This window comes from Rhea americana, unplaced genomic scaffold (genome assembly GCF_003343005.1).
Source record: "Rhea americana isolate MKP2758 unplaced genomic scaffold, rheAme1 scaffold_123, whole genome shotgun sequence".
In the NCBI taxonomy this organism is placed as follows: domain Eukaryota; kingdom Metazoa; phylum Chordata; class Aves; order Rheiformes; family Rheidae; genus Rhea; species Rhea americana.
Genome location: NW_028185295.1, coordinates 2,577,988 through 2,650,076, shown reverse-complemented (window position 1 = coordinate 2,650,076; position 72,089 = coordinate 2,577,988). Strand labels below are relative to the sequence as shown.

Here is a 72,089-nt window from a genome sequence, read left to right as displayed (position 1 = left end):
GTGAGCCAGCCTCACTACCTGTTCCTCCAAAAAAACTCATTGCTCCTGTAACTTGTATCCCCTAAGTACTCACGGGTCCTGCCAGCAGCCGCTCCACAACAAAGGAAGAAGCACCACATTACTGTTTTTCTCCCCAGCTTTTCAAAGCTCTTTATAATTGCCTTAACAAGGGGGAGACTAGCTCAGGTRAAAGAAATTCTACTCTCCAACTATGATTCACCTTGCAACGATGAATGGTTGCAGAGTGTTAATGACAAATGCTGAGCATCTGCAGAGGTTTGGCTAACTCACACCACCCCATTCCATTTTTCCCTTAGTTTGGGCTTCCCCGTCCTGGTTTGGGCTGTAAATGCTCACAGCTGATCCTTCCAAGGGAGCAGGCTTTCAGGGCATATTTCACAGCCAAAGTCTTAAAMGCAAAGCTTTGCTGAGGTAAAACAAAAAGCCTCTTGGTCATCACACTCAGACTAGCTTTTTTTATCCTCCCTCTTAAAATTAGCAAATAAAAGGATTTGTAAAGCATTTGTAAGGTCAGCTGAGGCAGAGCTGGCAACAGCACCCCAGGGCCCTCCTAGGCAAGGGAAGGCTGAGCCCTCTCTGAGCTCAGCACGTTCACTCCATTTGCTCTGTTCCTCCTGCCAAGCTTCAAAACACTTGAGCACTTGCAGTTTATCATCTCTGAATTCCTTGCAAATTCCTTTCTCTGCCTGTTAGAGACTCAGGGCTTTTCTGGACTGTGTCTACGTAACACGCTGCGTTCCTGTGCTGCTTGTGCTCTGAGCCCCAAAACCCGGGTCCCTGGTTGCAYCTGGGAGAAGTGAGCCATGCGTGCTAGTGCCTTCCTGAAACAGCCCTTTCCCCACCGCACTGCGCCCCAGCAGCTGGCTACACCTGACTGCAGCATTAACACATCCCTCACTCACCTGAAAGCCTCTTTTATTTCAGCAAGCCCCCACCTGACTCTAAAAAGCCATCCTGCTGTCCATATTTGTTGGAAAGGGATTTTTTCCTGGGGTGCAGGAAGCAGCCTGAAGCAAGCTGTCCTCCGCCTGGTTGGCAGGCTTGCTGGCAGTGTGCCGGTGGTGCCCCCTTTGCAGGCAGCGGCAGCTGTGCATCTGGCCCAAGCACTGCAGCGCTGGAGAGCCCGGTGGAGCCGAGCCTCGGGGGCGATGCCAGGGCCTGGCCCCAGCCAGCAGAGCCACCAGCCGCTGAAGAGCGCGAGCGCGGCCGTAAAGRGGTCGCGTCCCGCGCGTGTGTCACAGCGGTGCCGAATGCTGCAGCCGCGATGCTGTCTTGGCAGCTGCTTTTCAGGGTGGGACTGCAGAAAAGGAGCAGACTGGGGGGTTGTGGCCAAGGGCTTAAATCCTCATCAAGGAGCCTGCAGCACTTCGTCCGGCAATGCTCAAAATGCAGCCCCTTGCCAAGCCGGGATGAGCCTGTCTCTGCCACCCCGGGATGCCAGACTGGGAGCTGGCGATGGTGGAGCATCTGACTAGGACGACCCGAAAGCGCCCCTTGGCTGGAAGAGGCTGAGGGGGGCTGTGTGGATGGAGGAAAGAGGAGGYCTCCTGGGTAGATACGTTTCATCCCTCGAACTAGGGCCAGCCAGGAGGCTGCCTTGCGACTCCCTCCCATTCTGACCCTKAGCAGAAATCTGGGTTATTACTAGTGTTTGATGCTTAGGTTGATAGACACTTGGGCAAGATGCCCCTAAAGAGGTATCATTTCTGACTGAACGTCTTTGACAAGGAAATGTTTGCCTGAATGCTTACCCACGTGGGCAATTGGCTGCCACGGACCAGGCTTGGGCTCGGGTCTGGACAGGGCTGCTCATGGCACACTCAGAAACTCAGAATCTCTGAGAAGATACTGAGGAGAAAAGCACTGGAGCAGGGCAAAACCCACCAAGAGCAGCAGGATSTCTCTTGGAGTGCACCCCGGCTTTCTCAACCAAGAGAGCACCAAGATCCARCCTTTGGGGGAGAAGCTAAAGGTTTAATTTTAGCCCGGAACTCCTGTGCGTATCTTTCCCTTTTAATCTGAACTTCGTGTAAAAATAGAATTTCCTGTCACCCGATAAGGGATTCCTGTTTTTGCGACAGGTCYGCCTTCTTGGGAAGCTGATGGCTACAGGGTTATTGATGGGCTCTTCAAAGAACGGCAGCAYAGAGGAGGGGACGGGATGAGTAGTGTTCTGTATTTACATTGTTCCCACTTGCCTTAAGGGAAAAAAATAAAGCAGTTGTGCTCCCCCAATAAACCACCACCAAATTTAGAATTTCCGGAATTCTGTTTTGGAAAAAATCTCTCTGTTTGGCTGAATAWTTTTAGTAGTGGAGTTTGGGTTTGCATCCTTCCCAGGTAGGTGTTTGTGTAAAACAGAGACCTTCTCGGGCTCCAAGGAGTTGTATCCTGCCTTTTGAGTTCAGCCATTGATAAACAAAAGTGCGCAAGAACAGTCGTTCTTTCCACCCTTTCCGCTCCCCCGCGACACTGCTCCCACCCTCCTGAATGAGCTCATTCGTCATTAACAGCCCGAGGGCTGCTCCCGYGCTGCCCGCCAGCACTTCCCGTGCCTTGCTTGACCCAAGCTGCCTTCAGCACCCCGATTTCGGTGCAGGAATGGTCCCCACTGGACAGAGCTCCCAGGGAGCCAAGTTTTGCAGCCTGTAACCTGCATGTGAAGCCTGAGTTCGAATTATTAACATTATTAATGTTGAGTACCCTTGTGAACCATGTCCCTCCGACTAAAGCATTTGAAAGATCAACATTCTCCACATTGGGGGCCTGAGCTTGCATTTGAGGGCAACGCTGTAATTTGGATCCAAGGGTTAATCCCACAAACAGGCATTTGACTCCTAAGCCGTATCTGCAATGTGATCTAATATTCAGCCCCTGAAAAGCGCTGCTGAAATCAAAACCCTGCCACACTTGCAATCTGCCCAGGCTTTTGGCCAGAGGAAACTTCCCATCCATTGTATTTTTAAGTCCCTTCAGTTATTCTGTTCTGTTTAGCATCTCATGACTACTGCCTGCTTTTAGTATTGAGCATGGTGTTTTATCTCCCATTTTCCACATTCTCTCCTTGAGCAAGTTATCGGCATGCAGCCCCCTCCCCACAGCTGCATCCGTCTCCTGTACAGCCCTGCTGGTTGTGAGCCCCTGGCAGCAGTTTGTRCACCTATTTATTTTAGCTTGTTGTTAGTGCTGGTGAGTTTTAGAGCCCCTCCCCCCTAAATCCAAGGGACCTGTAAACCAGTGTGAGTTATAAACTGGAGACGCTAGTGCCTTCCCGTGCCAGGGATATGGCAGCCTTCACAGCTCAGCTGGCCTGAGAACATTTGCATTTTAAGCTCTGCCAGAGTTACACTTTCTCAGACAGGGCCGGGGTATTTGCSTTTGTTTCCCACATTGCCAACAAAGAACAATTGCTGGTAGATGGCTAATTACGCAAATAAAGCCCAGAGAAGGCTGCTACAGGACAGATCACTTACTACTGCTCCGAAAGACACCCTGGAAAAAAAATCCAAGCCTTGGCTAAGTATGCAGAAACCCTCAGCTTGCAATCTGACACAGTGTCATATTTTAAGATGTTCCTAGAGGTACCTAGGAGCACAGTAAAAATGGGACTGTCGTGGAGTTTTGGTACCTCACCACAAATTAAGACAAAACAGATCACACTCTGCTAACTCATACCCTGCTACCACTATTTCCAGAAGAAACCATGAAAAAAATTAGTTTTCTTTTCATATTTACCATTACCTGAAAGAGCACCTTCTGGAGGGAAAATATTTGGCTTCCCTTCGTAAGAAGATGCATACAAGAAGTCTTGGGGACAAAGACAAGAATGAAATTAGAGCATGGCTACGATCCCTGCAAATAATGTTTTAACACAATATGCAGGAAACAGAAGAATTGCAATTGCAAGATGAGCTGCATGGTGCCTGTTGAAGTCTGAAAGCTGACGCTTTTTTCAGAGCCTCCTGGAGAATGAAAGTGCTGCTCTTTTCTTAGCTGTATGTGCACTGGACTAGTACTCACACACCTGAACCCAGCTCAAGGACATTTATAAAAGAAAAATGTTGGTAAAAGCTGTCACTCAGCAGCTTTTACTCTCTCCTGATCAATTCTTCTTGCCTGTATTTTTCTGCAGTCGAGCAATAAATCTCAAGGAAAATCAAAGTGCTAAAAGGAAGTATGCCAACAGGACCATAAAGAGAAATTTGCACATTTCCCAGTCTTGAATAGAAACCTCTCTCAAGCCATTCCTTGTGGTAAGYATCTAAAAGGGGCTGATAATTTTTTTCCAAGAAAAGTGCTTTTTTTTTGTTTTAAAAATAGAACTTGATTCTCTCATGCAAAGCTGCTAGAACTGTGAATATAAGAGATCAGCTCCTGCTGCAGTCAATGCCTGCAATACTGCACAGAGCTGCCACAGATGCACGCCAAGGTAGGGTTTCCTCCGCTCCTCCTTGCCCTGGGTTAAATCAGAACGGGGCATTTGCAGTGACTCAGCCTCTCCCAGTGAAAAGGCTCAGAAAGGAAATATGAGTTGGAAGGAACACAGTGTCCCTTCTGGATAAGCACATTGTAAAAAAAAAAAGTGTCATTTTATGTCAACTTAAGACTGTTGCTATTCCAAAAGTTAAGGAGAACATAGAGGTGATRCAGCCATGAGAGTTGTCTTCAGTCTGCTATTTCTGGGAAAATACGAGGCTTCAAAACAGTCCATGGCAGAACAGGAAGTATTCTGCAATCTTGTAAAGTTTCATGATGATAGAAACTAGCCACTTCTCTATGAAATGGCCAGACAAGAATGAACTCCCGAGACCTAAAGGTCTGAGTACACTCTACTGAGGTCTCGCTCCAGCTCCCAAGCTCATTGCCACTGAATCTGCAGCACGTCTAAGTGTGCGCACGAGCACTCCTGCCTTATAAGAAACATCTGTTCTGATACAAAACCTGAAACRTTTGCCTTAAGCCCAAGTGAACAGAGATGCTGAAGTACCAAACAGCTGCCATTGCATTATTTTTATTAATCAATTGGAAATTGAAATGTAAGTCTTACAAAAACATGTTAACAACTTTCTCTTCTGGTAGAAATTGCATCCAGCCCAGTGTCTATGAGGTTATAGCCAGGCAGCCTGCGGTTCCTCCAGCTCAGTGGTRCAAGGCAGAGCTACGCCTGCCAGTGAGTAAGTTCTTCGAATTTATAGCGTGAGTATTTATAGAGGCAGTTGGCATTGACAAATCCCCCGGGATGCCAGAATGGTCTTCCGCAAAGAGAAGGAGTAAGGGAGTGGAAATGTGCTGGAGTAACACAAGACAAACAGCCGAGGGGCTAAAAAAGCCTAAGCGGGACCTGGAAGCCTGCAGAGAGGTCTGCAGGGGCGTTTCAGGGCTTGACTCYCGGTTAAATGCAAAGGCCAAACAGGCTCACGGCAACAAGGACTTTTCCTCCCGACCTTTCTTTCAGGCCTGTTAATCCAGAATCTCTCTGCCCTCCATTTTTATKCCTTTTTTGCCCTGTTAGGTAACAATTTAATTGCCTGCTTTCAAATTCACTACACAGTGCAAGTGGATCATCAGACCATGACTTTTAACAGCCACAGTATTTTACGCCCTGCACTGGAGAGCATGCCTGTAATCCTTTGGAGTTTTTTTCAGACTAAAATTGCTTTGACAATCTGCAATCTGTTTAATCGTGAGCATCTGTGAAAGAACTTACTTGTTCCCGTAAATTTTCTTCTCAAGTGATTTTGGGGTTTCCAGGCTCTTCCTCTCATAACATTTTTTTTTTTGACGGACATGTAATGCTACAGGTGGTAAGAAGCAATTCCCTTGTCTGCAGCTTGTTTGCAGAGATTTAATGCAACCTGCAGGAAAGCAAACGTGCTCTTAGTGAAATCACTCTCACAGTTATTTGAGAACTAAGTGCTGTATTGTTTATACCAGAAAAAGATATCATTTTAAAATCAATATAATATAACACAAACCAGCCATTCCAGACAAGGTGTAAGGCCCCAGTCCCATCTCTGACAGTAACTAAAGCAGATAACCAAGAAAGAGCCCTAGACTAGGATGAACGTGTCCTGACACCTTCCAAGGACAGGGAGCCTCCAGGAAGCTGTGGTCTCAGGACTACCTCGGGCAGAGGTGGCATCTTGACATTTAAAAACCCTGGCTGGTTTTTCTTCTGCAAATTTATCTGGTCACTTTCTGAATCAATGCAAACTTTTTCCTTTGAACAGGCCCAGGTCTGGGAGCAACCTCTTGGTGCTTCACTCCAGTGCTACATGCCAGCTTCTGCCACTTGCCCCGTGTCCAAGGGCTGCCATGCTTGAAGGGCTACTGACAGCACCATGTCCCTGGAGGGAAGGTGGTCTGGGCACCAGGCAGCCCTTGTGTCCCAAATAGTGGGGCACCTGGAAGTCAGCAGCMGCAAAATACTGCGCTAGCATGCAGTGGGAAGGAAAAAGTGAGGCATCCATGAACACCTCCTGGGTGGGCTGATCTTCAGAGTACCCAAAAGAGAGAACAAAAGATTGTTCTTGCTTTGTTTCGAGCAGTCTGTACATATCCACATACATCCTAAAGGGCCTATGGAGACAAGGACTCTGCATTTAAGAGTGACCTTGTCTCGGGTGAGTGGAGTGCAGGGCCCTGCRGTGCTGCCCTGGGAAATACGAGGGCCTGCTGAGCAGAAAGCCTTGCATGAGGGAACAAGGAGGGGCATCCAAAAGAGGGGGATGAAAGTAAAAGTAGATGGATACATGGAAATGGTCAAGCAATAGAAGAACAACGGAGAAGGGCCTGTCAAGAAAGAGGGGACGAAGGGAGGAGGTTATGCGCCATTTTCAGCAGCAAGGCTGATTACCAAAAGCGATGTCCTTCACAGAACAAGAAGTGACTAGGAGCCCAGCAGATAGCATAGCGGTGAAAGATTTTGCAATGAGGCGACTCTATGTGAACAAAGACATACGGAGGAGATGTAGATAAACGGCAGTGACTGACGTCAGCATGGCGCTCTTGGGTTCCCACCTCCCCAGATACTCCCAGGTGGATTAATCGAAGTACAGAGCAAGGGGAGAGAGATCTCCTTGACCCATAACTGATGTGGAGATCCTCAGTTTCACTTCTTGCTGAGTGAAAATATCCACAGAGGTGCCCAATTTACAGGCAATTGAGCAAGATTTACTATAAAACTTAAAAAAATGAGAGGAGGAGGCTGCAGTTTTCTGCTACATTTGCCAACTTTAAATGAGGGTGGAAAATCACTCCCCCTCTTCCTTCTTCCCCAGTCCAAAAATGTTTTAAAAAGAATGATAAGAAGAGAAGTTTCTCTTTTCTTCACTTTTTGATCAAAAAAATTTCCCTGAGGAAATTAAAAAAAAGAAGAAAAAAAATATTTCTGACCAATGCTAGGGATCAAGAGAAAGGATGTTGAATCCAGCTGAAACTGTAGGCTGCTGAGGACCTACCATTTCCTGGAGCGCTCTCAAAGCATTTGCCCCACGGTGACCCCCGGCAGATCCACCCTGGGAGCTGGTGAGGTTCCCCAGGCTCCTGGTGACCCCCGGCAGATCCACCCTGGGAGCTGGTGAGGTTCCCCAGGCTCCTGGCATTGCACTGTAAATAGGCGTTGGGCTCCTGCTTGCCAAGCAAATTCCTTTCCCCTGATGCACCTCAGCTCTGGTGGTGCTCAGTGGCCTTTGGGTTGCGCATTTTTCCCCTGCCTAACCTCTCCCTGACAGGCAACCATCTAATATTCTCCACAAACAAATAATTTGGGGGGGGGGAGAGAAGGGAAAAAAAAAGAAAAAAAAAACATGGTTTGGGGTTGTTTTAACCTTGCTGCTTGTCCCTAGCAACGATGGGGAAAACATTTCAGGTATGTGCGCTGCTTGCAGGAGCGTGCCACCGGAGCCCGGGGGTTTCGGCTTGCAGCCGGCTGCGGTGCCCAGGCAGAGGGGAGTGCGGGGGCGGTGCCGGCACCTCAGGGATGGGACCCGCGGGGGGCACCTCTGCGGTGCCCCTGTCCCTGGGGGCTCCTGGCTTCCTCCACCGCGGTGACCGGGTCCCCAGTATGCGCTCGCCCGCGGTCCTGGGGGTCCCCAATCTGCAGAGAGGGAGCTGAAGCCCAGAAAGGAAAGCGAGTTCCCGGGAAATGTGATCCCACGCATCTCCTGCCCGGCAGCAGTCTCCACCTCACTTTACCCATCTTCCCGCAGCACCTCCTTTCCAGTATTGCAGGAGGAAGGCCAAAGTCCAGCTCCAGGGCTGGATGTTTCACAGTTGAGTGATTTTTTTTCCCTATCATCCCACTACCACTATCCCTTTTCCAGGAAGTCTGGAAACATTTTGGACTCAAACTCTGAGCAGTCCAAGCAGTGTTGCTGCGCAGTCTGGATGGGCCATCAGAGCCTCCTCACCAGCCTCCAGCAGCGCTGCGCCAGCAGCTGATGGGTCTCCTTGTCGCTCAAGTCCCCAAACGAGCAGCACTCCGGTAAGTGTCTGAATGAAATAAATRAGCAGATACCACAGGAATTACTTAGGGTCAGGACCCTAACACAGAAAAGGCAGCTGACAGTTATACCCTAAAGCATATGTATTATTAAGGAACATAGTAGCCAGGACAGGAAGAGAACTTGCTTCACATTGGAAATAAATGAGGAAGAAAACCTGAAGATCTGGGTTTCCCCGACTACCACGCACACGTAAGCACTGCCTGCTTTGCTTGTCTGCAGCTGCTTTTGCTTTCTTCCAGGCCCACACAATGCTGCTGCATTTTAAAAGTCACCTAGGGTGAAGCAATGCAAGGAGCAAAATTAATAGCTGTGAGTACTCCATGAGCTTGATTACTGCGTTTCCTGAGAAAAGCAGGTGAGATCTCCCCTGGGTGAGAGATGGCAGCTCTATAACGCAGCACAGCTGCRCTTGGCCCGAGGGCAGCCAAGGAATGCCGGGAGAAGCTGGAAAGCACTCTGGACATAAAGCAAGGCTGGAATTTGTTTAGATAAATGCTTGGCAGTAAAAAAATCCTACACTATCTGGGCTGTAGAAAAAAGCTCGGTGAGGAGCTGCTAGGGCGGAGGTCTTCTCTGTGAGTCCYGACGTGCACCCTTGCCCAGCATGCACGGACTGGGATGCAACCTTCAGTTACACACTCACACATGACTTTTTTTCTGTGAGTCCCACCTGCTACTGCAGAGAGAGGACAGCTGTAATGGCCTTAGCTTTTAAAAAGGCAAAGTGGGAAGGAGCTGTGAGGAACAGTGGTGGTTGGTGTGGAGCTTTGTGCCCAGGGCTCAGCTGCTTGAGCTGGGGGAGGAATGGGCGGCAAGGAGACACTTTCATCCTATAAACAGACCAGCAAAATACCTGCCAGAGGGGATTAGTGCAGAGCAGGAAGGAAGGGCGAAAGGTGGGTCTGCAGGGCCTGCTCGCCGGGTGCCACGGGAGCTGCCCCCCGCCGCCGGCACTGCCCGACCTGCCAGCTCTCCCRCTGATTTCCCTCGTCTTGCAACATGCTCTGCCCCAGCGAGAACCGGTCTTTGCTGCCGCTGAGCCGCCGGAGCCCGCGCTGGTCCCTAACGCGGGGCCCAAAGCTTCTCAATTTAACATCATTAACTATACGAGTGCTCGCTCGATTGCCCGTAGTTCGCACGGCACCTGGTGAAACCTGGTGCAACAGCCCTAGACACGCGCCGCTCCGGCCTGGCAGGAAGCCACGCGGCCCACGTGGCGATGGCGAAGCGCTGGGGATGTTTACAGCCCTTCTTAAAAAACCCAAAATGTACGTTTCCCCCAATGACTCTGCTCCGGGGAGTATTAAAAGCAGTACCTTAACTCAGCCTACCACATAAACATCCTGCTGCCCCAGCACAGCYCGATACCGTCTTCCTCCCAGGATGAGGAGCTGAATAATAAGTGACAATCACGGCTCCTGCCGGGAGGAAAACAGGAAGCGCCTGAGCCGTGCAACCGCTCCAAACGCCGCCCTACCTGCCCTGCTCCGGGATGCGGCGAGAACTTCCTTTCCTCTCCTCTCCTCCCTTCATCCGACGCCGAGCGCACCGCGGTGGGCTGCAGCTGCGGGGATTCCCGATGCCGYGGGGGCCGTCTGGGCCGCGGGACACTGGGCAGGTGCGCCAAAATGGGGCGCAGCTCGGAAATGGGCACTGCGCTCACTCCGGGGTCTCTGGGCCCCGGTGATCAGTGCACAACCAGCCAGGTGCCCTCGGTCCAAAGCAGAAGCAGGCAAAATTTCCTCATTTCCAACCTGCCGCTGGCATGGGTGGGTGGGCAGCACCCCTGGATGGGGATGCTGGAGGAGGAGGGTGGCCTGGGCGCCCCACAGCACGCGCATACATCTCACTGCTACCTGCAGCCAGCAGGAGCAAAGCATGAGAAAATCCTGCATCCTCCAACACCCAAAATAGCCAAGAGCTGATGTTTTTGGCTAAGGTTCTTAAAGGACCACAAAAGCTGATATTTACAGAAGCGCCCCAGCTCACGCAGCCCTGGAGTGGTAAATCTCTGTCATGTCCTCGCACCATGGTATCTCCTGTTGGCAAAGCTCCTGGCAAACCCTAACGTGGAGCAGGGAGCCCCGTCCTCAGCAGCCCTGTGCGATGAGGGTCACCCTGTAAGCACCTCACCAGGGCTGGAGCAAGTCTATGTCAGAGAACTGYGTGGGCAGCTTCCTCACACTGCCTCGAGTGCTGGTGGCGAGCACAGAGAAACAAGCTCCAAGAATTGGCAGCTGAGGCTGAGAAAAGGCCCTTTTCTCAGCTTGCAGCGTACCCGGTTTATTCACAGATACCCACATTCCTCTAAGCTTTTTTGTTTTATTTTGAGGAATCTGCCTCCATGTGGCGCAATTTGCTGCCAATTAGCCAACAACCCCATCACTCTGGTTTCTGGCCTAGCATCTCTAAGTGTAGGAGATGCTTTGCAATTTAAGTGAGGCTCTTGGAGTAGAAGAATATGCTAAACCTCTGGCTATTGCCACATTGCTGCAGAGTGACTACTCAACCTTCCCAGTGTTTACTACTTTAAAGCATTCAAAATGTAGATTTTGAATCACATCTGAATTTCCAACTGCTCACATCTCACATCTGAGTTTCCAACTGCTAGCCTTCCAAACAAGAAATGGGAGAAAAAGTAGGCTTCCTATCTGCTCTTCCTTTATGAAGAATGTAAAAATATCCCTCGCTGAATTAGGCWGTATTTGCCATCACTTAACAAAGTTCACATTCCCACAAGGAGACAACATGCTCGGCCTTCCTCCGCGCACACGTGCGTTCGGCAGCGGCCAGCGCGAGGAGGAACAATGGATGGGGATCGGCATACCRCTTTCTTCAGGTCATGGTCACACAAAACAATACTTTGCAAAATTTTGAAGTGTGGGAGGAACTTTAGAAGCCTCAAGATGAGGATGTTTATCAACATGTAAGAATATCTCCAAAGGGTTTTTGTCCTATGAGAAAAAGCTGAGTCCAAAGCAATCCAGTTCGAGCGATCCCTGGAGCTAAATCTGGAAATCCTCCTTCAGGTGATCATTTTACTAACTTAAAGAAAAAGAGAATATCTTTTTCACATTCAAGGCAGTAAGAGTTTTTGCGAGKAAGGACCCCCTCGAAGAAGCTTCAAATGAAATTTGAGACCCAGCRCCCACAGTGCTACCCTCACACAACTGCATTAAATAGCAGATATAAGTGCATTTACATGCCTGGTTCTACCTCAGTACCTGCAAAGGGTGCTACCCCTGCGGACACGGAGCAAGAAGCCTTTCACTGCAACAGTTGCAATCACAGACTTGGTCACTTCTAAGTGGCCCGGGAAAGACAATCACAGAAAATTATCAGTGATTTTAAATTGTCTACAAACATCTGGGAAAGAGAAAGGTAGAAACCACCACACAGATTTCACACAGGCCTCCAAGTGAAGTTCAGACACCCACACCCAGAGATGGGTATTTCTCCATCCTGGCTGGCAGGAGGACCTTGGGGACGGACCGCTCATGCCCTGCAGCCCCACAGCAGCTTGTCCTTTCTGCTCCACGCCCCCAGGGCCTGCTGTCCCCATTCCTTTCCCGTTTCCCCAGCACCCTGCTGTGGCCAGGGCTCAGCCCGCTCTCACAGCCCCCRCAGCTCCCGAGCCATTTCTCTTTTTTGCAGTGCATCTGGTCGTGAAGGCCCAGCAGACACTGGTTTTCTCGCCTGTTCCCCTGAACAGATCCATCCTGATAAATCCTCACAGAAGCTCCTTACTTGCAATGCATTCAGCATTCAGCAGTAGGATGCYTTTTTCTTTTTCAGCCACAGAACATCTCTTTCCTTTTGCCTTACGACTGTAYCCTTGACAAGCCTGCTTAAAAATAAATTGCCCTTCTCCCTCGCAGCTTCAGCTGCGCTTCACTTGGCAGGGTCGCAGCTGGGACAGTCCCCACCAATGGGTTGCGTTTCAATACAGGAAGGCAAGTGCTGCTGCTACTTGGTTAAAAATGAGGACTTGCGTCGTTCCTTCTGCTTTTCTACTTGTTAAGCTTGCAGTAGATTAAAAAAAAAAAATCCTTGGGCTGGAACCTGCCCCACTGGTCCTGGCCTGGCACTCTTGCTTGCAGTCCTTCCTGCGCGGCAGCCCCCTCGGGCTCTGTGTCGCAGTGCCCTGCACGCACGACAGGCAACACTGGCCCAATGGCAGCTTTGGGAGCAGCAGGCGGAAAGCCCTGGCCAGAGAGAGAGTTTGGCTGCTTGGAGCACTGATGGTGCACAGCACTGCTGTGCACAGCAGCTGCCTGCACTGGTCGAAACCCTAGGGCATGTTGGCTTGGATGGAAGCTTCAACTGCTGCATCCTGCAGCTATGCAGGACTTAGCCCTGTGAGGCTGTTGGCACTACCGTAACTTTACTGTAATACCATAAAACAAGTCACAATTATTATAATAAGTAGATATTTATCCTTCATTCAGGCAACCTCCTGCCATAAGACCCATCACACTGTAAGGAATAACCATGGCACTGCAGCACCAAGTAAAATTCATGTCTTTCATGTCCTCCTACCCTGTAAGATTTACACTCCAGAGCAAGAAATATGGAAATCTCACTGCCCAGAACAAATACGTTGTACCAACAGAGAGATGAGAAATGTTTTATAGCCCATATTGGGTCATGTCAGCCCTCCAAGGCTTGAAGGAGACCCAGCAGACTTTAAAATATACATCTGCCACTATAGAAGCCTTTACGTCAGTTCTTATAAATTGCAGTGGGGAGGTGTTATATGCAACCAGGCTTCCCCACCGCTCCCCAGAGCCCCACGGGGAGACGAGGTGTTGATTCCTCATGTGTGGAGCACCCTCTGGTGGAAAAAGCACAGCTCCACCAGCAAAGGAGAGCAATCCCATGCAGGCGAGGAGGTGCCCAAGGTGGCCCCTTGCCCTCCGGAGAGTCCTGGAGGTGGGTCGAAGGCACTCATGGCCACCATGCTCTCCCATGCCAGCACACTTGCACCCACGGCTGCTGCACACTGCCGATGCGTATATCCAGCCCGTGTTTGTCTACCAACCACGCACGCTTGCATGTTTGTACTCTTCGGTAGCAATCCCTTTTCCTTTCATTATCCCAGCCTGTTTGGGGCTGCTGGGTCTTCCAGCTGGACCACATCCCTCCTGCTGGAGGCAAAGCRTGGTTTTGCCTCGCCATGGTTGTGGCACTGCCTGACAGTGCGCAGTCTCCAACGAGGCTCCGTGGGGAAGGGCAGAGATGTGCGCCCACGCACGACACACATGCACCCCTTTTGCAACACGGTGGGGGTGGACATCTGCTCAGTTTGGGGCCTCTGGGGGCTTTCAGCACGCAGACGACTGCCTCTGCCACGATTTTTAAGAAGCCCCATCGGAAAGGACACGGGCAGTAGCTCAGCGCCTCCAGTCCCTGCTGTCAGGGACTGGCCACGTCCCTCGGGATGTGCCACTTCACCGTGTCTCTCCTGCCCTGCTTCCATCTCGAAACTCCCTCCAATGTCACGGAGGCTGAACCCTCAACCCGCTGCAATAGCCCCCCAAGTAGACCGGACCCCAGCCASCCCCATCGCTCCATGGGATGCTGCACGTGGGGCCGTGGGCAGCTGCAGGGCCCTGGTGTGGGCCGAGTGACAGAGTGCTGGAGACTATGCAAATGTTGAAAGAGAAGGCAAAAAGCCTCCAAAAGCTGGTGTTGTGGCTGCAGAGCGAGAGGCAGCGCTGTGTTAGCTACACGCAGCTTTTGCACCTCGGGCCCCTGAGCCAAGCTGTTGCCCAAACAGAACTTTAACCCAGGTCCTGGGTGTGTTTCTCCTTAAATAAACACAGGAGGTTTCCTAATCCTTCCCTTGGGCCTGTCCCTCGTCACCGGTGCAGCGAGGTGCTCAGCTCCCAGCGCYGCGGGACCTCGCTGCCAGGCACGACATGCGCTTCCTTCCCCGCCTGCTCCTGGCGGCCGCACTGGCCACCGCCGTCGTGCTGGTCTGCCGGCTGCTCCTGGGGCRCCGCGGAGGTAACGCCGAGCCCGCGCGGCAGCCCAGCCTGCTTGCACGGCGTGGGGCAGAGTGGCCCGCGGGGGCGGCTCTCRGTCCCTTGTCACAGGTGGGGTGGGGGAAACATGCCTCAAACGCTCGGAGGTGATTCTCGAAACCGGTGCTGCAAGGAGCAAACCGCTGCCGGAGGGCCGGGGAGCGGGGGGATCGGTCCCGCAGCCTGGGGAGGAGTCAGGGACCAGGCAAGCAAAACAGGCACTTAATGCATCTCTTTTACCCCCMAAAATGCATCCTTCTCAGTCCTGTCAATCCAGCTCCAAGCCAGTGTGGGAACTAGTTAATATTGTCAATCAGAACTTCAGCAAATTGAGAAGCAGCTTTGAATAGCTTCAGGCACCTGTTTCTCCTGCCTTCCCTGGTTTTGCTTGTTTGTTTCCTAATTATAAAAAGTGTTGCTCTTCCCCGGGTGAAAGCCTGCCCAAATCAGCGAAAAATATTTAACTTCCCAAGTACCCATGAAACTAACTACGCCCCCAGGGCTGCCAAATGCCTGCATTAAGCAGATGTGGCAGACAAGTGGTACTAATAAAAAAATGCCACAAGGAAAACATTTGTTCTCTGCATTCGTGGGAGCTTTAAACTCATTATGGCCTCTTCACATCAAAAATAAGAAGATTAAAAAGCAAGGCACAAAGCTGAAATTTGACAAATTAAAGGCAACTGTCCTCGATGCTTTTTATTTGCTTTAGCCTTTTATATTTGCTTTTTTGTCTTCTAGCTTTTATTTGTATTTCCCTTTTTATTTGCTTTTTATCTTCATAAGAAAAAAGTACATATTTAAGTGATGCAAGAACTTATGTCATCTGGATTCCTCAAACACTAGTASTCTTTAAGAATAATCTCCTGGTTTAACACAGCTTTGATAGCAGCTGATCATATGATGTGTTCTGATGTTAAACAATTACTGTTTCCAAAGCATTCAAGGGGATTGTGCATTTGTATCTACAAAGCAATTTACCCCTCACACGCCTCTCAGAATATCTCTGACTATATTTGCTGCATGGAGGACTCACCTCAGTTAAGCTGAACTGAAAGAGTTATAGGGAGGGGAAAGAGAGGAGTTAAGAACAAAAATTTATAGTTTAGTGGAGAACTGGATCCATAGTACAAATCATCCCGGGTGGTGCTGCAGGCTTAAGGGCAGAGTTCTGCTCTGGGTTTTCCTCAACTCTCATGTTCAAAGGGTGTTTTCCAGACGACCTGGCTCCCAGGGCAGAGGAGTTCCCCTCTCTGACGTTGGACACCTTCCTTCATGTCCAGCAGCTTCGGAAGAAGAGGCTCAGAGCTTTCTGCAGCCGCTTAGCCAAAGCGCCCACGCTACCGGAGAGCAGCAAGGAGCGAGCCCGCATGCTCTCCAGTGTGAGAGTCAGCACCAAGCTGGACTTCCTCTATTGCCAAGTGCCAGCGACAGGGATGGAGGGCTGGCAGTGGCTTTTGGAGAAGCTAGAAGAGAAAGAAAATATGACGGTCCTGATGCCGCTTCCCTACCCTCGGCAGCATGCTCTGCAGACACGGCTGAGCAAGTTCAATCAGACCATGATAGAGGCCATGATGGGCTCCTACACCAAAATACTGTTTGTCAGGGACCCTTTCCAGAGGCTGATCTCAGCTTACATGCAAGGCATGGGCAGCAGTCCTTCCTTCAGCAGTTTTGTTCAGGATGTTTTAGACAGAGGACAGTACAACGCCAGCCTGGAATCAAAGCCGCTTGTCAGCTTGTGCTGGCCTTGTCTCATCCAGTATGACTACGTGATGATGTTTGGCTTCCTCAGGCAGGAGCTGAGTCACCTGCTGCATCGGACTGGGTTGCTAAAGGACATCCACCTCCCTGAATTCACTGACACCCAGGTGCGGTGGACCTATATGTGGTTATCAGAGCAACTATTCAGTGAACTGTCCCTCAAACAGAAGAAACAACTGTCTCATTTTTATCGCTGGGACCTTTCTGCTTTCCAGTTTTCTAACAGTTTGCTATCAGACCTCCTCAGCACACCAGAGACATAGCAGAAATACCCTGGCTGGCAGGACTTTTTCAGCGTTCAAATTTAAACACTTCAGAAGATCAGCTGGATTGGGGACAGACCCTGATACTGTGACTGGCTGCTGGCAACTTCCCCACATTGTAGCTCCCAAAGACAAGGCAGGAAAGTGAGACAGACCACTGCCAGAGAGAGGGTATTAAGACTCTTTACAGATTTGTGTTTAAATACTGCAGGAACAGGCTCTAGAGAAACACAGCTTTCAGAATGCTTTTTGCAGCCATTTGGGGTAGGTTGGCCTGGACTYGCTGCAGAGTCATCATCCTCACACACTCTGAAGACACTCACATTTCATTTTCTGGACTTCCTCTTCCTTTTAGGCCAARATGTTTGGCAGTGGCTTCTGTGTGACAAACCTGCACAAAAACATAGAAGTGCTCCCAAAGGAGCATATTACCTGTTGTCTGCCTACTCAATGCAAATAGATGAGAAATGACACAGAATGGGAGAACCCTCTGGGGGCAATGCTGGTGCTATTCCCAATCCTTTTATGTTGCATGAAGGCCAGGCCTGGCCCATTATCTGATTTGACATGTTCTGTGTGGACTGTTTCCTATGTTAATACCCCACATCTCCTGTGCGCTCAAGATAGAGTGGAGTTCCCCCTGCTCCAGGGAGGTGTAAGAATTCTTGCTCCATTCACAGGTTTTGAGTAACACTAGGTTCCCCTGTAGAGGTCTGACCTAAATTGGCCAAGCCTAGCTTTCACCAGTACCCACTACTAGTAGGTWAGCAATGTGCATGAGCAACCACCATTTTGGTTCACTTGCTGAAGATGACGGAGTAGCACTGCGCCTGTGCTGTGAGCAATGCTGCCGTGTGGGCATGCTGGCCTGAAGTAGCTGACTCAGGGTCTGATAGCAGGGAAGCCCTCCAAGCCCTCCAAGCCACAGGGAACCTCTGGGGCTGTGTGAGCTTAGCACTACCTACCTAGATCAGACATGCCTGCCCATGCCACAGAGACAGCCTGCCTCGAGGCTGATGGTYTCCCCTTTGCCAATACACTGCTGTACCTTCCACCTTGTCTCCACAGCTGACCAGCTCAGTGGAGGTGGACAAGTAAGTATTACTATGTTGTGTGGGACAGCTACTGAGTTTCTCCTGAAAGAGAAATACCAAGTACTCCGCTTTCTTTTGGACTTGACTGCCTACATGGCCCAGACACAGGCCTGAGCTCTCCAGACTCTGCCTATTGTGTCCTGCTGGGTAGCCTGGAGAAACTACTCCCCTCTCTCACAGCCTCAGCCACGGAGATGACCTACATGCACCTGGAAGGGTCTGTCCTTGCCAAGTGCCAAGGAGGAGCTGAAGTTCTCCAGCTTTTAAATTGTACCAGATTTTAACAGTAGTATACTACTTTCCAGAATATTTTTAGCTTTATTTTGCAACGATGTGACATTCACAGAGAATTCCATACACATTGATCTGACAAAGACAGTGATCTGATAACAATACTCATTAAAGAATGATAGTGAAAACTGTCAACGAGAACTGACCTAAAACAATTACTAAAACCTGGCCTCCCTCTTTTACAGATGGGCCTGCAATTAATAATGTTAAGACTTTGGATCAGATGACCTCCTTTCATCCTCAAACTATCAAGGTAGAGCAATTATTGCTTAAGTGCCATTATTGTGCACAACACTTCATAGTCTAGTAAGGCAGCACAGTTCCCTTTTGACGACACAGTTTTAGAAGGAGAAATGGGGCAAATTTCCAGATTATACGTAACAGTAGAGTCATACATTCATATTATATTTCACTGAAAAGTACTAGGAAAACAACAACTTATCTTCATATGTAGCTTTCCCTTCAGCAATGGCAAGCTGAAATCTGGTGCAGCAGCACATGCAAGAACAGATCTAACGCAACATATAGCAGAAGACAGTACCATGTATTCACAACAGCAGAGTTGTTCTCAGACAGTTCTGTAGTGCAGACCACATTTTAAACTGGGATATCCTATGGCAGCGCCCCCTCCCGCTATGGCAGCGCCCCCTCTTTCTCCCAGTCCTTTAAAACAGGTCCCTTCCCTCTCTAGAGTATCTGGCACTTAGTTCCATTGGAAAGCAATGTAAGAAATGTTAAGATAGTGTTAGAGAGGTGAAATAAAATCTCAGCTTCATGTTCTTTAGGGTCTTGTACCACCTACACCCTGGTTGGGCATTATATTGCATCTCTGTGTAGATTGCTATCATCCCCAAATTCCCTTTTCCTACACCCTCAAAAACAGTTTCTCCAGATTACTTTGCAACCTTGAATTTGTACCCTACCCCCACCTCACCTCATGTGTTTGCTATCGTCTATATTCAAATCCAATATCCTCAAAAGGATGTTTTCTCCTTCTGACAACCAGTGGTTGTAGAAGGGTAATAAGACAGCCCTGAACTAGGGCGAACATGAGAGCGAGGTCTTATATCTGTGAAATGGTGGATCACAAATACTACAGCAGAAGTGGCTTCACAGGTTAAGGCATGCAAACCATCAAATAAGCCAGCTCTGACCATTGCAAATACACATCAAATTGACCCACAAAGTAAATAACTAAAGACATCCTTGATGAATCTAATTTTAAAAAATTCAACTGCCAGGCAGTAGCCATAGCTACATGAGATACCAAATCCATTTTGAAATGAAGAAAGGTGCTCCAGAGCCACAGCAAATAAACAGCAATTATCCATCCTACTAGTGACATCCTGTAACATCCCGAGACTTTCTCTGGGAGCAGGACTCTTGCAAGTTTCCATAAGAAGATGCTGGAACCTCACTGATATCACACACGTTGCTTGTAACTCACTAGGTTCTGCATCAACACATATTATATTTCCTTTGTATTTCTTTTCTGCCTAATTTGATTGAGAGTGTCCAGAGATCAGATGAGGTGGACCGCCATAGAGACAATGCAGTTACCAACCTACGTTACAGACCTCGTATTTCGCAACCCTTCTTGGCTATCGAAGAACATGAATACACAGACTCCAGTGGCTGTGTTTGCACGCAAATGTTTACATGTTCTTCTCTGAAAGGTTCTTTACATATTGCCAGCTTTCAGGAGAAAAAAGAAAATGTTCTTGTCCAGTACCTCAGAGTTTAAGAAACACCAATATCATATTTCAATTAGTAAAACAATTACATAGCTAGCACAGCAGGCACAAAATACTTTCTGCAACTCATATATACAAATGCCCCGTTTCCAGATGGTAAAACTATAATATTTTAAGCTGAGACATATATCTACAGTTTTCACAATTTTATGCCTTGGAGTGCTTCAAAAATGTTTCAGACTGTGCATGCATTTTTAAGTCCTAAGATAGAGACTAGCTTCAAGCAGAATGCAAGTGAGCAAAATTTTATTTAAGGCAATGGAGTCACATCCTCTTGCRCCATATTTTTGGCAGCCCTAGGAGTGCAAAAATAGAAAAAGGACATTTTCATAGAGCTGTAGGCCAGAGAAATGGATAAAAGTTTGCACATGATGAGCAGGTACAGTACATGGCTGACATAATCTAGAGATAACGTGATGATGCAGTGACATGAACTGTGAAAAGGGATGCCCGGCATTAAATCCGACATGAAAAATGCATTCAACCCAAAAGGTATGAGGTCATCACACAATAAGCACATTTTTCAGACAAACTCTCCYTTTAGCAAAATGCTCCGTTATATTCAGCAAAACTAAGAGTTGCCTTGAAAGGAAAGTCAGGCCGTAACATAGCAAGAAAGGGACTGTCCCTAGAGGGCACTCAGACCCAGCTAATTCCCACCTACCTCCAGGGCTGGCCTAAATTGCCTTGGAGCCAGCAATCAGTAACTTTCTCTGCTACTTGAAGGTCCTTTGCTTCTCTGCTACTTGAAGCCTTGATATCCTCTACTATTTAAGAGATGAGCAGAAGACATGGCTGGGGGMAGGGGGGAGGTTGAATGTGTCAAATAAATCAGCATCTTACTGAAAATCCTCTTGTTATCTCTAGTCTCTGTCTTTAATCAGAGACAGCAAGGTAGCACGTGAACTAAAAATTCATTAAAGCCCTGGTGTAGATGAAGCAGTCCTCATTTAACTTAGGATAAATCAGGTATTCGTCCCATTTTAGGGTTTCTGTCTGAACAACTGTCCTTACATACATACATAGATAAGACTTTCACAGTAGTTAGCTAACATCAAAACTTCTCTTCATCTTCCTCTAATGTATGTCTAGCTTTGCATACAGAGAGGACACATTGGGGTCCAGCCCTCAGTACATCTCATGCATTCCCCCACCTCCACTAAAGGGCTGTTTATCTGGGTTCAATGCATTTAAGTCCTTCTTGGTATAACGTGAGAAGGTGACCATTCTTTTCCCCACAGTAAACAAAACAAAACCAAACAAAAGCACCTTTTCAAGCTGGTTGATATCAAGTTCGTCTTCTATCCTTGCAGCAATTTTAAATTAGATCTGTAAGATTTTCAATTACACCTGGATATCATCATCCAGTTACTCTTCATTTAAACTTATATCACAGCTATAACCTGGCAGAAATCACTCCCTCCTAGAGGAAACAATGATTGGACAATTAAATGAGAAAGCTCTATGAATCAGTGGATGAGCCACATGAACGTGGATTTTTTTTCCATTACAGCCCTACTGCTTTGTGTACCCTCTGGTGTAAGCCCAGTTTCAGGAGGAAAATTTGCTCCTCACACTTGAGTTTTACACACGAACAGACCATGGCTTAAAGGTTCCTGGCTCGGCAGATGGGCACTGTAAAGAAGAGGAGAAAAAAATATAGTGAGCAATAGCAGCAACACATGGAGGTTCCAGCCTGTGTTCAGTGAGCCCTATTGTACTCCCACTAAGGTAGGTGACTTTGTACCATTGAAGATCTGAGCTCATATCCCAGCCTTTCTAAATACAAGGGTATTTGTCTCATGGCACTTTTGTGAGCAGTTTATGTCTGGCTCTAGTTCAAGGCCAGATGATCAACAGTTTGGGGAAATTCTCAAAGTCTTTTATGAGTCCTTCTCATGAGACAGCGAGCCAGGTGTTAGGTGAGAAAGACTAAGATATTCAGGTTCTGCAGTMAACTACAGGGGAGTTTAAGCTGACCAAAGCTTGACGGATGCACATGTGGACAGAAAGCCATGTCTTYTGAGTCACACATAATCAATGGGATTCTCTGCAGGGATCCACACCTGCACAGCCCTGCCAGAGTACCCCAACAGAGGAGGAGGTCAGAAGGAGATAGTGGCAGGGTTAAATCTTGCACTCCTTCATATCAAGCCCACAGTCTGTAAAGTGACTGCCAGTGCCACAACATTCAGCAGAAATGAGTATTGTCAGTAACATTTTCCTCTCTCTTCCTCCACGAGCAGGACAATAAATTACATGCTGGATATGCAGGATGTGATATGAGTTGTGATTCYCTAAGAGACGACAGTCAGGAGCATCAGGACAAGAAGTCAGTGTTTTTGTCCTACAGACAGCACTTGGGGGATGTAGGGATGAAATATGACTTCAGTGATACCATATRGCAGGTCTTCTTGTAATGTGAGATGTCTCTCATCTGATGACATGTTAAGTAAAGGACAACACACATGAACTAAAACCCAGCTGCTTAAGGTCAGAGCCTCCCCACTCTGACCTAATCGCAGATGTGAGCCACAGTGACCATCACAACACACTCGGTGTGGGGCGGGTTAACAAGGGAGCAGAGTATGAAGCTGGAAGCAATACCATTTTGGTGAAGATGTCCACACAAGCATTGCGGATCCTCTCGGGGGTGGCAGGGCTGTCCAGCCTGAATGGTTCAGTCACACCAGAGTCCTTCCTCGCTGAGTAGATGGCATCTTTAATGGCATAAAACACTGAGGCAGACAGGAACAGAGGCGGCTCTCCTACAGCCTAGACAGAGCACAGGCRAGAGTGAGGTTACAGCTCAAAACAGCCCTGGCTGAGGAAGAACTAATAGGGCTAACAGAAAGAAGAGCAAGTCTGARGTGACAATCAGCCGTTATGCTTATTCCTTATTCCTTCTTTGTGACCCCTCAGTCTCCCAGAAGTGATCAGCAAGGAAAAACTAAGCTAAAAGAACCATCGGTSCATTTAAAGAAGAGAAGATAGTAGGAAAATATAGCTTTCTAACACATTAAGGTCATTATAAAGAAAAAAAGAGACTAACCCTTTCCCACAGCCCTTTGGATGGAGCTGAAACTGTAGCAAAGGGAATTCAGATTAGGCATTGTGGGGGTTGTCTGGCCAGAGCACTGTGCTCCATCAATGGAGGCCATTGCAAACCAGCAGGCATGCCTCTCACAGGGATTACACAAGTATTGTGTAGTGCAGGACACTGAGGTCCCTGCCAGGCCTTCTTTACTTAGTTCTGTGATCAGCATTAATCAACCAAATAGTTCTCCTCATTGATGAAGATGTTTCTGTAGAGGGAGGGAAAAGCGAACAGGTGTGGAGGCAGGCCAGACATATACAGATAATGACATAGGAAGTCCTCTCTAAATGCTCCTTTGAACCACGAATAAAGCAAACTTCTTGATGCTGTAYATCTAGCTCCATTCTGTGCAGCCCTGACTAGCTGCAGGGAACAGCACTGATTGCAGGGAAAACAGCTGAAGGACACGTGGATTAATAATGAAACTGTAAGGGTGAAGTGAGCACTGGAAAACCGCTAGGGAAGCAAAATAAGCAAACTCAGAAACAATACTGCTGGAAATGTTGAGCCAAATAGTGACTCTGATGCCAGGGAAGGACAACCAGAGATTTTGGGGCAGACACTAAGGGAACTGAGGTGCAGAGGGAGGCTGGCAACTTCTGTTAGAGCAGAGCCTCTGGCACAACAAAGCCATTTCACATCTCTCTTACGAACAGTCAGGGTAGCAATGTGCCTCCTTACTATAAGGGATAATATTTGTGTTTCTGGTAAGGAATGCAAAGCATCCTGACTCCAAAATAAATCCAGCATAAAAAGGTTAATTATTCAGATATGTGCATCATTACTTTATATCACACAGCTTCACAGAAGTATGCATCAGTAAGAGGCCTGCAGAGTTTGCAGATATACCTTGGATGAATAAATCGCCTTGCTGTTTGGACAGTCACGGAGAAGAGACACATAGAATTCTGCTGGAATGTCTCCAAATGCTGGGATTTTGTACATCCCTGGCCCTCGAGTATACAAATTCCCTTCTGGAGAATAGCGCAGCTCCTCCATGGTGAAGAGACCAAGGCCTTGGACAAATGCTCCTTCTATCTACAAACATATCCAAACAAGGTTACATTCTTTTTTTTTTCCTTTCTTTTCTTTCTTTTTTTTTGTTCATTCCTGCACAAGAACAAATAATGATGATTCAAAGTGGAGCTTTCAACCCTCCCTTCTTGGCTAGATACAAATTTTCATTTCTAAACCTTGTCTCTTCTGCTGAGTACAGCTTGCCACTGTTACGTAATTCCTGTGTTCCCATATAGATGTGGTTGCATTTCCCTGGTAGAGGGAGCAATTCACACACACATACAAACAGATATGCTGTAAATGCAAGACAAGAACTTTGTTGATGAAGCAAGAAAAAAAAATCAATGCTAAAATATTSATTTACCTGTGGGCAAAATAACACTGAATGAGTTGTACTTGCTAATAACTCAAAGGACAAGAGAGGACTGAAGAAGACATATCTTAAAAAAATTATTTTTCTTTTTCTATTTCAATATAAAACTACCTCATACTGTCCTGAACACTACATATTCCCCAGTCATCAACACAGATGCCTGAAAAAACACTCCCCTATCTATTCAAATACCAAAGGCTTTCTTATATAACTTGTTTTAGAAGGAAAAAAAAAAAAAAAAGAGGAGCAGATGTGAGAAGGGGGTGGAGAGGGATGTGCTTGAACTATCCTATAAGAGGGAGTTCTGCTATCTGAGATCACAGAGAGATCTAACAGACCAGAGCAGCCTAAAGATTCAACACAAATATTCATAGACTCTGAGGTGAATCAAACTGGATGTAGTCGTTAGTGGAGGTAGACACTGAAAAGCATTAGCATGGTGGTAACTGAAGAATACCTTGGAGTCTTTCTCAGTACTCGAGCCAAAAAACATAGGGTACTTCCTCACCTAATTCTGTACCTATTGCATTGTTAATATGGGGTCAAACTGGTTTTACTAGCGCACCTAAAATGCCTCACTGAATGATCCATTTAAGTTTAAAATGCTGTTTGCAAAGGCATATRTTCAAAACAGAGAATTGTTCATTTAGAAAACCTTAAATTAGTAGAATCTCTTTAACATAGTGAAATTAGTGACACTTTTCCTTACCTGTCCTATATCTATGGCTGGGTTCAAACTGGTACCAACATCCATAACAATGTCTGTGCGAATGTTCTAAAAGGCAGAAATAAAGAATAAAAGTGCAAAGCACTGAAAACTGGGACATTGTGATCTTTTACAAGGAAGAGTAATGTATCTAGCACTATCCACATTTGGCCTTTATTCCTGCAATCTATCTCAACCCAATTCTTCATCCTGACTTCTAAACTGAGTTCATCCATAAACTAATATAAAGGAAGTCATTTCAGTTTTCCTCAGAAACCCACCAGATATGTTTTGTATTAGTATTAGTTCCAAACTACCCCTGTCAATGCTCTGTACTGTAYATACCCAACTAGGCCAGATTCTAATTAATTGTCTTTTTTCTTCTTTTTTTTTCCTTTCTAAAAGTCTCCCAGTGCTATTTTTAATGATTAACTCATTCTGAAATGTTGCTGTTCCTTTACGCTAACACAGTGCTGTTATCTTTTACTTAAGCAAATCCAATAACTTTTGCAAGCATTCATTAAGCCTCATAATATCCCTGTAGGGCAGATAATTATCATTTTATTATACTTTGCAGATTGTTGCACTGTCAAACAGAACAGTTAAGAAATTTACTGAAGGTCATACTGAACCAATGACAGAGCTAGGAACAAACTGACGCCCAGTGTTTGTTCTAACTCCCTGTGAATGTTTCCTTCACCTAAACGCAGATGGTTATTTTACTGCTGACTTCCTCACCTTGTGGTCACCTGTCAGGCAATCTATCTCAACCTCGGAGCAAGCAACACCATAACTAAAGTAGCAGAATGGTCTCCCTTCATTCTTTTCGAAGTTGTAGCCAAGATCAGGAATTCTTAATACAAAGAGGAAAAAAAAAACACATTTAATCTCATGAACTGTCAAAATGAATACAGCCACATTGCCACTTACCAAAATCCGTACTTACTTGTGTTTTATCCCTTCCATCAAGCTCATGCAGAAATGAAAAGTATAAACAACTATAAATAGGAAGCTACTAAGCCTTCCCCATACTCCAAAGCCCTACTATTTTATCTATCTTTATTTTCCCATGAATCTCAGGGTTTGTGATGACTGTTATGGATTCATTCCCATGAATGCAACAGGAAATCCTTTGCTTTTAGAGTGCAGGTGAACACGACTTAGAGATCATTAAATTTTAGAGAATAACCAAGCTGAACTGACTAAGTTGAGGACTGTTTTTAAGCACAGTTCACAGAAAACTGTGTGTCTGGTTACTTGTTTTTTATTTGAAAGCTTTTTTATTAAAATACTGGCTGCCACTTGGTTAAGAAAGTAACACATTTCAGAGATGCAAGAGAAATGAGCTCATACTGCACTTTAGTCCTACAGAATCTCAACACAGTGTTTAGTTTCTTATGTCAGTCCCTCTGTCTCAAAGATGATGGATCTCTGTTTGCCCTCAGGAGTAAAGCTGACTAAGAAGAGAGGGTCTCATTTCAGAACTGCACAGAAACTAGCAAGAGTTTAAAGTGGGAAAGTAAAACTGGCAACACTGGAATTTGCTAATGCCAGAACAGATAGGATGCAGCTTCAGTCAATTGCTGTAGGTAGTTCTGTCCTCAAGGACACCTCCTGCCCTCCTTTCCCCTGGAGCCCCCACTAGGCAGTAAGACTGCCACAGTCATGAGTCTGACACAGGGCAGACYCCCAGGCAAAGCTCTGATTTTACTTATACCTCTTCAAGCCTAAGTTGGSTGCAGTGAAGTTAGATACACTTCTGATTTACACAAGATTCTGAATCTGGCCCCAAGAGATGTGCTCCATCAGGAACCTATCCTTCACTGCCAGGAGACTGTTCAGAGTAGAGGCACAGTGTTAACCTCAGTTTAACATTTCTAGGTGGGAAAGGGCATGCAGTCAGTGAGAAAAGGGCTGTAAGCCTTAGGTTAGAACAGTGACAGGGGGAGCCATAAATCTTTCCAGAAACTCCCTGGACACATATCATGCAATTGAGTAAGAACTGTGCCTCTGCAGCGTGAATATTCACTCACCTATAAAATCCTGTAGCTGACAGGCTTACACAGTTCACATAGGCTGCTTTAATCTGGCAAAAAAAATGGAATTTTAAAGCAGTTATTGTCCAACCAGTCCCTGCAAAATAGCTGCCTCAAGCCCATTTCCAGGACAGTATGTACAGAAGGTGCACAGTCACAGACAGTCAGCACAGTACCCAGCACCAGCAACACCAGGGAAAACATCATCATGCAACTGTTTCCCCAAATAGCCTTAGCAGCAGCTACAAAGGGCAGAGCTCACCCATGGGCAGAGGGATGAGACTTGTACCTTGTCTGTTCTGGTTTTCAGGGACAGGGTGAACTTTCCCCTTAAAAAGGCACAGGTTAAATTGCCAGTCACCTTGACTTCAGTGTGGCCAGGGGAAATCCTGTCCTGACTTTCAGATCACAAAGGCAAAGCTCCTCCCAAGAAAAGAAGAGCTTGGATCTGAAAACTGCCTGGAAGGCTGACAGTGCACGAACCTTTCCGTATTCAGAGTGGAGAGAAACTGCTGCCATGAAGCACCACAGGAAAAGGTGGATGGCAGCTCAGCAAAGAGATATCTTTGTCACAGAATCCCTTCATTCAAATCAGGTCTCCTCCTGTCCAGAACTATAGTCTGACTACAGGGATATATGTAACCACYCAAGTTTCTTATTTGGTCTGGTTTGTCATAGGTAGGCCCTAGAACCTGGAGGAATCTCAGTATTAAATTCATAACTGATACTTTGGGGGTCAGCCCTTTCAARCTTTGGGTCTTCCCCTGCCAGATTTCTGTTTCACTGCCTTTCCTCAGGCCTTTCCTGGCAGAGGTGGGGGAGGCCTGGGGGATATAGCTGCACACTGGGTTGGCCAATGGAACAATCTCTGACAAAGCCCATTTCTCCTGTAACAGATAAAGCCACCTTACCCAGTCTTCCCAGGACCCCTTGGGATTAGACTGTTTGATTGGCTCAAGCCTTTTTAGGATAGTCTGACATGCATTCTAAAAAAAAGAGAGAGAGAGAGGAGCAACATTTTAAGATTTTATAAGTCAGTCCATAGTATTAGGAGCAGCATAAGTCTTCAAGAATGTTCTGTTTAAATCAACACTGCTTTTAGGACTTTGACTCATCGTAGAATGGAACAAAGTTCAGTAACTTGCTACATAGGTAGAAATGTTGTCTGAAAAGAATTCTAAAACACATTGGCTATGCTGATACCAGAAGGGAATCCCAAATACAGCATAGAGCCTTCCAGATCATGACGCAAAGTGTTAGAAGTCCACTCATTTGTGCACTAGCTTTGCCTACACGAAGTCATAGAAAGACACTTTAGCATATCTAGCAAGATGAACCTATAATACTGAAAAAAATTTTATTCTTACCAGTATTCAACCCACTCAATCAAACTGCACAGAGAGTAAAAACAGCTGCAAATATTTTAGGAGCTGTAACTTTACATCCTCTTTTCTTCAAACCTGAGAATGACCAACACTAAATTCTTCTGTTCAACATAATCTCAACATGCAAACAGATGCATTCATTCCTCCACCATGTCAGGCATCCATGATGATGCCATTGCTGCAGAAGGATATTTTCTTTAAGCATATCAATATTTAGAAGTCTTTGGTTTAAAGGTTAGTCCCCAAACCACTTACAAGTAATAGGTGCAGCACACTATATTGTTATATACAAGATAACATTAATTACTAAGAAGACAGCTATCCAAATTGATGTTTTGTTCTGTCCGTTTTAAGTGATCATAAATGTTCCATTTTATAATTACAAAAGAACTGATGGACAATTTCAAAAAATATTGGAAAAAAAATATAGTCATTCATCATCTATCATCTCCTCATAGTTTCAGCAGGTATAGGAAGTTATAAAGTCCTTTGCCTGGAATTCCCTTTTGAAGGCTCTACCTTTCTTAAGCAATAGATAAATATACATCAGTTTTTCATGTTCTGGAGTCCCAGCTTTTGACCCAATAGCTCAAATTACTCAGTTTCCATACGTGGACAGCCATTCCGTTGATGTCTGCACTGACAGAGGCAGCTGTCGGGGAGGTGTTTGGGACTGTGTTTGTGCTTGTCTCACTGATGTAAATTTTGGAGGTAGGGATTCCCAGTGTCCTGCTAGCAACCTGGGGAGCAAAGGTAAAAAACTGCTAAGTGGTTGTTCTTATACATGAGCATAATCATTCATTGCCTGTGCTGCTAGGGTCTGGAGTGCAAACTCTATCCTCTCCTCTCCTAAACTCCATCTTTCTTGGGGAGTCARTTAGCTTGGTGATTGCGAGCTAGCTGGAAAATTATGTTTGCCTTTGACAATCTGAGAATGCATGCGCACATGTGTATGTATGCTTTTGCCACAATGACAGACATTCTCCGAGACTAAATTCTTATCTCAACAATTAAAGGAATCAGAGGATAAAGACCCCTGTTAGATTTCCCTTTCATTTCTCTGCCATAACAATGCTGTTCCCCTATGCCCTTTTAATTAAAAAGGCAAACGTGATTAATAAATTGGTAACAAATGCAGTTAAATATGTTTGCAGTGGGACAGTTAYTAGTATAAAATACATGTACACTCTGCTTCTATTGAATAAAAAGTAATTGCCATAAGAAGCTAGATTTTAAGCATAACCTGCATTGTCTACATTTTCAGTTTCATGTCACAAATTTAAACAGCATGTTAAAAGCAAAGAACTAAAATGCTGATGATTCTAATTCGTGCACTCGATTGTAATATTAGGCTGTAAATTTGGCACTGCCACTGCCACTGAAACAGTAAGAGGAATTAGTCAGGATTTGTTACCCTGCACACAGAGATTTCAAGCTCTTTGAGGCAATTTTATACAGTGAGTGTAATTTGCCTGAAAAGGTATCTCCTACAAATGAGTCTAAACACATTACCTGGATCATTTTGGTGTGAAGTCCTTGACCCATCTCAGTCCCACCGTGTGTAAGTAACACAGAGCCGTCTGTATACACATGGACCAGAGCTCCAGCCTATGAAAGAGAATATTAATCCAAAAGTCATCATAAGTGAGCTAGTGAAATACTTGGAAGACTTGAGTCACAAACTAGAGACAGAAAGAGATAAAGGATTTGGAATTGGACCAAAATAGCAAAACTGGATTWCAAAATGGAGAAACATGCTGCTGCTTGGTGTAACTAAAGCCACTAGTGTACCCTTGGGGTGGATTTCTTATAGCGTCACTGGCTCAACAGAGGTTCTAATGACGTGGCAAACCTCAGCCAGCATTTTCAGCTCAGAAATCAGATGGACCAACTAGAACCTGCCCTGGTACAACAGAGAGGTACCCTTCATCTGAACTTGCCAACACTGCTGACAGCCCATCAAGTCCAAGAATGCAGGTTATGCATACAAACAAAAACAACCATATTGCAGAGTCACAGTGCTGCTAATATTGATGAAGAGGAAATAGGCAGGGAAAGTAATATAACGAAGTACCGTGAAAATATAGCTGCATAGCCATATACCATAGTACCTTCTGGACCATATAAACCAGTAACTGTTGTTTTTCCCATTTTGTTTTTGAAATTTTGTGCTCTTTCTTAATTAGTTTACTGCTTCCCTGAAAAGCTCTAGTTTGGTATAGATGCAGGAAGGCCTGAGGGAAGCAGGACAAATTTAGCTCATCTATTGACTTTTACAGACCTGATTCAGAAAAGGGATAGTGAAGCTGATGCCAAATTTGGTAGGAATAATGCACATGCCTCTTTTCTTCCAGCGATTCTGCCTATAAGAAGAGAATATTATTTTTTATCTGCCAGGCTTTCATCACAACTCCATGTCATGTTTCTCTCTGACTCCTTGGCTATCATAGCTGAAATGAAGTGTTTGACTGCAATACAGATTGAGTTGATCAGTAAGTTTTTACGAAACATTGGCTTTGTTTACAGGTCCCAATAAGAAGAAATGTGAATTGAAGATACTTCTATGGAAGTACTAAAGTAATTAGAAAAGTAATTGTTTGGACTATTAGCCATCAAATTATAAATACAAGTCAACTAAAAAAGAGGAAAGGGCAGCAGAAAACCTATACATATTGCCTTGATAGCCAYCTGAAAAGACAGGCAAAGACTAGACTCAATAGACCCCTCTCCTCTGCTTTAATATCTCCATTAAAAAAAGAACATATGATGCCACATCTAAATTGAGCCTTACTCCCAAGGCTCAATTGGGAGATTTACTCCCACTGTGAGTCTGAAGGAATTTCAAAAAGAGAAATTTCAAAAATCACTCTCTAAATATATGGTCTGATTTCCTATCATTCCAGTTGCTAAAAGAACTCTAGAAGTTAGTGGGCAACAGGTACAACCAATGTCACTGTAGCTGCAGAATACCTACCTGTTGAATTCTTCAATTTGCTTCTTCCTAGCATGATAGCTGGAGCTTGACAAACACTCATCCCAGCATCTTTGCAGAGTAAAACCCTCCAGCTTTTGGTTAAAATGGGTTAGGTCTCCTTCATTGTAAAGATTGAGCTTCCGTACCTTCCCAAAGAAAGCAACACATAAAGGATATGCCAATTTTAATGCTTCAAACTAAGTCTTTTTAACGAATAACATCAAAAGGAAGATGGTCCCTAGTTTTTACTCTTCTGTTCACTCTGCAGAACAATAGAATTAACAGATAAATCTCTTTTCATGGAAAAATAAGGAAACAAGACACTAAAGCTGGGAGATTTCAAGAAGGATTAGGATTTAAGTACATTGATAGTAAGATTAGGGTACCTGTTCTCCTTGGACTTTTCWGAATCTATCTATCATTAAAACTGGTGTTACATATTTGAGGTTATTAAGGGAATTTAATGAAGCAGAAGATAACCCACGCTATAATGTGGCTGTACTAAGGAAATTTTGAGGTCCTTCTAAAGAGTTAGCAAAAATGAAGCAAAAGTTCTTATGCTTCATGATTTGCTGTAGTCGTGTGTCCAGTTGCCAGAGCTTGTTCACTGCCCTGAAATGCGTCAGTGGATTTGTACCTCTTCAGGTGGCAGGCCACACTTTCGAGCAAGGTCACTCATCCAACACTCAGCAATCATCATTCCTTGAGGCCCTCCAAAGCCACGGAAGGCTGTGTTGGAAGCCAAGTTGGTCTTGCAAATGATGCCCAAGCTGCTGACATTAGGGATGTTGTAGGAGTTATCCAAGTGTAACAGGGCTCTGTCCATAACCTAAGGGAGAAAAGAGGTGGTGGAGGTGGGGAAACAGGGGACAGTTGATATGAATCACATGTTAGACTTTCCACTGCCGGCTAGACACAGACCAGAAAGGTCTGAACCTAATTTACAACAAAAATCACTTTCTCTTGCATCTTACAGGCCTGCGGTCAGTTCATCTGGATGAGCAATTATGTACAATCTTCACTCCCTCTCATTTGCAACTGAGCATCAAGTGAGCTGCTTGCTACATCCTCCTGAAGGACAAGACATTAAGGCCACTTCTCCATGACACTTATGGCCCTGGGACAAAATGAGCTTCAAATACTTTCTTGGCCCTGGGCTCATGCTGGGCTCCAACCATCCCTAAATGCCAATACTCATCTGGAAGCACGAGAATGTTCTGTTAATTACACTGAGTAATTTGATCCTAGAAAATAAGTCTTGCTGATATCAAGTGGCTCAGCAGCTTGGGAGCTATGGGAGTAACAGCAACTATGTGAAGTAAAGGTTTTCAATAGCAACAGCTAAACTGCAGGATGTAGTACTTTCATCCGCTAATTATCCAGACTGGGAATAAGCCAGCACTTCTTTCAGGTTTGAGCACACAGAATTCCCTCCCAGCAGAGAGGAGATTATGCACATCCCAGTCCTTAATTTCAGACACACTCAAAAAGACAACTCACACTGATGCACTCCCAACCATTCCTTTACACAAAGACGTCTTTCTGCCATTCTGCTCTGTACAGCACCAAGCACACTACTAACACCAAATGTGTGTCTGGTATTTGCGTTCTTCTCCCTCTGCAATGCTTTCATTTTTCAAAAAAAAAAATCTAAGACTCAGTAGAACAGGGAAGGMGAGCTAGATTAAACCCGAATCACAGTAGGTATTGTGTAAGGCACTCATGTAACAGAAGAGGAGAGTTTTCTACTCAACAGTGTAAAATTCTTGGAGACTGCAACACAGAATTACAGTCCATCTTTGTCCTTACTGCTTCTAAACTCCAGTGTTAAGCTTGTGTTAGGTTTAGGTACTGCTTGATCAGCTTGTTGGTTTAGGCACCCTGCTCTGATCAGGATGTTGACTTGGATATTTTCCTATTCCAAGGAACTAACTTCCTCCACACCTGCCCCACTGTACCGACTATCAGTCATCTTGCATTGTGCAAAAAGTCTCCTGTCACAGCCCTCTGCATATAATTGTAACACAAAATAAACTCTCCTGACGCTTTTGCCCAATCCAAGTTACTACAGCATCAATAAGAACTATGTGGCACATGCCAAGGCTCAGAGAGCCTTGGCTCGGAGAGCAGTTATAGAGTTATAGAAGCCCTCAAAACCACTAAGGCATATTTTCAGTCATGTCAAAGAGCAAAACATGCAAGCATTACTGTATATGGCAATTCTYCAAAGTTAGAGCAAAAGGTTGCCCAGGAAAATAYGTGTTTTCCACCTAGTTATCCATCAGAATATTTCTTATACTTACACCATAAGAGAGGTCTACCGAGTTGCCCCCATTGCAGTAGTATGATACCTCYAAACTCTTGACCTTCCCATTCTTCATGAAGCCAACCTGTCAAGAGAGTCTCTTCAGTAATGTTTCTTCTACAAAATTTTCTGTTTCCTGCCTCCCACCCAAAACTCAGTGGACCTTACACAAACAAAAAGCATGAGGCTGGCTGTCTTCTGCTGTAGCACAGGACAAGCCTAAGAGCCTGCAAGCACCTCAGTCTTGCCTCAGGRAACACTTCTGAAATTAGTACTGGCCACTTGCAGCAGCCACTCTCTCCTTAATGGGAGGGTTTTTTAAAGTAGTTGGATGAGGATGAGAGAGGAAAGCAAGTTAACAGAACAATTAGTAATGCAATACTGTAAACAAATTGGGGGCCATCTAAGAGCAATGTGATTGTCAAGAAGGGCACAATCTTGGTTTCAAGGAAGAGCGAAGTGTTCACTCTGAGGTAAGAAAGAAGGATCACTGGAGCCCACAGAACTTCTGCAGGATTCTAACAGGCAAAACTTCATAACCAGCTAACTAGACCCATCTGCAGCATGAGAGATCAGCAGTGAAACCAGAGCAACAAGTTTATCACAGTACCTTACTGCTCTCTGATGCTTCAGGTAGCAACACCAAGAGGACATGCATTCATTTTATGTGCATGCGTACCTTGTACCTCCCCAGGAAGGGATGCCTTCCACCACTTATCAGCATGTCCTCATCTCTATCCAACATGCACCGTACTGGGCAGCCAGCTCTGTTAAAGGAAAAGATACATTTACCAGGCAAAGCCTGAAATGCACTATACAGTTCCTACAGAGGAAGGTTCTTTGCAGAGGAGGAAGGTTCTGTGGGCATTGTCTTTCCAGAGTGGCAATGGCTACATGAGTTCAGAGTAAATCACCTGGATTATATACGATCCTCTTAAGAAAGTGGCAAGACGGAGTGAAAAAAGAAAAATATCTTAGATACTGGGACCTGTTCTTGAAAACTCTTGTGGACATTCCTATTTTTAAAAAGATAGTTTCTTACAGGCACAGATAATAATAAGTGAGCAATCACTGTTTTCTGGACTATTTCTCAAAACACTCTTTGGCTCTGCTTGAGAAAATACCATATAAATTATGAAATAATGCTAAGGTCATAACTAGACTTCACTTTGACCTTGTCTTTRGTTGCTTGTTTATTACCCATGGAGGATAATATGAAGGAGAAAAGGAGCTGCTCTTCACTTTCTAACAAGCTTGACTTCTCAGTGCCTCTCTTTAGGCTGCAAATACATCTAGGGAATGTAATAGATGTAATTTCATTACCTCTGGAATACGAAATCAGTAGTTTGGCTGACAGATAAAGAAAACATAAGACGAATATGTATTATTGATTAAGTAGAGAAAGCAGAAGATTTGCTCAGAATGGAGAAACTAAAGCTGATTTAAGTATAGGAGGGGCAGAGAGTTTGACACACAAGAGTTTTAGGAGAAGATCAAAGGAAAAGTAGAGTAAGGGTTTTCCCTTTCTCATTCACAGAGCAAAAGCTGACATTCCTGCATAAGCACAGCCTCTTCCAGCAGCTTCATTTCTCCTTCCAACTAAAAGCCCATAACACTTCTCCTGTAGGAACTCCCAAGCCTGTTACAAGCTATACAGTAAGAWGACATAAAGAGCCTTTGAAGCACCCCAGTACAAGTGGTGCTCCAAAATGGGCAGCCTGGGACAGATGAAGACTAAAAGGAAGAAGCACAATTGCATGTATCCAAACTTACTTGAAAGCAGCCACAGCCACTACAGTTGACAAAATAGTATTTCTAGTCTCTTTTCCTCCAAATCCTCCTCCCATTCTTTTCACTCGAACCACAATCCGATTTGAAGGGACTCCTAATGCATTAGCAACAAACTCCTAAAGAAAAACAGAARATCAGACCATGCAAGGAGCTGAGCTGGTGATAAGAATTAGATACCAAAATATGATCTGTCTTAGCTTTCTCCATTCTGTAAACTTTGCAGTAGTGCAAGTATTCCGTTACTACTGCAGGTTCTGCTGGTCCTGCAAGTGGATTTGTTGCAATTGGAACCAGCAAGTCCAGTATATCATCTCTGAAATGAGAGGATATACAGCGCTTTAGTGGACACATGAGATTCGGGAAGAGAATGATATGAGGTAAGCTTACCAAGGCATGGATCTCATTTAGCACAAASTTTGAGATCCCTTCCACATTATCTATTCTCCTCCCTCAATTATGTGACTTCTGGATAGTCTTAGTGTCCACAACTGCACCACATTTGAAAGTGAATGTAAATCACAAGGGAAGATTTATAGGGCATAATGCTTTTTTGTTGGAAGTCAGTAAGTAAACAGGGCAAAGACATCTCGTAGTGCCAGTAGCCTGTCCCACAAGGTGGCAGGGTTGGTCTATACTGTCAGTGTTTGCACCACCTCCCTTTCTGACATGTCATTCAGTGGGCATGCCTATTCACCAGCTAGCCCCATCTCCAGAAAATAGTCGAAGATATAATCCAGGCACAGAGAGAAGTGCTGCCAACAGAAACTTCTCCATCACCTGGAAGTGAATTCAGAACACCACGAGGATGGATATGGACTTTAGATCCATATCCAGTTCTGAGCCAGTGTGACATTTTTATACAAGATAAGTTAGGACAAACTGCAAAACAACAATTTACCTAATCTAAGCTCTGAGAACCAAATTCTGGAAGCAGCAGGCTAATGAGAGATAGTACCTGTGTCTTCATTAGGTTTTGGGTTGACACAAAGAGTTCCATCTCACCATCTTCCCCCTTTGGCACAGCCACAGTGCAATGAGTTTCCAGATAAAAATGCTCCTGTCCACCAATGTACATCTCTCCTAGAAAACAGAGAGGAAAAGTGYCTCATAGATAGGACTATCCCTGGAGTCATAAGTGATCTCCCACCACTTGTTGTGGTAAACTCTTCTGACAGGTGTTAAAGGAAACTTCCTTGCTTTGTCCAGCACTGGATATCCCTAGGCTTCCAATTGACAGTTCCAGTTTGTTGGGTTTTCTTTTTTATAAAGAAAAAGCATCCTACTTTCTATAAATCTTCAATCCACATCACAAGGGCGTAGCACTTCGAAAAACAAGTCTGCCCATCAATCCATTTACCCAGTAACCCTTAATAGGTAATGTTTTGTGCCTTTCAAACTGGTCTGATAACACCATTGAAATGAAGGATAAAAATAAATCAAATATATTCTAGCTGAGCAGACCAAATGCAAGATTACAGACTTGGAAACCAGGCTGYAAAAATAGAAACCCAAAATGCATTAATAAGATCTAGATGTGAGTCAACTCTCAGTGACTGCACATGGCTCTTTCCTAGAAAATCTCACCTGGCAGTGCTGACAGTGCAATTTTCAGCTGTGATACACATTGTTAAATCTCAGCAACAACCTTCTTTCCTAGTCATGGCCCTGGTCTATTTAGCTGCCATGAAAGTTAGTCTTCAGAGCAATTCCCAAAACGCTGTTCCTCTGTTCTATTCAACTCAGTGACAACAAAATAGCTGTCTTCGTTAGGTACCTCAGTGAGAGATGTACACCTGGGTGAAACAATGCCTGCTGTTGTACCTAGCAGGACATTCCCCCTGTCTCCCTAAGGGCCTTGGCCTGGCTTCCACACAATACTGTGGGCTTTTAAAATAAGCTATTCTTATAGCTCGAAACAGCTGCTGCCTTGCCTGGCACAGTTCTTTTCAGTTTCTATAGTGCTCCATAAAAACCAGTTAACAACAGCTTATGAACCCCTTGAAGTTCCAGCTCAAGTGGCTGACTGCAGAGAAAATAAAATGTCAGCAGTGTATAGCAAAATACAGAAGATGTCATAACTGGAAATGGTTGTTTCAGTTAAATAATACCCTCCTTCCCCCATAGGAAGGGGATTAGACATGTTACTCCGTGGTCTCTGAATATAAACTCCTCATACTAGGCCTTCTATCTGTAACTGATTTAATTTTCTTCCTTCTCAGACCTGGCCAAGGGAGGTAACGCTCTCTCATTAATAAATACATAATTCCCTGAAGGTCTACAGTCTTTGACTCTTCCTTTCAGGAGCTACTGACCAATGATATATATTGGGCAAGCTACTCTTGGCTATTCCTGATCAAATTATGTGGTTCTGACAAAGTATTTTAGTTCACAGCTCTGGCACTGTCCCCTCCTGACTCTTACTGCTATTAATCAGTTGATGATAATTGCTATGTTTAGCCACCCTTCTAGACCCTGCCCGGCAGATCCCAACTGAATTAAACCCAGAAATGTACTAAAACACCTATCTGCAAAGACAGGCCAAAAACAATGTTCAAGAAGTGTCATAGAACAGTTCCATATTCTTCATGATACATACAGGTACAAATATTGGTAGATAGGTTTTCAGAAGCATGTGTGTCCCATTTCCATAAATTAAAGCCACATAACAGATTAAAGGAAAATGACTTTCTATCAGATTTGAACCACTCTGTGTTTGGATAGGGAAAAGCTCCTATCTGGATACATTTCAGGAAAAAAAAATCACTATGTAGAACATCTGTTCAAGAAGTAAGTGGCCTTAAACTGGAAGAAAGTTTACAGATGTACTCTTTCCCATGGGAGCATCCAAATCCTTTTGAAACTGAAATTAGATCTTTCATGAGATCTTAATGTGGAATCAGTTCAGCCCAGCAAGCCTACTTGCATGAGTTCAGTGTCATGTGTGAAAAAAAGGCTTATAGTTTGACTTCTTTTGTCAAAAACTATCCTATTTGAAAAGAATTATTAATACTTATTCTCACCTTCCAAAATGTGATCAGATTCTTCAAATCCTTTCTTTACATCTCCCTTTTTAAGCTTTCTTGTAAGCTTAAAAAAAGATTGTTTCTCAATAGCTTCCTAGGAAACAAAATAACACAGTGAGGCTTTTATGGAAACAGAGTGACAACACTTTCTCTTACTGAAGAAAAAATATCCAAGATAAAAAGTACAAGAACTTGTCAGATGCTATTATGSTAATAGGCAAATTATTGATTTAAAGCAGTACAAAACAATTTCTCATAACACAGTAATTTTACAGAAAGCATTGTAACTAGACAATCTTAGATTGTTTCTTGTGATTCATTTTACCTTACGAATCCAAAGTTCATAGCTACCAGAGCTGCAATTTACAATTTCCATGAACTGATGAACTGCAGTTTACGGCTTGGGGTAAGAGGGACAGATGAGAGAGACAGARAAAAGAGAGAGAGGGAGCAAACTAAATCTCCCAGAAGGGATGAGAACCTCTGCAAAAATAGATCCCTTTGGAGTCAAAATACTATAATCTTGCTGAAATTTTACAAATACATTTCACTTTTAATAAAAAAGCAACCCAGAGTTCTAAGAAGTTTTCTTTTTTTAAAAAAAGGTATATTTTTGGGCTCACTATCATTTTACTGATTGAATAAGTAGCTAAAAACCTCAGAAAGGAATAAGTTCTTAAATGTGGTTTGTGAACTCCCAAATTGCAAAAGCAAATGAGAACCTTTGTGCATAGATGACAGCATCTATGTCTGTACTAGACAATGCACAGACTCTTTGTATTTGCRTGAATACAATTCACATTACAAAACATATGGATATGAAATATTGACCATTATAAAAAATCAGAAATCCGTGGYTCTAATTTCTCCCCAGTGAGAATGGCTTCATACTTTTTTTCTATCTGGGAATACTTCCTTAAATATTGCCATTTGCTTTTACTCTCATATAAGAAAAGCTTGTTAATAAGTCTTCTGATTTTAAAAAAGGCATAAAATGGTCACAAATTGGTAACATTAATTTCTTCAGCTTTGACAAGATGTGCTAAAGGACTATCCATAAAGTCAGTGGAAATGTTCACTGYGGAGAAGTAACACCTGAAAATTAATTTCATCAGCTTTAGAAACTAGACAAATATTCTGCAGAATCACAAARAAATAGCACAGCTGCAAAGCAAGAAGGGACTTTTTTGCACTCTCTTATGAAGTGTTGTAAATCAACAAGTGGAGAATGAATGAATACCAATGAAGCCAGTAGGGTTATATGAGAGAAGGCATATTGAGAGTAAGCATCTGTGAGTAAGAATGTAACTGAAAGCAATCTTGTTAATTTAAACAAATTTATGTTGAGTGCAATGTATCTCCCACAGTCTGGCTTATTTATTTCAATATCAGATAATGTAGAACATGTTAATGCACTCCCAATTAGTACAACACCAAAGAGGTATTCTATTTATATTTAAATATGTAAACTATTCCTTGTATCTGTATCCTRCTGCATTCACATCACAAAGGCAACAAAACACATGATTAAATAATCCCATGTGAGAACAGAGATCAGCTAGCCATCAGTGGGCCACGGGTTGACTGTGGAATCAGATCTGAGTCATCTTACTTGAATCGTGACAATAGGTTCAAGCTCTTCATACTTAATCTTCACAGCTTTAGCTGCTCTTCTGGAATGCTCTTGTGTGTCTGCAAGAACTGCGCCGATGATATGACCAACACAAGTGACCTAGTGGAAAGAATAGGATCCATCATCACTTGCTGTGTGTATATGAAGGCACTGAAAGTCTCACAATGATTTCACATCTCTTCCTTTTGTGCAATTCCTTGTTTGTTTGTTTGGACCAGGATTTTTAAAAATAGCTTTGAATAGGATGAGGAATAGTCTAATACTAGCTGAGTGGCTAGAGTTGTGGTATCTTGCTTCTCACTGAGGGCCAGGTTCACCTTCACCGTGCAAGAGCTATCTGAATGATATACAGCCAAAAATTAGTCATAGCTTATAAAGAAAAAAAACTTGATTGGAAATAACTTGGAAAGTAACTGAATGAATAATCCTGTTCCAGTTGCCTGCAGCTTAGAGGAGAATGGTGCAGAGAGGTGGAGGTTAGGGGCACAGAGCGAGGAAATTCAGGCAACTGAATATGGCAGCAAGATTTCTATTGACTTCAATGCAATCAGGATTTCACTTTATGTACAGTGGAGAACTTCACTGGATAAGATGAGAAACTCCATCTCCTACATCATGTGATTGAGAGAGGCTATTTTTAACCACGTACCAAGTCATCAGCAAAAACAGTCTCATCGTTAGCAATGCCAGTGATGTTACTCCCAGGAACATCCTTCACAGAGACAAAGCACACAAACCCAGGGACAGTCTGAGCTTCAGATGCATCTATAGAACTAAATAGAGAGAGTTGGAGAAGCAGAGTTATTATTTTTCATTGCTCAAGTTCTGTAAGTGCTTATAAGCATGAAATACCAATGAGCCTATAGACCTGATTCCCTGTGGTCTGGCTAAGCAAAACAGAAGTTTTTCATAAGAATATCATGTGAGACTAAGGCAGAAAGGCAGCATACTGGACTTAAATCATCAGGAATCTATATTATACCTTGGATCCTGACAGTCAATTTGATATCCAGTCTGCCTCTTTAAAMTATATTGTATCATACATCTTTTGTCTGAGACACCTGATCATGGCTACTAAAGATCTCTTGGCGCTTTTATCCAAAGACAGATTGGTATTAGTGATGACCTGGCCTTCCTCCACTGTCCTCTTAGTCGTCATGATTCTGTAAAGGCAGAATTCCTCTCTGTGCATTGATAAACATGAGATTTTACTGCCTACAGTAAACATCAACAGTGTGTTCACCACTACAGAAAAACGTGGCTGTGAATCTGGAGAARTTTGTGAGTACCAATTACAAAAAAGCTGTAGAGTACTTAAACAGACATTAAAGAAATGAAGCTCCAAGAGACAAAAAGTGTCATGAGTGGTCTTTTTTGGTAGTCAGCAAAAAAGGCATCTAACTAAAATATTTGCCTGCTTGAGCTGTTCACAGATTTAAAGCTCAGTGACAAACAAAACAGAATGTAACTATAAATATGTTATAGAAGACTTTCAAGCTCCCTTTGCAATATTTTGTACATTGGCTGTGCAATTGGCTGGCTTGACAACGGAGCTGTGCAAACAGAAGAGCTGTGGGTTTGTTTCTTCTAACTGAATAATTTATTGTCTTCTTTAAATTGTTGTAATTTTTCCAGCATGCTTGTACAGATTCCTCAAACTCTGATAYAAAATGTGCCTGAAAATAGTTGTTTACGCATCCCAGTGAGTTATGAACTTTAAAGAGAGAAATTAAATGAATAAATGAACTTTCATATATGAAATCTTAAACAGCAGGAGCTGAAGACAATGTTATTTTTCTCTGGAAAGTTTGCTTTCCTGTGCCTCTGCAACTCCTTCCTCAGAAGGAATCCCCTGATTAATTTCCTTAATCAATACAGAGGTAGATGATTTCTARCTTACACTTAGTGGTCAAAACCTGACTCAGACAAGGTGGAAGTTTTCTCATTAATTTCAATGGAGACAATATTTTGACCAGCAAAACCATAGGTGGAAATACTTCTGTCACCTGATGAAATATTCTGCCACATCCTCTGCAGAATGACACATGCTTATAGGCTTGAAATGTGAATGTACAGCACAAGTACAAGAGTATGTGCACATAACCCCTGGAAAATACTGCATGCTGTGGTCACRGGCATAGATCTGATGCTTTCCATATTGCCCCACGTGCATGGGTAGTAGTAACAACACTTACATTTTTGTGGCACTGTCAGTGACCAAGTTGCAATACCTAAGATTTAACTATGATGACAGAGCAGTTTCTTTCATAACTTGGGAGTCAACTACTTCTGTGTATCAATGACCACCACGCTGCCTGTCCTGTACTAGAGCACTGTAGGAAAACTCTGAGCAGGAAGCCTAAATAAGCAGGAAGCATTGCCTAAGGAACAAAGAGCACATTGCAAGGCTACTGAAGATGACATGAGGCATTGTAATGTAGTGTCCCACATCAGAACAGTTGAGAGCAGATGAAAGCCTGCAGAGCCACCACAATGTAAGTACAATTAGGCATTGTGTGTGGCAGTCAGTACCACAGCATAACAGCATTTAGACTCAAATGAGAATGCACAAGACATTATCTGCCAGGGTTGGCTACTGAGAGGTGGCTAGGCAGCATGGTTATAAATTAYGCATCAGCTATGCTCTGTATGGGCAAGACATATTTCAAGCCAGCTGCACTTTCAACCACTGACCTATCCACCTTACCACAGCCAAGCACGAACAGCTCTGTATCTATTAGCTGAGGTTAACTCATACAGGCTGTTATGCTGAAGGATTGATTATGTTCAAGTAAGCACTCGGCAAGTGAAAACAGAAGATGGTGCACATACAACTGATTACACACCAGTGGGAGTGCTGTAGCAGAATCGGGATGCTGCAAGCTGAACTTTTAGGCAGGCAAAAATGGGTATGTTCAAGCTGCATGCTCAGGTCAGGGATTAAGATGACATCTCTTCAGACACTGTGGTGCTTTCCAATCCTGCTCCTTCTCAGTTCTGCCCATTTGCATGCAAGAGACGGGGCATGCAAGAACACTGTCTAGGGGCTAGGATTTTGCGCTCTAGCAAAGCTGGGAGTTAAGTGTGTATTGCCTCATATTCTCACTAAAGTAGATTTTCAAGGAAGTTGTAACATACACAGCTCACCTCTGTGTGATATGCAATGAACTGGAATTCCCACTAATGCAAGAACCTTCCCCTCACCCCCTCTTYGACAGAGCAGTGTTTTCTAAGCCACCAGACACCAGATGCTTGCAATATCTGAAACTCAGGAGCAGCACTTACAGGATCTTAGCGTGGGCTTTGGTGCTGGTGACCAGTGTTAGATACAGTTCATTCTCATAGTGAGGAATGTCATCACAGTAGACCGCCTCTCCACATGCTTGTTTGGCTGCTGAAAGATGCATCAAAGGCCGGCCCACCATATCTTCAGCTGCCTGCCCTGTGGGCACTTCCTGGAGTAAAACACATGGCTAACTGCTGCTGCTCCTATTGCAGGGGACACAAGCATTGACTAGAGAGTAGAAGGTACATTCTAGTGAGATTGGGAAGGGGATTGCTAGGTCCTGCGGGAAAGGAAGATAAACATGATAGAGTGGCTACATAGAGGRGGCTGTAGAGAATGAGGTGAAAGGGATTCAATTATTTGAAACTGCTATAGAAGAGAAGGAATTGATGTGACAGCTGGCTTGAAAGATTCAAGTTTTACAGCCAGCTTCTCCTCTCAAAGCTAAAGAGAATAGGTCATGAGCAGAGAAACAAGGAAGCAGATATATCCTGAATCTAAGGCCTGAGAGATGCAAAGARAGGCAGGCTATAACTGTGCAGAGTAGAACAGTTTCAGTCTGGATATGGAGCTCTGGCTGCAAAAGAAAAGTGCTACCCACAGTAATTTTTGTGAAGCTCAGGAACAAAATCTTGGACAATGACATGGTATTCTAAGGCAAGGAAGGGACAGAGACCCAAATACGAGTCTCATGAATGGCATGACCGCAATAAGTTCATGTATGGTCTGTATTCAGGGAGGCAACAAGACAATAGGCAGTACAGCTTGGGCTACAGAAAAGCCTGAGCCTGGATCATAYAGGTACTGTCACTTACTTGGAAGAGCTGGACATTTGCAATGGGATCTTTGTGAAACAGCTCTGTGGCACTGACGTAGTTTGAGGGAATGGGCTCACACAGCTTATTCTGCCAAATACACATTAAAGAACAATCATATCCCCTGCCAGTCCCTTTCTCACATTCCCCAGTAGTTCAAGATATTCGCCTCTTTCCCTCAAGCTGGAGTTTCCTCTCTAATGTACCMGAGTAACCTGCAGAGCCATGAAGGGCAGATGCATCAGCTGGGGGCTGATCAACAGAATAGAATACAGTTGTAGGTAAAAGCCCACAGYCACCACATAGATGGGCCTAGCACTCAGCTTGCCATGAAGATAACCCATCTTCTGCAGAGCAACAGGCAAATGGGAAGAATAATCACAGCCCCACAGGAGCAGGTGCAGCACACTAAACTGGAGAACTCCAGGAAACTTCTCATGTGCTTGCAGAGCAGCGTCTTTCCACACCAATGTGGGAATGCCAGGGGGAAACAAATGGACAGAAACATTGGTCACTGTCACAGAGAGAAGGAGCAGAGAAGCTCTGGCAACCAGTGCAACAGGGAGTTTTCTGTCAGAAAATATTCCTTTYATGGCCACTTGCAGGCATGCTAATTTTGCCACTCCATCTGTTTGTATCTGAACCCTCCTCATGTCTTCCCATCCAGAGAGCACACAGACCCATCTTTCACCGCCCTTCTTCCCCAGCAGCACTCACTGGGCCATTGTGCTGCTTGCTCAGTTTCTGAAGCACCGTCAGGTAGAACTTGAAGAAGAAGCTGAGTGTGAGTGTGCGTCGGAAATCCACCATCCCACCAGGTGCAGAAGGAGACAGGTCCATTTCACCCACCAGCAAGTGACAGGCATCCTGCAGCAGCTTCTCATTCCAGTCTCTGCAAAGGAACACAGTGATATCTAGTCCTTGTTTAGCCATAAATATCACAAAGGCAGATTACTCATGTGACATGGCAACTCCACTGGCTCTCAAGTGACAGCCACCTGCTCTATCTCTATCTATAGTATACGTGTCATCTTTATTTTCATATTGGGCATATGTCTTCTGTCCTAAAGATATGGCAATACCATTAAATGATGAGTGCAAGTTTCTCAGTCTAGTTTGAATGAAACTCAGTTTTTCAGGCCATCCCTGTGTTTAATTCTGCCCACCTCTAGAGATGAGTGCATTTAGCAGGAAAATGGRTCTCTGAATGAGAGACTGACATGGATCTTTGAGAGAAAGGAGTACTGGAAGAAGTGAGTTTGCACAGAACACAGACTGCTGCAGAACTGTAGCTATGCTTCTTCCCTTTCTCCTTCTGAGTGCTATCAGAGAAGATTCAGGATATTTAAATTGCTCCTGTAAAAGTCAACATTRTTCCTACTAGGCAGCCTTTCTATCACAGAAAAAATTCCTACCTCCCAGTGAGCTCTTGGCAAGTTTTTATTGCTAGGACAGTTGTAGGAGCCATTCCTCCATAGCTCAATTTAATCTCTTCCACTTGGCTAGTGCCTTCTTGGAACTGGACTCTCATCCCACAGGTCACAATAGCAATGTCATCCTCCCGACGTGAAGCTTGCTTGAAAGCTGAGAAGTACTCACCCTAGGAGAGAGGAAAAGATTTCATTATTCTCTACGCTCTCTTGGCATGCTTTGGAATATAGACTTAGACAAGCTGCTGGCCTGTCCCTACACGAATGAGCTATTCCAGCGAACTGTATCTGTTTGATTCACCTTGCAGTGCCAAGCAGGACATGTTTGTTCAGGCAGCACTGTATATTTTCTTAAGATTCAAAGATTAAACTTATCCAACCTGGGACTGTGTGTGAGATTCGCTTTGATGGAGATTTACTGGTACCTGTCACATTTTTTCCATGTCTTGGGAACAGGAATCAAGATAGAACTTTTGTACATAAACAAGTTTACTCTTCCTCAGTTACTTTTTATTTCTCCTAGTCTGCCAAGCTGTTGATTTGGAGGCCTAATGAGTAACCCTGAGATCCTCCTAATCYACTTCTCTTCTTGCTCTTTGGAAAGTCTTTGAACTCTGGAAGAATTGAAATCAATAATCACAAATGGATCTCAGATCTAGAATGGACCAGGCTAATGGATTATTTAATATTATTAATGGATTATTAACTTAATTTCAGGCTGTTCCTACAAATATACTTCCCAGCAACTACTCTGACTCCACACAGCCAGGAATTTCTTTTCAAGGCACCAGCAACTACCACTCACAAAGCTCAGTAGCTCTTTCATAAAGAGTGAYGTGCAACATGAGATTAACATTCGGCCAGTTTATACCATGGTGTCACCCTGGAGCCGTAGAAAACTCAGTTTTTCCCCTTCCTTGTCCCGCAGAGGACATTGCTAACAAATTCCCACTCGGGTATGCTGCAGATTAAGAGAAGAATCAGATCTGATGACTTTGCATGGCCCTTCTGGAAAGTTTGCTGCCAAGTTTCTTCTACAACAGCTTAGCCAAGTGACTGCACAGCACAACACCTTGTTCCATTAATCATATCTAATCAGAAGTAAGTAACACTTTTTCCACTACCAAAAGAACAACTCCTCTATTATTGGCAATGCATGTAGTTTCACAAGAAGTCCATTTTATGTGTTGAGATCTCATTACTGGAGATATAACTGAAATGCATGCTTCATTTCCTGAATTCAACTAACCTGTGCACAACCTGCAGATAGCTGCCAAGGAGCATCCTCCCAACAAGGACATTATGCCATTCTGCTTGTTAAAGCAATTAGCTTTCAAAGAGAAAGGCAGCCTCATCCCTTATTGCACACTTCACAGAAGCATTCTAATAATGTGATTACAGTGAGAAGACAACATTTGCTCTCATTCCTTACAAAAGACCACAGGTTATCTTGGTGCAAAGTCCTGTGGGAGACAAGTTCTTCCTCATTGCTAACTAGGAAGCTAGGTAAGGTCAACCATTACAGCAGCTGCCCTTGATTGCCCTTGTCTGCCTTACCTATCAGCAACACAACAGAGCATGTCCTCTTCTAGGGAAGCTTCCAGGTGTTAGTTATCTCACAGGAAAACACACTTTCATAGCAGAGGGAAAAAAACAACTCACACAGAATCATAGAATCACAGAATTGGTAAGGTTGGAAGGGACCTCTGGGAGATCATCTAGTCCAGCCTCTCTGTTCAAGCAGGGTCACCTASAGCATGTTAGACAGGGTTGCATCCAGGTGGGCCTTGAAGATCTCCAGAGAAGGAGACTCCACAACCTCTCTGGGCAACCTGTGCCAGTGCTCYGTCACTCTCACAGKGAAGAAATTCCCCTTCATGGTCAGGCAGAACTGCCTATGGTTCAATTTCTGCCCATTGCCTCTTGTCCTGCCACATGGGACAACCAGAAAGAGTTTGTCCCCATCCCCTTGACACCCTCCCTTCAGGTACTTGTACACATTGATMAGATCCCCYYTCAGTCTTCTCTTCCCCAGGCTGAAGAGGCCCAGCTCTTGCAGCTGTTCCTCATAGGGCAGGTGCTCCAGCCCTCTGATCATCCTCATAGCCCTACACTGTGCTCTCTCCATGTCTCTCTTGTACTGGGGAGCCCAGAACTGGACATAGTACTCGAGATGAGGCCTCCCCAGGGCTGAGTAGAGGTGCAGGATCACCTCCCTCGACCTGCKGGTAATACTCTTTCTAATGCACCCCAGGATAGCATTGGCCTTCTTGGCCGCAAGGGCACATTGCTGGCTCATGGTCAACTTGTCATCCACCAGCACTCCCATGTCCTTCTCTGCAGAGCTGCTCTCCAGAAGGTCAGCCTCCAGCTTGTACTGGTGCCTAGGGTTACATTCCCCTAGGTGCAGRACTCTGCACTTGTCCTTGTTGAACCTCAGGAGGTTCCTCTCTGCCCAACTCTTCAGCCTGTCCAGGTCTCTCTGAATGGCAGCACAGCCCTCAGCTCTATCAGCCACTCCTCCCAGCTTGGTATCAYCAGCAAACTTGCTGAGGAGGCACTCTGTCCCCTCATCCAGCTCATYGATGAAGAAGTTGAACAGCATGGGACCAGTACTGAGCCCTGGGGGATGCCACTAGCCACAGGCCTCCAACTAGACTCTGCACTACTGATGACGACCCTCTGAGCTCTGCCATTCAGTCAGTTCTCAAGCCACCTCACAGTCCACTCRTCTAACCGACACTTCCCAAGCTTATCTAGGAGGATGCAGAACTCAGACTGCTAGGGGTTGTGCATGAATCTAAATTAATCTCCAACCTTACCTCCTGGAGAGGATGCAATATGAACTAGGAGCACATTAAGAGCTACACAGGCTCCAAAAGATTTGTAGGCAACATTCACAATTGCAAAAACATTGTTTCCATGTCAATTTATTCAGTCCATCACCATGGAAGAGAGAAGTCAATAATGACACAAAGGTTTGAGGATACTAATTTGAGAGACAAAGTAAGACTTGATCATCCTGTTTTGTCTCTCCAGCAGGACAAATATTGTGATACTGTGAGTCTGTGATGACAACACTGAGCAGACAGTAGTATAAGCTTAAGGTAGTTTTCTTAAGCTTTTAAGAAAAGCTTTTAAGCTTTCTTAAGATTTTTCAACCATTGTGTTGACAGGCTTTTTCTATTGAAAAAACAGTAAAGATTTACGTGATAAAGAATCATAACAGATTAAATAACAGTGACACATAGGAATAGGAAGATGTACATAATGAAAAGAATATGAAGGTCTGATGATCGTTAAGTTAGTAATAATGCAGGTGGTGGACAATATTTGTTATCTTCATCTGGAACACAAGGATTGTTTTTATAGTCTAGAATAGAAAGAGGGCAGAAGCAGAGGATATGTCCTGTTTTAGGAATGCCATTTTATATACTAAAAGATACACATTGTTTTCTCTTTTGGAATCTGCTTATATGTATTTTTAATCCTGTGAGCTGTTTCCTTTTCTAAATGCTGTCYTTGCTCAGCTGCATCTCCCTTCCTTACAATAGAGTCTAAAAAACCTTTTTACTGAACAATAGCTGACACACAAACTAGCAGGAGAAGAGGTTGTTACCTCTTCTCCCTTAACAATCTCTCTAKGTGATAAAACCTACCATGAATTAAATCCCCCTACAGTAACATTAAACAGTGAAAWCTGCTTAACTTCTTTATGTTGTTTGGCCAATCTTACACTTGCGTAACAAGACATACCAAGACAAGAAGTAATATGTTTTAAACAAGCATAAACCAAAAGATCAGGTTCTGCTGTGTGCTGACACAACCCTGCTTCCTGCTGTGTGGAAATTACACTTTGCCTGCCTCATTCCAGTACCTTCAGMTATTTCTTGAAGAGCTTCAGTCATCCTGGCTTCATGTTTGTGAGCAAAGATCAGCCAAGAATCCACGAAGTAGAAAGTTCAAAAGTTATTTTGGTTTTTCAGATCAATGAGCTGCACGTAACCTATAGATCATGCCTTTGCCCTAGTACTAAAAGTTTATTTATTTTGTGAAATTTGCCTACTGGAGTATGAGCTTTTTTCAGAGTCATATAGATGAAGGAACATGGTGCTGTCCGTTGATTCGCTCAAGCACGTTTCTCATTTTGGCAACGACTGATGYGTCTTCCAATTACCAGAAGTTCAAAGTAGAATCACCCAGAAACAGATAGAAAAATAATACTTAGGGAAAAAAACCAGAGAGGATAGACAAAGGATTTTTTGATTCTATCCCATAATACGATGGCATTCATTTATAAAGAAGATATGTCACTACATTGTGAATCCTTTCATATTATAACTAATGGCCTCAGGCTCTAAAAGGTTCTTATTACCTTCATTGGCATAAAATTACAGTCTGATGTTCTCAGCCCATAAGGGAGAAAAAGAGACTTCTATCTCATAGGCACTAAATCAGTTGTGCCTGCTGCTATAGAAAATAATTGGTCATCTATGGGAAGAATGGTTTGCAGGCTCAGTTGGAGTTGCAAGTCCACATTGCCAAAATGCCAAAATAATCAGTCCTTCTGGTTTCAGTCTTACAAGATAAGGATATGGAAACTGATTTTCCCTCTTATCTCTACTAACTTTTTCCCAGTCATTTTTACATTTCTTTTCCCATTCCAGCTCATAGAAATTACACAGGAACTTCAGTAACTTTACTTCTCTTACTTCAGGAATTGCTAACATCTTTGCTGCCCTATGTTGCAGACAGAGAACTTAGACCTTTGGGAACATACCATYGTCACCTTTCATCATTACTGAATGTATTCAAAAAACTACAGAATAAGGTGAGGTTTCTATTTATTGCACTAAAAAACTTCTTGGGCTTGTAGCACTTTACTAGAAAGTCCATCTCCCCTTTGTTATTAAAAAGACAGGTTTTCACCAACTAATCTATGTGCTTGTTGATCTACCTGGGATTATACAAGCATTTGGAGATCATTCTTCAAGGAAAAGTGCATAACATATTTAAACTAACACTCAGGCAACACCATTTTAACTCCACTAACGGTGAAATCTGTTCCCACTAGCTTACCTTCCTGCTGTAGGGTATCTCAACACAGAGAAGTACTTCTTCAGGTTTCAGTATTGTCTTTCTGTAGCCAGTGAAGAACTTCTCATCCATTGTGATAGTCCTTTTGCCCTCTGTAGAGCAGAAAAGACATGGTGGATGAATAAATAACTCAGATGAAGAATGGCAAAAATGTGTGTGAAAGAGCCTTCAACCTACAGAAATTATTCTTGATATGGTGTCAGTTTTCATCTTTCAACCTTGCACAACAAATCAGGAAGGATTTTCTCAAGTTTAATTTGATCCTTATGGAATCTATGATAGCTTCTGTCTACATACGATGTTTCATCTGCCCAGAAATTGATCATCAAAGAGACCTTTCAAAGTCCTTCTTCCTTCTTAAGCTAATTAAAGCTGAGCCTCCAGGCTAATCAGTTTCCAGCATCCCAAAGTAATTCCTTCTTTCCCTTCCCTTAGCCTACACTCAAACTCATTATAAAAGAAAGTCACAGATCAGAGAGTCCCCTTAGTTCAAAAAAGGATCATGTTTCAAARAAGAAAATCTTCTTAAGAATAGATAAAAATTAAGACATCTTTCTTCACAGGCAAAAAATAGGTATCAATCTTTCTCTGAAAAAATCCACAAGACTCCAAATATGATAGTGACAGAAACAACTTCCTGCCCATAATATGCTTATTTTTCATGAATGAACATCTTCAGTCACCTCTTCACAAAGATATGTCTGTGAGTGCATGCACAGTACCAGAGATTCATTTGATTAAAGTTAAAAATTCTTTAAGGAACCAACCTTAAATCTAACCCTAAATCTTACAAAGGGCAAACCCCAGAAGACTAAGATTAAGCCCATGTTCTTTAATGTTAACAAGCACTTTCCTCAAATTCTGACCTGGCCTAATAATCTATAGGAAAGGATGGATGACTGCCCACCTCCTTTAGGGCCACAAGGAAATGTAAGTAACTTACCCTTTGATATCAGAGTCAGTTTGCTTCCACTTGCCATTAACACAGGATTTAAGTCAGAGATTGGGCTTGCTGTCATTATGTTCCCACCAAGAGCCTAGCATGATAATACATGCATTAGATAAACATTAAATAACAACATAAACATGCAGCAAAGGCACTCTGTAATCCTACATTACTTTATACACAGTGCACTAGAGTACAGCTACACTTGAGTTTATTTCAATAAACTCTTTCGCTCATTCAGCAATTTTAGGCCTTTAATGCAGTATGAAAAAAAAAATACAAAACCCACTGAATCAATTGCAGTTCCAGCCAATAGCAACATTAGACTGAAATGGTTTTAGGAATAATCTTTGGCTAATGCATCAAAACAATGTTCAAAGTATGTTTGAAGTATATATGCCCCATGATGCCAAAATTCAAATATAGTAGCACCTCTTCAATGACATTCAGGAACGCAAGCTTGTCGGCTGCATTACAAATACATAACACAGTATCTTGTAGAGCACAATCTTGTATTTGGCAGGTTGACTCATCTGCCTGCTAGACTTCTTTTAAATTTAATATGTGGAGTTTGAACTGCCTGAACCCATCTCCTTCGACTCCTAGTTTCAATAGCATGGAATATACAAAGAGGCTGCAGATCTTATATTCCTTGAACATCCTAAAGATGCCTTTGCATCTTCCAGGAAAGGTGCAGTATTCCCATACTAAAAAGCTATACAGATCAATTTTTACTGCCTCTGTAGTGATAGTCCTCTCAGATGTTGCACTGGAGCACTACTGTTCTGACAGCTTCACACAGACYTTCAAATTTCAAGGCAATATGACCTACATAGTCTCAGTTCATAACAAAGACACTGCAACTCTGCTTTCAGCACCTAAAGCACACCTGAGTCCAAGCAGTGCCTGTGCGTTTCAAGCAGCTCCTAATATCACTAAAGCCCCTTCCACAACTTTCTTCATATCAGCAGAAAATGAAAACTTCTATCAACAGGAGAAATAGGAGCAAAACTAGAACGGAAATGCTTTGAAGTAGTGTCGTAAGTCCCATCTCCACCAGGAGCACTGGCAAGGATACCATCAATGGAATACGCATTCTGTGACATGTTCCTATAAGAGACTGTTTTTTCCAGGAGAGTTTCACTTTTAGACAATGAAATTTATCCCTTGTAGAAAACTGTCAAGCTTCCAAAAATTTGCCAGAACTGATGAATWAACCCTCTGACTACTATAGCTGTGCGAGCAAAAGCATACACATCTGCTTCCTTGAAGTTTTGTCCATCACTCTAAATGTATTTTCATTAAATTGCAGCCAAACTTGTCTACAGTTTCCCCCATTTATCCTAATAATAGCAAGGGAAGATATGGAYGACAGCTGGATTCGTGGTATCAGTGTATCACAGACACCAGCTGAGACTCATGTTGCTATTCAGTTCCAGAGGTTTTTTTTAGATGTAGCAAATTCTTTGCCTAGGTTGCATGAGGAGCACACGGCATACAAATATTGGATGAGGCAGGCCAGCTCCTCAGACTGAGCTTTCGATTCCAGTCCCTGGTGCTCCTGAGACACTTACTGCAACATTTCTGATCTGTGGCCCTGCAAACCACCGCAGCTGTTCAAGGACGGCCTGAAACACCTCTGTTTTGTAAGGAGGAAGCTCTGCCACTGCTTTTCTCAGCACCTCCTCTATTGAGCTCAGGGTACAAGCAGCCCCAAAGCTGACCCCTAAAAATGAAAAAACAAATGAAAAGAGTTGTTTTTCTTTTCCCAAAAGTCAAAGTACAGGAGGACATAGCTATAACTGTGTCTACAAACAAAGCTTAGATGACACTGAGTTTAACTGGAGCAGAATTTGGAGAAGACATTCAGTCATACTATTTTATTTTGCAGAAACAAAGTATGCACTGCGTGCAAACACCACATCTTCAGAACAAAATTCACTTTTAAATTGCTCATTGTGGTACTGCCTCTCACATGACAATGATCTGCCCACTCACTCTGTGCCTCAGTGTAAATGAAGTGCATATAACACCTTCCTATAGGTGTTAGCTGGTCTTTTGAGAACAGAAATCCAAACTCCTCTCCACTTTCCACATCTTAAACATGCCAGTAGACTGTACATGAAGGTGTCAGCCAAGAACTGCATTGGGCCACACATACTACATCGTTCCTGTTACTTCTAATTAATTCTAAGTTTGACCTGTTCTCGTCATGAAGATAAATGCAATACTTCACTCAGACTGTTGAATCCAGTGCCTTTTCCTAAAATTGTACTAATTTAAAAACTTTTCTAAATAAGAAGATTGCCCATTTACACCCATTATTAACTGACACTCAGTCAGTATACCTAAAACACTACATAAAGTGAGGTAAAAGGTTTAATATATCTTCAAGTAAAAACCCTCTCTAATTCTCAAGTTATTTGTATATATCACTAGCTTGATTCCCTCCAAGGCAGTGTCACTAACGGATATAGAAAGTGGTCTCTAATCTTAGCCTTTTTCTGTACGTACTCTTTATTATTTTCTCAGAGTCATCAACCCATTTCACAGGCMTTTAGTCTCCTTTTTGCTCACCTGTTTCAGTGTGCTGAACAGCATTCATTTCAGAGATCCATGCTGGTGCTATTATCACTGGATACAACATGTTCTTTAACCTCATCTCAATACCTTATGGAAAAGTTAAGACTCCTTTAGTTACACAGGTGACAGACTGATTGGCCTAAGTTAATTGTTTCTTGATGAAACAAAACTAAAAGCTGCTTTCTACCAATACTGGAATTCTCACAAGGAGTTTTACAGACTTTTATCTAGACTTGTGCTCATGTAACACATCTATAGCTGTACATAATTTTTCAGGAAAGAAGAATGAATACTATGAACCAAGCAAAATTAGGGGAATGTGCCCTGAATTAATTGTTCATGATAATAGAATTACTAAATATATATTAACTCTCTTCATTACTTCATTTGCTTGCAGAAATATGTATTTTGGGAGAAATTCAGTAAGATTTCAAATCCTGAGAATTTGCTCAACTCCCTGAAAATCTTTCAACATGCAAGTTTCACAGCTGAACTCACTTGAATACAAAGACATTTCATGGTGTGCCACTCCCCTCYCTGACAAATAAAGTGGTTTTTCTGTGCCTCTTCTTAACAATCCACTCACAGAAAAGCTCAGAGGTCTAGATTAGCATGTTTTTGTTTGGTTAGCAAAGAATGAGGAAAAAAACATTTGCAGTGAGATTAATCCACCTGAGAAGAAAATTCATCTTTTCACATGCCAYGTAGGCATGCATTTAACACCAACAGCATGAAGGAAGTTTAAACTTGCATGGTTCACATGAAATACTAAATGGAAAGTTTCTAACTACTGAAAATGAGCATTTGCCCTTTCTCTTACCCACTTCTGTATTCCCTACAACAAGTTTGGCATTGGGGTACTGGGATTTGAGGACCACCAGTTCCTTGAGAGTTGTAGGCTGGATCCACATCACCCGCTCGCCTTTGAAACACAGCTGCTTCTGCTGCTTGTTACTCTGAGTCTGCAAAAGTGAAATCAGATGGAGTTTAGTCCCTRCAGTAAGCCAAGAATCCCTGCATACATGCTGCCCATGCCTGCTCCAGGCCCAGCTCCTGCTCAGCTGGGTTACTGACAGGCACCCGTGAGCACCCACACTGTTGCTGGCAGTCAGCCATTCTCCATTGTTCATCTAGCATTGACAAGACTCTGTCTCATGCTGATAAAAGGTTTTTCCCTCCTGACACTACAAGGTGCATCCTGCTGCCCCATCTCCTTAGCAAGATTTCCTTTAGCAAGGTCCATCTGACATGAGTTTTGGCAGGTGCAAGTAGCTTCACCCATCCCAGAAGTCATGGGTTTTCCAATCTCATCTCACTGAAACAATCTAAGCCTTTAGCACTGCTGAATTTGAATTAACAGCTGTAAGGCCAGACTCTGGTTCCCTTTCTAATTCTCTTTGCCCAGTGATTGAAGGTGAAAGACTAACATGGCTGCCTCCCAGCAACAGCAGATCAACACATAGGCTGGAGAACTTCTTAGAAAAGAAGCAGAGGAGCCCTATATATGCATTGTGTTATGTTCTGTAAGACCCCACTAGAGCTGTAGCTCATAACATGTTTGGACTGGGATAAACTGGGTACAAGAGCAGAACAATTGAATTTTGATTGTTTGTTAAAAGTGAAGGAAACTGTAAACATGCCACATGCTAGACTCCTGGCTGGACACTTCTGTTGCCATGTAGCTCTTCAGCTGAGAGGAAAGGAGGAAAGCTAGCTGCAAAAAGACAGGAGTGAAATAGGAAGAGAAAATACTCTCATATAACTTTTGATGTCAGTGTTACCTGGTTACCTTCTACTCCTTTCACACTAAGTGGAGAGAAGCTGGTCTGTTTTAAACTTATTCTCAACTACATCCCATAGTTTCTACTTTTTTTCCTTGACTGTAAAGGAAGTACAGAGTGATTAGCTCAGATATGATTGTGTCTATTGTAGAGGTTCACATCTGACCTAGTAAACTGAAATCCAGGTGTCAGCAACTGTTCCATCCCCAGATAGGCAGCAACCAGAAGGGAAAGCAAACCAAGAGCAGGCATGTGTGGCGAAAAACAGAGAGGGCAGCCAGTGAGCTGGGGGAGGCACTTAGCCTGCAAATCCTCTAAGCCACCCCAGCTGGCAAGGACTTTTTATAAAACATGGAAGCATTCATGGTCATGTGTCTTGTTTTATCAGCATCTATCTTCTGCATTACCGTTTCCTCAGGGCAGAGACAGTGGGGATACTCAAACCCTGTGCAGAATGAATTACATAATGTTTCTTTTTAAATTAACTTACCATTAATTCTGGTGGGAATATTGGCTCTTGTGTAGGATCCAAGGGCTGGAACTCCAAAGGATTGAACAGGCTGGAGGATATCATTGTCTATAAAAAAGAAAATGGATGTGTTTGGGAGGCAGACAAGTAAGTTTTCCACATATAACCCTAACTCTTTCCTCTTTTCCAATCAAATGCCTTTTACTATCTTGTGGAGCAAAGAATGGCAAATATAGTGAATAGATGCCACTTGGCCATCATTTCAAGTTCTTCAGTCAGTTTTTTCTGAAAAAAAATGCAAGTCTGCCTGAACATGCTCACAGATTTTTGCCAATCAAAAGTGACATCACTTGCACATTGGTGTATTAAATGACACCAAAAATGCCTTCTCTGAGGTGAGATCATCATAAAAGTTAGTCCAAACTGCTTTGCATATATACAACTAAATTAAGTGTACAATTAGGCTTTGGCACAGAGCATACAAGATAAACTCCAAAACAGCTGAAATAGAGACGAGGTAACAGTTCAGCAGGGCCTTACCACATTGTCTTCTTTTTCATTCATGCAGCAACCTGGACCGTTGGCTTTTCCTCCACAGCAACCCCCATTCTGAAGAAGAAACAAGCACACTTCAGCTATTCAGCACAAAATCAGAAAATTCCAGCTTCTACATGATGTATTCCTCTCTTTTTAGCAAACTCCACAGAAACTTTCAGTAACATGTTTCATTAATAAACTATTTTGATAAAAGAATTCTAAATAACTGTAATTGCTGGAGTATTCCATGCAACACTGGACGTTCCCTAACAAATAATTCACAACAATTCACTGGAATTTCTGAACAAAGAATTCCACTATATTCTCTCTCTTAATTTCATTTTACACTCATACTACCTTGTGCCCTAATTCTCTCTTTTCATGCCTGTATTTTTTGTATGTCAACTGGTACATAAAACGTAATTAAGGTTTTTCCTCTGGATTCTCCCAGAGGCTCAGATTGTATAACTTATTGGAACTGTGATTAAGTTACTTCATTCATCATTGGACTGCAATGTTTTAGAAAGAGCATATTGGAGAATTAAATGGTTTTGAGATCTGTTATCCTCATTTCACAGAAAAATGACCAGCTTCAATATCCCAGAAGCTGGTAATACATTGCTTACAGTTGTCTCCATGCAATTTCACAGAAGTATTGCACCTCATAGTTTCAGAAGGAATTTAGTTCATTGTTCTAAAAGCTGCATCACAATCGCTAGTCATGCTAATCAGGATATATTTCATGGCAGTGTATTCTAAGGCACAGATATTCAAACCAGTTCAAGTATCTCTGAACGCCTGCACTACTGCAGAGACAGAGTGATGACGCACATGTCAAAACTGTACTAATATTATATTGAAAACTGTGAATACGGCTTTTTTATTTAGCTTACCATGCTATTTTCCTTCTCATTACGACAGCATCCAGTGCCATTGGCTACTCTTCCACAGCAACCCCAGTCCTATGGGAACAAAGATAGTTCTGAGAAAAATGTACACATTCCAAGGAAATGAAACATATTTGATTCTCCTCATCAGAGAAACTGATCTCACATTTATTATTTCTGAAGCAGAAATGGGAGATGGAAAGTGCCAAGTAAATAGGTACTTCCCTTTGTCAAAGCAAGGCAGTCTCCTGCAGCCTGTTGGATAGGACATGTCCAGTCTACAGATAGACCTTTTGTTTTGGTTTAGAACTACCCAGACCTTTGAGTCAGAGCTCTGGCCCAGCTGCAACTCTAAGGAGATACCCTGGGAACAGTAAGAGAGGCAAGCATATATAATGTAATACACAGAACTCTACTAGCTTCCAATTGTGTCCAGGTCAAGGGAATAACCTATCGAAATGTGATCTATATCTGTCTAATAACCCTCACCATCAGCTGTTCTTACAAGTACTTGCAGAGTCTCTCCTGGACCCTGTGTAAGCTTTTGGTGCCCAAAGCATCCTTTGATGAGTTCTGCAGGTCAGCTACCTGATGCCTGGAAGACCATTTCCTTTGTTTTGCATCTGATTAGTTTAATTTCATGGCATCATTTTCTTGCATTGAATGAGGCAGAAAAGACCTGGCATCTGTTCACCTTTCCCCTGCCAATTGTGATTTTGTAGGCTGCTGTCAAAGGTCTCTGTAAACTGCTATATGGGCTATGTAGAACACCCTCTATCTCCTTACCTTGGCAAATGTCCGGTATCCTTCCAGAATGGGTCTGTATCCTGTACACCGGCACAAGTTCCCTGCATTGCCAGAGCAAAAAAATAAATATTTAGTGTCATTTGGCTGAGAATGTCTCCTATTTTAGAACATTTTATCATTTCTCACAATAACTAGTCAAAATTGGATAAAGTTAATGGAAAAACTAGAAGGAAAATTTCATGAATAATTTTGCAACAATCTTACCATGCTTTTTTTGCAATTTATCTAAATTAATTTCAATTTAAAACTTCAGTAATTTGCCCTATTCATTTACCTCAATTGTGTGAGTCTAATCAGCATACCAATTAACCAGTCTCCTGAATTACAAAAAGATTGCTTTCTTCCTGCATCTAATTTCCTCTCAGGTCACTGCCAGAAGCCTAGTAACAGCTGTAACCTCAGTAGTAACAGCAGCCTCTCAGCTGCTTTACACAGATTCTGCCCCACTCCATCATGTACTGCTGTCTCACTCCTCTACTTGAGGTTAGCTGGCCCAGATGCTCTGTCACCTCTGCAAGTTCTTGTACCAGTAGTGAACTGCCCTCCGCAAGGAGATGTGGAGCCTATAAGCCCTCCAGGGACAGGGGACCCCTTTGTTCTCTGTTAAACCCAGTGGGGTCCTAATCCAAGACTGATGACACTTGCCACTGCTACAGTGTGAACAATGAGCAAACACTTCACACCAGCTGGCCAGTTTCCTAGTGGGAAAGCTAGTTCTTAAGCTCCTAACAACTGGCTGTCTTTAACAAATTATATTAAACACAATAGTGCACCTCTATCCCTTTTGGTGAAGAAGATGTAATGAAAGCAGTGCAGGTTGCATCTCTGCAGGGCTGCGGGCATTACCTTGGAAAGCATCTTCTATCTCCTCCATTTTGGGCTCAGGTTTGTTCCGAAGCAATGTATACATGGACATGACAATACCTGGAGTGCAAAAGCCACATTGGGACCCATGACTTTTTGCTATTCTCTCCTGGGAAGAAAATTAACAACAACCATCAGCTCACAATATCAAAAGTGAGTTCATGGTACTACTTGTCTATGTTCCTGAGCATCTCTGTTAAAATTATAGTCTCACCAAAGGATGAAATTAGATATTCTTTGATGAGATGGTCACTTAGTCTTTGAAGCATACTTCAAAGAAGAGAACATACTGAGAAATTTACATCTAGACTTCAAACTCCCAGAGTAACTGAAGATACCTAGAAGCCTCTGGTGAGACTGAGATTTCTCCAGAGAAGGATTTGCCACACTAGAAGTTTTGAGCTATCTGTATAGACCTGAGGTTCAATTTCAAAGCTTAGCTGTTAGAATCTTCAGAGGAGGTAGGGAAAAGAAGACAACCAAACAAAGGTCAAACTAGCTGCGATCCATTCATGCATATCTAACTTATTTTTCTCTTTGCTTTTTCCTTTCTCAGACTGAAATTGGCAGAAGTCCTACCCATTATACAAGCTGAGATGAATTAGTTTCCCTTAAAGGAGTAGTATCTCAGACAACACTGAAATAATTTGTCCTCTAGAAGAAGTGCACTGTAACACCTTGTTGGAAAAGCAAGGCTTCACATTCCTGTTACTCCTTCCCACCAAGAATAGTTGGGCTCTCTGCAAACATAGCTGAAGCAAACCTTATTGCACCACTGCAGGGAAGGACTCTTAACTATGCAGGAAGAGAAACCAAGGTCATTCATAGTAAGCCATAGCTGAGTCAAAACCTATCTTGGATTTCCTGGCTCACAGTCATTATGTAGCATTTCAGAACAACAACAGTCTTTCTAGGTCCTGGTACAGGTCCTAGATGAAACATAGCTGTGGTATCTGAGAACACAAACATTAGCAGTTCAGCTGGGATAGCACCCATTAACTTGCTAGGTCATAACAAATGCTGTACTGAAGTGGGAGTTTGAGTCCATTGCTAAGTCATTCCTAAGTACAGTCTGCTCATGTGTAAAGTCAAATTCTCAACTGTAACATTATGATGGTGGTCTCAACACTTCAGAGCAGAGTTAATTGACATAAAAAGATACAATGATTCTTAAAAATGTTTTTTAAATTACTAGTATTAATAGCTTACCTGGGCTGGGTGCAGCCTGGATTTTGTGTTTCCTATGCCTTCAACAGTAGTTACAGCTACATGATGCAGGGCACAGATGGGGAAGAGGCAAGCATTAGCAGTATAGTGGCTAGGATAATAAATTAAGGTCATTTGACAGTGCTGCTCAGCAAAGAAAAGAGAGATCCAGGAGAGCTGGAGTGTACACAGAGACTCTAACAGTGGGCACAATAGAAGAACTTAAATAGATCTGATGCATGGATTGCATACAAGGCAAATCCTACAGCAGCTACTCAGCCAAAGCTCCCATCAACTTCACTTGAAGTTTAAACTGAATATGCACCACAGAATTTGAGGTAGAAATAATAGCTTTAAATATCCTCACTGCATGTTAAGCTGTAGAACTCATGTAAGCAGTTTAAAGGGGTAGGTAACAAATACCAAGATTTTGATAGACAATTAGACAACTAGCCTAACCCACTCACAAAGAGCACTTGTGTCAGAGCAAGAAGCTCTTGGCCTTATACCTAGGAAATCATTTCCGCATAGTGCACATGGAGAAAAAGTCCAAGCTAATGGTGAAATGGAATAAAGTTCCCAATATTTTTACAGAAACTATTTTATTTCTTTTCTATMAAGACGGAAAGAATAAGCTTGAAAATATCCTGTTCAAGGCCACTTTGCTAAGTAGAACAAAAAAGTCAGATGATCCCAGGTTAAAGTATCTCCAAGTGTTATTCCAAGTATACCTCAAGATGTGACTGTTTCCCCACAGAAAAAAAATCAATTCAGTTCTATATCTCTGTCCCATCTTCCCTCTCCATTACCCTTTTTGATTCCATTGCTTCACTCCTCAATTAGTTAAACAGAGAATAGGAAAAACTTCACGTCTCAGGAAAGAAGAGTCATTTTGAAGGTTCAAATGAAAGTAGAGAAATAGTGAATATCTGCTGGCATACAGAAGTCAGATTATTCTAGTGATGCAACAGCAATAAAGATTTTATCACGCTAATCATTATTCAAGTCATCACTGCAAAAAGTTATAATAATTTGAAAGAAAGTAACATAAAGCTTACTGGACTAGGAAAAGGCAGACAGATTGTGTGCTGGGGTCATTGTAGATATTTTGAGGCAAGATGAAAAAGCTCGTATCAGTATTGTGCAATGCTGTTGGAAAAAACACCTTCTTGTTTCAGCCTTCTATGTTCTGAAAATGATAAATGATGTTTTGACATAAGCATATATTATACAACTTTTTTTTTTTTTTTTTTTTTTTAACAGCACTGTGTCTGGAATGCCAAGAACCTGGATCTGTCCCCATTTCATTTCACTCTCCGTAGAAGAGTTTGAATTGCAAAGGATACAGGATTTTCTTTCGAAAGGGATCATATTTGGATATCATAACAGTGCAAGCACCACATCCACCTTCTCCACAGCCTAGTTTGGTTCCACATAGGCCCACTGAGCAAACAGGAATTAAGGAAAACATGAAGAATGTTGGCAGAAGCCTGCTCAGCAAACAGTTGTCAGTCAGTGTTTAGCAACAAGTTTGGAAAGTGGAGCAATCTGTTCCCCAAATGTTCTCACTGGAAACCAAGGACTGACTTACATTCTTTTTGCTTAACAACTTAATTTGACATAAGCACAGTCTCAAATGCTGGCATGCGAGCTATAAGATCAACACCCCAAAGTCTAATAATAAGCCCAGGATCCAGTAGGTTCTTTAGAATAAGCTAATTTTTTTCTGAACTTCAACACTTCTCATTTTATGGACTCAGACTCAGAAAAGGAAATGAGGTAAGGGAGACAAAGCCCCCAGTAATTTCTGAGGAGGTCTTGCTCAGCCATTCAGCCACATCCCTGAGACACATGGTGATATCTGCTTCAGCTTCCTTCAACTAGTAGTTGACTTCTTCCTACAGCTGATGATTCCTATCACCTGGAAGGTACCCGAGCAGGGCAGTCACACCATGCTGCTGGTCACACCATCCAGCACAGACATAGCAACTGCACTTATACTGTTTACAAACTACCTGCATCTCAAGTCTGGCCACTCCAGCTTATCTCTTGGCCCCGTTTATGGTGACTTCCTGAGCAACAGTGCTTGGGACAAAAATAGCGAAGAGGACTACCTAGTCACCTCATTCCCATAAAACCCTAGGAGGGAGACACCGAGACCCAGAAGTAGTGGAGAGGCACAGGACCACCGCACAGACCTCTGAGAATACAAAAAGTGTACAGGCTGGCCTAAGCAGATTCATCCATAGGTTATAGAGCACTTCCCAATCAGATAATACATGAAATGTTCTGCAAAGGGATTTCAGGAGACAATTCCTCAAGTCACTTCTGCTTTAGATTCTTTCTCTCATTAGAAGGTAATTAGATTACTGTGATTTATCATGAAGTAGGTTGGAAAATGCAGTAAGATTTTTATCAGGGAAAGAACAGCTGCTTTCAGTGGCAGTGGAAACATGCCTCTGCTGAAATTATTAATTTAGGCCTCTGGAGAAGCAACAGGAGTCATGATACAGATGACTCAAATCATGTTTGCCTCCATTGCAATCATCCATATGACTATATATCATACGACCATATATCTCCTACAGCTTGTTTGTGCCATCCAAAGTTTCTGTTGACAACAGTGCTAATCTGTCTCAATAAAGCATTCTTCTCAAAGTATTTATCTAACCCTAGTCATCACAAATGTTCATGCAGAAGATCAGAAGGCTTCTTATGAAATCATTTTAATTCAACATTAACAAGCTTAGACACATAAGGCCAACTGGTGAGAAGTGCATGAAGGCAGAGGAGACATACCTCTTATTTGCATCACCATACCACCAAGTATAGTCAGACAACTTATGGTTGCTGATAATTCACTTAGAAACTGCAGAGGAGCATGATTTATATCCTTCTGCTTCTTTCAGATACCAGCCAATAGCTGGAACACAGCCACAAAGGTGAAATAAGTAGATATGACTCCTTTCAAGGGATACACTATTAGAGATGTGAACAGTCTGGTGTGTGTCCATTCACAGCTGGTCAGATAAAATCTTGGAAAACATGGAATGACACTATGTACTGAATCAGATCTAGAATGGCCAGCCTGATCATCATGGTAATAATTACCCAGTTTCTGGAGCAAAGCTGGCTCATGTATGACAACATTGAAACGTGAATGAAATGAACACATGGCTGCTTGGATCCATTCATGTAAACATGCCCATAGTACATAGTGGGAGCCCCTGCCTCACATTTTACATCCCTGGATCATCCAACCTTGCCTATGATAAGCCGGATGAGATAATCAAATAAGTGCATAAGATAATCAAATTATTGCATATTGTTCAGTAATAGCCAAATTATTGGATTTAGCACAAAAAGCTGCTAGAGTGGCTGTAATTCTTTGGTCAGAAAACTCTTTACAATCTGTGTGGAACAGGGGGGTTGGACTAGATGATCTCCAGAGGTCTCTTTCAACCTCAGCCATTCTGTAATTCTGTGATTTTATGTGATTCTAAATTTCCTTCAATTTTATGCTTGAGTCAATAAAATTTTCTATTCACAGAATCACAGAATCACAAAATAAGTAAGGTTGGAAGGGACCTCTGGGAGATCATCTAGTCCACTTCCCCTGCTCAAGCAGGGTCACCTACAGCATGTTAGACAGTGCTGCATCCAGGCGGGCCTTGAATATCTCCACAGAAGGAGACTCCACAACCTCTCTGGGCAACCTGTTCCAGTGCTCTGTCACCTTCACAGTGAAGAAATTTCCCCTCACGTTCAGGCAGAACTTCCTGTGGTTCAGTTTTTGCCCATTGTCTCCTGTCCTTTCACATGGGACAACTGAAAAGAGTTTGTCCCCATCCCCTTGACACCCTCCCTTCAGATACTTCATCACATGCTTCTAGCAACTTCTAGCAACTCTGAAAGATCTCTCTCTAAAGTAGAAGTAAAGCAATTAAAGTTTTTTAAAGCATATTATATAAAATTCACTATTGTTTTAGCTTGGAATACCTCCTGTAATTTCTGCTAGTCAGAAATAATACCAGCCCACTCCTTCTTATGCTCTGCACATAAGTTCTGCCCAGCACTCAAGTAACAGGCAGAACAGTAAACAATTATGAAATGCTGCAGGCATTTAAAGCCTTCTGCGATTTCTTCTGCTATGGATACATTTTCTTCGTAGATAGGTCAGTAGAGTTGTTTCTGGGTCCACGTTTTGTTCCACTACCTGCAAGAAAGTAAAGCAATTGTTACACATAGAAAGCTTTACAACACACATATCAGCTTGGAAGAGGAAGTTCAGTCCTTCTACAACTTCTTTTACAAAGCAGGGAGCAGAACCACTGATTACGTCTCCTTACTAGATTCAGTAATATTGGTCATATGCATCCAGACACAATTTTGCCTTGAATTTATTGTGACAGGGAAAAAAATGTACAGTATGTAGGTGAGAGGTTTTTAGTCATTGCAAACTAAGGTAAATACTTAAAAGACACTTCACCCCAGACAGTAAACAGAATTAGTAGTGACTAGAGAAAGAAAGAATCATGTTTGGGACCTGAGTTCTGAATTCTTGACATCTCCACAACCTGCACTTCGTCTTTATTGATTAGTCATAACTGACCCCTGTCCCTTCTCCTTCTTACCATTATAAGAGACAGAGAAGGTAAAAGAAGAAAAGGAGATAAGCAAAAAATATAAAAAGCATCAACTACAGACTTTGCAGAAGAAGTAGTGGAAACCCTAACATGACCAATATGCTGCAGGACAGAGGACAAGTACCAGTCTGACTTAAATTTCTCTTTCTTCTTTGGTAATGTTATATTGATCAATGTTACCTTAGTAGCTACTCTAAATGTGGGAATGTGAAATTCTTGCCAAGGAAAAATTTTCTCTGTATGTTTTGAGTCAGTCCCATCCCATTAATGAATGACACTATTAACAAGTATCTATTATATATAAAATTAGATTGTACTTCAACCTCTGCCCCATGGTCAGAAATCAAAGTTCTGTCTTGTGCCTTTAAGTGGCTGTAGAGTTTGTCTTCCTCTTCTGCTGTTATTAATAGAGTGTCAAGAAACATTTCTAAATTTACGATGTGCAGGAATGTAATCATGTGTTCTTGGCTTTTACAATATGCGAGTCCTAAGTACATAGTTACAGTTTATTTAAATTAATCTCTTCTAACTTTGAAGGACAAATTGAAACAGGTCATTTGAGTAAGCCTTTTTTCTTGTTGATAAGACACCTCCATACCCTCTGTGCTTTCTGCTTCAGTTTTTACGCCTTTGACATGTGACAAGGCTATTCGAAAGAGACAAGGTTCATACTTCCTATTTGAGTCCACATTTCTAAAACCATCTGATAAAGCTGCTGCAACAAAACACAACTATCTGGTTTTTGGACATTTTATTCCTGCATTGGAGCAATCTAGAAGGCAACAGAATCCCTCCTAGCTTTGTATGTCTTCCTGTACAGCATACAGCTTTCACACTGCAGGTTTCAGATTGCTGGTCCCCATTTCCTTGCCTTCTGGATGCACAGAAATTAGTTAGAGCCCTCTCCTAACCAGCCAGTTCTGCACATAGATCCCTCTGCAGTAGTTTGGTAAATAAATACACTTGAACAGACAATTCTAAAAATGCCTGTGACTGCTAATATCCCATGGAGAAAGGGAGGTATTTTCCTTTCATAGGCATTTCTCACGCAAAGAACCTTCCCCAGCAACTCACACACTCTCTGTAACGCTGAGTTTCTTCCTCAGGACTGTGCCAATGGCCATTGCAGACCATTTCAAAGTGGTTTCCAAATAGCCAGGCACAGAGAAAAAGTTTCCTGGACAGTTAAAGAATATTTAGATTATTCTATAAAAATTAAAATTTCTAAGAAGTTTTCTTGAAAGTATCCAAGAGGCATTCCATCATGTACTCAAACTGAGCAATGAAAAGCTTAATCACTGAATGGGTCTTTTTCAAGAAGTTATCAGTAAATAAGAAAATACAAGCCTAAGTCTTCATTCAGCAATGCATTTAGACACTCAGCTCCACATGCTTTTAGCGAAATACTTAAGCATGTGCTAAGACCCATCAAACGTTTGCTTAACTTTATTGAGAAAGTGGCTTSTGCTGTGCAGCAGAATGTGTCATGAACAGCGCATACTACTATCCCAAGGAAAACCAATGGCCTGAATTCCTATGTCAGGCACTCAAATTACTCCATTGCTCCATTGTAGCTGAAAATGTGTAATGTTGTCAGACACTTGGGATTAGGGCAAGATAAGAGTTAAGAGTTTGGAGGACATTCTGGATTAAATCAAATTGCACACAGGAAAGAACAAGGAATCATTTCTTTGCAGTCAGACTCCTGGTGGGGCAATGCTTGTTTATGAGTCACTTTTGTTGACCCCAGACTAAGAGCCTTTTACTGCTCCTGCCTTTTGTCCCTGTTGTTGATGCTGATTTTGTCCTCCAACATATCATTCCCCCTGTGGGTTTGATACACTCACCTACTGTGATTTGTTCTTAAAAATATTTTAAAACCCTGTGGGTAGGAACAACATCTTCTCTTGTCTGATGCCTAGAACAATATGATTCACAGCTCAGTATCTAACCATCAAAACAATCTCTGCACACTTCCCCCAGTGTCTGTACAAATGGAAACTGAGTTATACCTGTTGGCTTCAGTGGGAGTAATATCAGTGTACTTCRATATTACAATTTAAAAAAAAATCCTTTTTGCAAAATGACTTTTTTTTTAACCAAATGTCATATTGGCAAGTATATCTTATTGACAGTTGCATTTCTTCAGCTTCAAAACTATGGATTTACTGCACATGGTAGCTTAAATACTACTACACTTACAGCCTGTGGGCCATTTCATAAAGGTGTTGAGCTCAATCCCCTATGAATTCAGAATCAGATTTTATTGATTTGACTTGGTCTGACCACCTAAAGAAGCACAATATACAAAACTTGGATCTCTAAATATTTTTAGTTTTTTATCTTTCTGCCTGCCTTTCATTAATTCAAATGACTTTGCACTTGCAACATAAAGCATCATATCTAAATTAGTATTTCCAAAAAGGTAAATTAAGAAATTTCCAATGTAAAATAAAAGTAGTTGAGCAAGGTCTGTAAAGAAAAAAAGAAGAAAAAGCTCAGAAGCTTTCCTAGTTTATTGAAGAATTCATTAAGCTTCCCATAAGCAGGGCCTTTAAATGAGAAATAGACGCCTTTCTGAATGACAAGCTCCCATTCAGTCACAAGTCACTAGTCCCTGAATTAGATGCAAGAATAGAAGGTGGAAGGTTTTAACTGGATTGTTGTGCAGCAGCAAATTGGACTAGACGACTGTAAAGGTCCCCTAAGATCTTAAAATCTGTGACCATGTATTCCTGAAGTCAACGGGAGATTTAAAATTCATTTAAGAGGCACAAAAGATTAGAATATAGATGAACAAACTAAATATAGCCACACAATGTAAATCTACTATTAGAAATGAGATTTTGTTCTGCTATAAACCAGTACACTGAAAAATTGTAATACACTATCTGTGYAGAACCCAGAGGGGCCCAAAGCTCAAAAAGGAAAATCCAGTATTTTGGCTGGGCCCATCTGCAGTCAAATATCCATAGGCTCTGGAAGAGGTCTAACATGTCTTCTAGCAGAGATTCCCACTTAATATGCAGAATAGATACGGAAATATTGACTCTAGATGTTTGAATTAAAATTATATGCTACATATGGATGAGATAGACTTGCTAGTTTAGAAAAATAAAAATTGTCACTATTAGCTGTAAGTTGCATGTGTTACTTTCCGCCATAGTCTAGGCACGGCTATCAAGATAACTTTGTGCCACTTGTGTGCCAAGATTCATGTCCAGTGAAGTAAGCAGGTGCTTAATTCTTTATTTTAAGGTGCTTTATTGTTTATGAATATGAAGTATGCTCAGCTGTTCTGAAGAGACTTTTTCTTGACTACATTACAGACTGGGCTAATGAAAGGGAGTATGATTCATTAGCATGAAAGTATCTATCTTATCAGCCACCTCTTATCATGTAGTTTGGTACCATGTAGGAGTATCGGCAGCCCGTTGGCAATGTCAGGCTGTCAGATTCACACAGCAGTAACTTTTCCCACTGACTGTGGAATCAAAGTCCTTCCAGCAAATTTACTGGAATCTTAAATTGGGCCCCCAGATGGATGAAGCCATAGCCTCTTTATTTGTTGTTTCAACAGCATTACCCAGGCACTTCGTATCACCACTTCCACCATGCAATCTTTCATATGTAGAAATGTCCCAACAAACTCCACATTTGTTGCCACAGATTGGATTGCCCCGTAAGTCCAACCCTCTCTCTTGAACCTACATTTGGTGGGGGTATAATGTTTTAGCACTACACCCCAAAAGGGAATTAGAAAAATGTCAAGGAAGCTCTGGGCAACACACAATCCAGGAAGTCCTTTCCTGTCTGGTCAGGTAGAGCCTGCTTCTTTGCTAGCACTGCTGGTTCCACAAACCAGTAGGGAAAGATACTGATACAGCCTTGACATGTAGAAAGGGTTGGTACTGCCGGCAGCATTAACAGTTCCCAGGTGTTTTTTCAAGCAAAGAACTACCAAGAGCATATTGTGATAAGCCCTTTTATTCATGCACAAGGTTAGCTCCAAGGTGGGGTTGTTGTAAACAAAGAATTGTAGTTCCATAAAGAGTGCTGAAATGTAACAAGGGAGATGCTATTTCCAGCATGTGCTTTAACTCCAGGACACAGTAAGAACAGACGGCAGATGCTCCTGCTGAGTATGGTATAATAAAAGGAAGTAGTCATCTTCTGCTCCAAGCCTTCATGCGTCCACATGGCACTTTCTCCCTTTCACTGCCTCACTCCATACCCTTAAAAAAATAACAGCCCCATTGAACAAGTTCTGTGCAACTTAGTCCCCTTTCTTCTGCTGTATTGACTAATATGCATATTCATATGTTAGACCAAGAGTCTCTTCCAGGACCTGTGCCCTTGCCATAGCAAGAAATCTCAATGATCAAACTTGATTAGCTAGGTATGATTAACTTGAATCTTCAGATTTTCACCTCTCTAGAAACAATGAACAGTTGATATGTGAGTCAATGTTGACATATGAACCACTAATCACATATGTAAGCAAAGCTTCAGGAGTTGTCTTTTATGAAACCTCAGAACCAGGGCTGGCTTCTAAATGAGCATTATACTCAAGAGCCCTTTGGATAACTTACAACCCATTCTAGGTAAACTGCATTCTCCAGCTAACTACTGATACTTAAATAAAACAAAGCCTTGACATGAAATGCCCTAGTACCTTGGAAAGTTCAGTTTTCAACCCAATTTGAGATCCAAATTTGAAACTGAAACACCTTGTCTATTTAAAGTAGAATTATCTATATTCACACATAATTAAATTTAGCACCAAAGATCCACAAAAACATAAACGAAAAGAATCCTGCACCAGGCTGCAGGGCAGTGTGTACAGAGCTTTTGAACCAACTAAGAATATTTTGTGATCCCTCAAGGGACTGAAGTACTAATTCTCTAGCCCAAACTTAATTCTGAACATGATTTGTCCATTACCAGTGCACAAGGAAGATCCACAAACTCTTGGCTCCAAAGTACACAGCGGATATGCAACCCTCCCTCCTCACAAGTTTCCCAGTTGGCAGCTGCTATGGCACAAATTTCCCTACCCTGGTATCAGGAGAAGGGGAGAGAGGCAAGGCAAGATTTATATTGAACTGAGCTCGGAAAGAGGACTAGCTTGCAGTCATAGTTCGAAAAAGAAGCAACCTTGACTTACTTCAAGTCGTTGCAGAAAAGACACTGAAAAGCTGCTCAGTTCAAAAAAGAGGTAACCTTGACTTGCTACAAGTTGTTGCAGAATAGAGGCTGAAAGGCTAGGTAGGGAAACCATAACAGAGAAAGGGAGCCCTGGGAAAAACTGTGGAAAGATGTCCAGCATGTGCAAAAATCATCCCCTTCTCCTCTGACACACAGTCACTTCTTACACAGAAGTGACTTCTTGTACACAGACTTGTGACTTCTTAATCACAACTATCAGCAGTTGATCTATGTGATGCTTTCATTTTTATGTATGCAAAATGATCAGTTAAGTTTTTGAGTTCATAGTTTTCTAGCTTCTTAAATGGAAATGGAATGAATGTTTTATTTAAATCGCTTTTCAAAATTAGAAGTCAGAATTACTTACTGAATGTATGGGTTATATACATGGATGCTTACATTTGCATTACATTTTTCAGGCTGCTCTAATTATTTAAATTACTTCAACTAGAAATATCTGTTTTAAGACAGTGCACCTTTATTTAAAATAAGCTACCTCAGAACTGCAGTGAAATATTACAAACAAATCTAAAATGTAAAAGTTATATAGTTATGTTACTCTGAATATTTCACAAATACTCAAAGAAGAAGAAAAATCACTTAGTAAAGCAATAAATAGTTTTCATAATCTAAYATTTAAAAGTGGTCCTGGCAATTGTGCTGATATTAGAAAACTTCAGAGGAAGAAAAGCTAACTAAACAAATAATCAACCCACAATCCAGGAGCAAACAGAATAGAAAACTGGAATCTTCCTTACCTTTTTACCATTCACAAAGAAGACAAGTTCATCCCCTGTCCTTTCTGGAGCCATCCTGCACCCTTCCCAAAACTGTGACCTGCTCAAACAGGGTCACAGACCACCCTCTGAGAGCAGCCTTATGCCCCACAGGAAGGTGAGCACCAGCGACGCAATGACAAGTAATATGAGCCTGTCTTAACGTTTGACTTTATTTCTACACCAGTACCCTGTGAAACTCATATTATATAAGAGCCAACACAGAGGCGTGCCAGCTGCCTTTGGTTGGTGCTTCTGCCTGCAGCACTAATGACAGAAAAGGAGTTGGACCGAACAAAGTGACCCGCCCCCTCTTATATAGCAATAGATCAACTTGAATCACAATTCAGTTGCATTCCCTTTAGATTATCCTGCCAAGCTTGGGGCACTCAGAATGTGCCACTGCAATAGCTGCCAGGAATTCACAATATTTTGCAACACAATGCAAACGCCAGGGAAGGGGGGCAATTCTCCTAGCTATCCATCCCTGAATATTAAAAAGAAGTTCTCCTTTCCTTTTCTCTGTACATASTCATATACCTGGCATTCACTGCAGAGAGGTTTTTCTCATGGGAGCACCTCTTTATTTAAAAATACTTTCATCTATGCAGATTAGCTACTAGAGTGCCTGCAAGTCTGTCTCACCATTTTTCCTTAGAGTTTTAAAGCTACAATGCTTTCCACCTGCAAG

At 42.9% G+C, this 72,089-nt stretch overlaps 2 protein-coding genes across 8 annotated transcripts; one reads left to right on the top strand and one right to left on the bottom strand.

Moving 5' to 3' along the window:
* The first annotated feature begins 14,449 nt into the window (after window positions 1-14,449).
* Window positions 14,450-16,581, top strand: LOC146600313 (carbohydrate sulfotransferase 8-like). The gene is made up of 2 exons (XM_085325821.1): window positions 14,450-14,537; window positions 15,773-16,581. Exons 1-2 carry the CDS (start codon window positions 14,450-14,452, stop codon window positions 16,579-16,581), a joined length of 897 nt encoding a protein of 298 aa, XP_085181947.1.
* On the bottom strand, window positions 15,239-71,561 carry XDH (xanthine dehydrogenase). 7 transcript variants are annotated; one of them, XR_014898320.1, is made up of 39 exons: window positions 71,381-71,561; window positions 64,927-64,984; window positions 62,115-62,211; window positions 60,772-60,880; window positions 59,545-59,671; window positions 58,678-58,739; window positions 57,898-57,966; window positions 57,008-57,076; window positions 56,489-56,575; window positions 55,038-55,179; window positions 54,212-54,304; window positions 53,209-53,360; window positions 51,632-51,725; window positions 50,671-50,780; window positions 45,577-45,761; window positions 44,879-45,053; window positions 44,162-44,251; window positions 43,346-43,515; window positions 40,710-40,833; window positions 40,040-40,159; window positions 38,425-38,521; window positions 36,360-36,484; window positions 35,387-35,520; window positions 34,293-34,380; window positions 33,612-33,698; window positions 31,946-32,137; window positions 31,309-31,454; window positions 30,616-30,697; window positions 29,847-29,942; window positions 28,946-29,074; window positions 27,861-27,935; window positions 26,947-26,999; window positions 25,652-25,766; window positions 24,917-24,982; window positions 23,667-23,855; window positions 22,328-22,495; window positions 20,385-21,355; window positions 16,192-16,972; window positions 15,239-16,020 (listed from the first exon to the last, which is right to left on the bottom strand). XR_014898320.1 is itself a non-coding variant. In XM_085325811.1 (38 exons), the coding sequence occupies exons 1-37, from the start codon at window positions 71,432-71,434 to the stop codon at window positions 21,305-21,307; spliced, it is 4,080 nt and encodes a 1,359-aa protein (XP_085181937.1). In that variant the 5' UTR covers window positions 71,435-71,561; the 3' UTR covers window positions 17,974-20,515; window positions 21,296-21,304. The 7 variants fall into 7 exon arrangements, 4 of the variants coding, with proteins under 4 accessions (XP_085181937.1, XP_085181938.1, XP_085181936.1 ...); XR_014898319.1 differs by having other exon boundaries at window positions 15,239-16,972; XR_014898318.1 differs by lacking the exons at window positions 15,239-16,020; window positions 16,192-16,972 and adding an exon at window positions 17,974-20,016.
* Between the last annotated feature and the right edge of the window lie 528 nt (window positions 71,562-72,089).